General features: G+C 46.3%; 1 protein-coding gene across 1 annotated transcript; it reads left to right on the top strand.

The window, feature by feature from the left end:
* Nucleotides 1-14,187: 14,187 nt before the first annotated feature.
* Nucleotides 14,188-69,986, top strand: MAL2 (mal, T cell differentiation protein 2). The gene is made up of 4 exons (XM_044294166.1): nt 14,188-14,466; nt 37,704-37,874; nt 58,641-58,790; nt 69,613-69,986. Exons 1-4 carry the CDS (start codon nt 14,338-14,340, stop codon nt 69,682-69,684), a joined length of 522 nt encoding a protein of 173 aa, XP_044150101.1. The 5' UTR covers nt 14,188-14,337; the 3' UTR covers nt 69,685-69,986.
* Nucleotides 69,987-72,089: the final 2,103 nt, after the last annotated feature.

Raw genomic sequence — 72,089 nt, 5'->3', positions numbered from 1 at the left:
AACTATCAGTGACTGACAGCTATCTCTGAATACACACTTACACAGAGAATGCTATCAATCACTGATAACGCCTTCCCTTTGCAGAATTGGAGTAGTAGTTCAACCAACGGTATCTAGACACGTTTTCAGGGCAATGACACAGTGCAATCCTTTCTCAATAGCAATATATGGATGGCAGCAATGATGGGGGTTATGGTACTCCTCTCTGTCTTTCTAAAGTCTTTCTGCAGAACCTTAGGCTGGCTATGAGGTTCTTGTAAACATTCTGAAATTCCCATGCTGAAGCGTAAAGACTTAAGATACGACTGGCCAGATCTCCTCAAAGTGTGGAAGGGTTTGCTAAGTCTTTTACCAGCCTTACCCCCCACAATGCCTGGGCCCCTCCTATAGACTATATTTACCCGTTCTCCGGAACCTACGTCCCTCCGAGTCCCTGCATGGCCATCGCTCCATCTTCCTGTCGCTCAGATCAAAACATCCGGCGATGGGGGGAGCAGCCAATAGCAAGCTGCGAAGGTGACCAACCTTCCTAGCATTGCACATTTTCTCTGGTCCTCATCAGGTTCTCTGGAGCACTTTGGATAAAGCTGCAATTGTCTCACAGATAATGGTCCTCTATGACTAAGGAGCACAGCTAGACTAGAACTCCCTTTACTCACTAGGGCAGACCCAGGTTTAGTCTCTTTTGGTTGCTAGATGGGTCAAGCTTTCAAATGCCACCTACTAAAATCTGAAGTCAAGTACCTGGGACATGTCAGCTCTGAAGGCATGATAACTGATCCAAAGAAGACTGATGTGGTCAAGAATTGGCCTACTTCCACTACAGTGAAAGAAGTGAGAAGTTTCTTAAGTTTGGTGGGTTAATACCGACGCCTCGTCCTGCACTTTTCCCAGAATGCCGAAACAGTGCAAGAGCTTCTGAAGTGACATCTCAAGAAGTACCTGAAGACTCGAATATTCCTAGAGTGGAATGAAGACTAAGAATTTGCCTTTCAGCTTTTGAAGCAGAAGTTGATTAAACCTAACCTTCTATTCTACCCGGACTACAATCAACCCTGCCTCTACATTGACACTAATTAGAAGGGTCTTGGAGCTATGATGTCTCAGATGCAGGATGGAAAAAAAAGGGTGATCGCCTTTAGTAACATAGAAACATAGTTTATAAGGCCGAAAAAAAGACATCTGTCCATCCAGTTCGGACTGCTATCCCGCAAGTCGTCTTTTTTCTAAAGTGAATAACCCTAATTTTGGTAATCTTTCAGGGTACTGTAGTCCCTCCATTCCAGTTATTACCTTAGTTGCCCTCCTCTGAACCCTCTCCAGCTCTGCTATGTCTGCCTTGTTCACAGGAGCCCAGAACTGTACACAGTACTCCATGTGTGGTCTGACTAATGATGTGTAAAGTGGCAGGACTATGTTCTCATCACGGGCATCTATGCCCCTTTTGATGCAACCCATTATCTTATTGGCCTTGGCAGCAGCTGCCTAACACTAGTTTCTACAACTTAGTTTGCTGTTCATTAAAAATCCTAGGTCCTTTTCCATGTCAGTGTTACCCAGTGTTTTACCATTTAGTATGTACGGGTGACTTGCATTATTCCTTCCCATGTTCATAACCTTACATTTGTCAGTGTTAAACCTCAACTGCCACTTCTCTGCCCAAGTCTCCAATCTATCCAGAGCCATCTGTAGCAGTATACTGTCCTCTTCCATGTCAATTACTTTACACAGTTTAGTGTAATCTGCAAAAATTTATATTTCACTGTGCAAGCCTTCTACAAGATCATTAATAAATATATTGAAATTTGGCCTTATTTCTTCTCTCAACTAATAAATATATTGAAGAGAATAGGGCCCAATACTGACCCCTGAGGTACCCCACTAGTGACAATGACCCAATCTGAGTGTGTATCGTTAATAACCACCCTCTGTTTTCTATCACTGAGCCAGTTACTTACCCACATACAGACATTTTCTCCCAGTCCGAGCATTCTCATTTTATATACTAACCTTTTATGTGGTACAGTGTCAAATGCTTTGGAGAAGTCCAGATATACGACATCTATTGATTCGCCGCTGTCAAGTCTAGAACTTACCTCCTCATGGAAACTGATTAAATTAGTTTGACATGACCGATCCCTCATGAAGCCATGCTGATATGACGTACTCCAAGATAGCATCTCTTAGAAAACCTTCAAACAGTTTACCCACAACAGATGTTAAACTTACCGGCCTATAGTTTCCGGGCTCTGTTTTTGGACCTTTTTGAATATTGGCACCACATTTTCTATGCGCCAATACTGTGGAACACTCCCTGTCAGTATAGTCCTTAAATATCAGAAATATGGGTCTGGCTATGACATTACTTAAGTATCTTAGGATATTGGGGTGTATGCCATCTGGTCCTGGCGATTTTTTTATTTTAATCTTTTTAAGACACCGCTGTACTTCTTCCTGGGTCAGACAGGGCACTTTTAATGGGGAATTTACTTTTACATTCTGCATTTCATCTGACAGTTTATTTTCCTTAGTGAATACAGTGGAGAAAAAAATATTTAATAGCTTTGCTTTCTCCTAATCGCTCTCTGCAACTTCCCCCTCATTACTCTGTAGAGGACCGACACCTTCATATTTATACTTTTTACCATTTATATAATTGAAGAACATTTTAGGGTTAGTTTTGCTCTCTTTGGCAATTAATCTCTCAGTCTCTAGTTTGTCTGCTTTTATGTGTTCTTTACATGTTCTATTTTTTTCCTTATAGTTTTTCAGTGCTTCCTCGCTACCCTCCTGTTTTAGTGATTTAAACACTTTCTTTTTGTCATTTATTGCTTTCTTTACAGTTCTATTTATCCCCATTGTTTTTTTTTTTCTTGTTCCTTAACCTTTTATTCCCATAAGGTTTTAGGATGCTTTTAAAAATATCCCATTTTGTGGCTGTATTTTTATTTTTGAGGACTTTGTCCCAGTTAGTTAGGCCTATGGCCTCTCTTTGGTGGCTAAATTTAGCTTTTTTGAAGTTTGGTATTTTTGTACCTCCCTAAAGAAACACTCTTTTGAATGACAATTGGAAAGTTATTACTTTATGGCCACTATTTCCCAGGTGTCCCCCCAACCTGCACATCTGTTGTTCTGTCAGTTCTATTGGTTAATACTAAGTCTAGTATGGATGTTCCTCTAGTCGGGTCCTGAACCAGTTGGAAAAGGTAATTGTCTTTGGTTATTGCTAAGAACCTGTTTCCTTTATGGAGATATACAAGTTTCAGTTTCCCAGTCTATATCTGGGTAGTTGAAGTCCCCCATAATACCAACCTTATTATGATCTGCCACCTCGTCTATCTCGTTTAGTAGTAGATTTTCTATGGACTCTGGTATATTAGGTGGTTTATAATAAACTCATCTTAGTATTTTATTATTGTTTTTGCCTCCATGTATTTCTACCCACAGTGACTCCACATGTCCCTGCCCCTCACTTATATCTTCTCGGACTGTGGGCTTTAGACAGGACTTTACATAGAGACAGACCCCTCCCCCTCTCCGGTTTTGGCGATCCTTTCTAAACAGACTGTAACCCTGTACAAGGGAACCTGTCATCAACTTTATGCTGATCTCACCGAGGACAGCATAAAATAGTGACAGAAATGCTGATTTCAGCAGTATGTCACTCATGGGCTAAAAGTAAGTGGTTGCTGAGAACCAGCATCATAATCATTGCAGCCCAGGCCTTGAAAAGAGTCAAATCTACCTGAGAAGAGTCCTGGTTATTCATAATCTCCTGCTCTCCTGCCCATCTGCTGATGATTGGCAGTTCTCTCCTAGAGAGAAAGGGAGAAAACTAGGTAGAAGACTGTCAGCCATCAGCAGGTGGGCAGGAGAGCAGGAATTCATGAATAACCAGGACTCTTCTCAGGTGGCCGGGACTCTTTTCCTGGCCCAGTCTGCAAAGATTGTGATGTTGGTTTTTGACAACCATTTAATTTTAACTTTTAAATGACAGACCGCTGAAATCAACTCACCTGTCTGTACTTTATGCTGCCGTTAGTATGGGAGGCATAAAGTTCCCTTTAACTGCCCAGTCATAGCTATCATCCAGCCATGTCTCAGTTATTCCCACTATGTCATAGTCCTCCTGACACATCACTAATTCCAGTTCACCAGTTTTATTAGTCAGGCTTCTGGATCTTCCCATCCTGTAATGCAATTACCTTCCCCCCCCAGTCCCTAGTTTAAATACTCCTCCAACCTTCCAGCCATCTTCTCCCCCAACACAGCTGCCCCTTCCCCATTGAGGTGTAACCCATCCCTACAATAGAGCCTGTAGCTGACAGAGAAGTCGGCCCAGTTCTCCAGGAACTCAAACCCCTCCTTCCTACACCAGTTCTTGACCCACTTGTTAACCTCCCTAATCTTCCGCTGCCTTTCTTGTGTGGCTCGTGGTACAGGCAGTATTTCGGAAAACACTACCTTTTGAGGTCCTTGCCCTAAGCTTTTGACCTAAATCCCTAAAATCATTTTTAAGGACACTCCCCCTACCTCTAACTTTGTCATTGGTTCCGATATGGACCATGACTGCTGGATTTTCTCCAGCCCCTCCCAGTAATCTGTCAACTCGATCCGCGATGTGTCGAACTCGAGCGTCAGGAAGACAACACACAGTTCGACAATCCCGGTCTTTGTGACCGATCACCCTACCTGTGCCCCTAATAACGGAGTCTCCCACTACCAGCACCTGTCTGACCTGCCCTGCTCTCCTGGTCCCCTGCTTACCGGAGCTGACATTCCCGACTGGCAGAGGACGTGTCCGTCTGCAGCAGTGCTCTCCCTGAACTGACATCCCCCTCATCTGCCAACCGTGCAAACTTGTTGGGGTGTGTCAGATCAGGGCTAGCCTCCCTGGCACTCTTCCATCTACCCCGCTTTCTAACTGTTATCTAGCTAGTTACCTCGCTTTCCTGAGTCTTCTCGCTACCACCTTCCCCCACATCTACCCCATAGAGTGCTTGCTCAGTGAGCAGCAAACTCTTTTCCAAATTGTCAACGCTTCTTAGTGTTGAAACTCGCCTGGTTAGATACACAATGTGCTATTCCAAATTGGCAATTTGCTCAAATTTGGAGTTAAGATATGCACCCCCCTTAAATGGCTATTCCAGAACTGCATACATTAGACAAGATTCGCACTGGACTGCGCTGTCAATAATGGAACACATACTAAATGGGGATTATGCAAGAAAAGAGAAAAATACTATATGGTGCAGTGATAAGAATGTAACTGACTGTAGTCCCCTCCTAAAGTTCCTGAATCTAAAGTCACGTAATCTAAAGTCACACACTTAATACAAACACACACTTGAAATCAAACACGCGGACACTCACAAACTTGCATTGTTTGTCTGCTTGTATAAGTGCAGCTCTCAAACCAGTCTGCTTTTTTTTCTCTGGATTTAAACTAAACTCCAAGAGAAGCCAAACTAAAGTTCCTTCAAGCTCTAATTCCTGTACTAGTGTGGGCCATCATCGATAAATTCAAAGACTATCTTCCTGCAACACCATTCGTGGTCTACACAAACAATCCCTTGGCGCATCTGAGCACAGCCTGGCTCAAAGGTCCTGGAACACAGGTGGGCCTTTCGCCTTGCTAACTACAACTCAGGTCAAATACAGAACGTGCAAATCCCAAGACAACGCAGAGGCCCTATCCTGCTTACCTTCTGGAGAAGATCCTGCTCAAGATTATGACAACTGGATAGAACTAGCGATGTCGGCTTTCTACAGCAGAACGCCATCACTACCAAATACAGCAACAGTCTCTGTGAAAAAAATCAACCACACCCTCATCAAGATGCTGTGAGTTGTACCACCCCCCAAGAGGGCTGACTGGTCAACCTTGCTGCCAGAATTGGTGTACCTGTATAAGAAAACCATTCACTGCTCCACGAGATACACAGCATACTATCTCATGTTTACCCGTCAAGGTAACCTGTCCGCTGACCTCACCTTGCATGTGTGAGTTCCAAATGCCGGAAATACCTTGCTACAGATCGAATAGGTAAGTGAACATCTGAAACACTTAGCAGACGTCCAAGAGATTATCCATATTTAAATGGCAGGAGCAGGCGAGAAGCAGCAGCGAGATCCTGACTAGTCTGTTAAGGCTGAACACTTTAAAATTGGTGACCACGTGTGGCTAAAAGACAATCACTGTACCAAAAAGCTGGACAATAAGTGGAAAAGAGAGTCATCCCACATCCTGGCACTTTATAAGTATGAAATTATCAAGGTAAGCTGGACACCACAAATAGTGCACCATAATCGACTAAATTGACAAGTCACCATCAACATTAGAGAAGCAGCTGCTTGATTCTGATTTTCTACATTTATTACTTGGTCCTTTGATAAATTTATTCTTTTCAATCAGGGGTGTTTAGATCCAACACTGGCCTGAAGAGACAGAATCAGCCCCCTCATGGAAAAACATTTACTCAGAAAGTCTAACAGAGCTAAAGGGAAAATGTTGGCCCGGTACCCTCATTGGACCTGACTGGAAACCTATCAGAACAAATGGAATGGGTGAGAGACTATTTCTTTGTGTGTAGTCGGTGGTAGTTCGCCAAGCTGCCCAGAGCCTCCACTTTGGACTCTCCCAGAGACTCCACTGCATGTTCCCTTTTCAACCTGATAGGAGCAACCAAAAGGTCTATGCCCGGAGCTGGACTTTCTCCAAGCCCTCAGTAATAACCTACCCCCATGTCACTATGTTACCAACTGCTTTGCCCCTCTTTGTCTTTAGCCTGGCCAGACAACTTCCTATCACTTTTCATTTAATAATTTTATATGTTCTAGTGTTTTGGTATGCCCTCTCCTCTTACTTGTTCTTGAGTAAGTAGACACCTAGGACAGGTCTCTTTAAAAAGAGGGGGTATGCAGTGACCCACCGGGCACTGCTTAGAATTAGAGCTGCACTACTGTCCCTCATTACCAAACTTGATGTGTGTTATATTTCCTTATATTTGATTGTAGACTGATATTGTGTTTTTTCAATTATATATGTACCTCCTGTAGTTCCCTGGGTGTGACCTTCTTCCTGAGTCAGTGTAGAGAAATAGTTCTGGAACTGTGAAGGCCAACCAGCAGGGACCTGGAGTTTCAGACAGAAATGGAGACCTAGAAGGAGCTCCAGCCACTCATCAAAACTTAGATTGCAGAAAGGCAACTATCTTGAAGGTTAAACAGCCAAGTCGTCCATATATACAGATGACTGTCTGTAAAGGTAACATTCGTATAAGGTTTTGGACTGTACAGCATTTTGACTAGATCAATGGACCTAAGGCCCATAGCCACATAAGAGAGAGAGAGACAGATTGTGAGAGTCTGCTAGAGAACTGCATCCCACAGAGGATATTGTAGCATTGAACTTTGGGAGAGAGCATTGCTCCTTGAGAGGGTGTTGTAACACCGGTCTGGATCAGTTTATAGTACTGTATAGTACATTTTTAAAGTTTTTAGACTCTCTTTCACTTTTTTCATACTTTTTGTTGCGGCTTTGTGCTAAAATCCCTCATTAATCTGCACTCAATACCCCATAATGAGAAAGTTAAAACAGAATTTTAGAAATGTTTGCACATTTTGCAAGGAAAAACAAAAATTTTGCATGAACATAAATATTCTGATCCTTTGCTATAACACTTGAAATTTAGCTCTGGGGGCCTCCCATTTCTCTTGATCATCTTTGAGATGTTTCTACACCTTGACTGGAGTCCACCTGCGGTAATTTCAGTTGATTTTCTGCATAAGATCTCACAGCTGACAATAAATATTGGAGCAAAAACCAAGCCATGAAGAGGAAAGTACTGCCTGTAGAGCTCAAAGACAGGATTGTGTAGTGGCACAGATCTGGAGAAGGGCACAAATACACCTTTGCTACACAGTGGCCTCCATATTTCTTAAATGGAAGAAGTTTGTAACAACCAGGACTCTTCCTAGAGTAATCAGAGAAGAAGGTCCTTGGTAAGAGAGGTGACAAAGAACCCAATGGTCACTTTTGTATGCAGATGGAAAAAACTTCCAGAAGGTTATCCATCACTGCAGCCTCAACCAATCTGGGCTTTATGGCAGTGGCCAGAAAGAAGCCTCTCCTCACTAAAAGACACATGAATGTCCACCTGGATTTTGCACCTAAAGGACTCTCAGACTTTGAGAAACAAGATTCTCTGGTCTGATGAAATCAGCATTTAACTTTTTGGCCTCAATTTTAAACTTCACTTCTAGAGAAAAACAGGACCTGCTCATCACCTGCTCCATACAATCCCTACAGTGAAGCATGGTGATAGCAGCATAATGCTGTGGGGGTGTCATTCAGCGGCTGGGACAGGAAAAAGTGAATGTCCTTGAGTGGCCCAGCCAGAGCCCTGACTTGACCCCAATCGGAGATCTCTGGTGAGACCTGAACATAGCTGTCCATTGACGGTCCCAATTCAACCTGGAAGAGCTTGAGAGGATCTGCAGAGAAGAATGACAAAAGATCCCCAAATCCTAATTTTTTAACATTTTATCTCATTTGGTATAAGTTAAGAAAAGAAATTACTTTTCCTGAATTTCTTGAAGATCTGATGTCACGTCTATTTACTGTATTTTTCGCCCTATAAGACGCACCTGCCCATAAGACGCACCTAGGTTTTTGAGGAGTAAAATAAGAAGAAGAAAAAATTTAACCAAAAGCTTTTGGTGGGTTTTGAACTAATGGTGGTCTGTGGATGACACTATTATGGGGAATCTGTGGATGACACTGTTATGGGGGCATCTGTGGATGACACTGTTATGTGGGATCTGTGGATGGCACTGTTATGGGGGGATCTGTGGATGACACTGTTATGGGGGGATCTGTGGATGACACTGTTATGGGGGGGATCTGTGGATGACACTGTTATGGAGGGGATCTGTGGATGACACTGTTATGTGGGATCTGTGGATGGCACTGTTATGGGGGGGATCTGTGGGTGACACTGTTATGGGGGGGATCTGTGGGTGACACTGTTATGGGGGGATCTGTGGGTGACACTGTTATGTGGGATCTGTGGATGACACTGTTATGTGGGATCTGTGGATGACACTGTTATGGAGGGGATCTGTGGGTGACACTGTTATGGGGGAATCTGTGGGTGACACTGTTATGGGGGGATCTGTGGATGACACTGTTATGGAGGGGATCTGTGGATGACACTGTTATGGGGGGATCTGTGGATGACACTGTTATGGAGGGGATCTGTGGGTGACACTGTTATGGGGGAATCTGTGGGTGACACTGTTATGGGGGGATCTGTGGATGACACTGTTATGGAGGGGATCTGTGGATGACACTGTTATGGGGGGATCTGTGGATGACACTGTTATGGAGGGGATCTGTGGATGACACTGTTATGTGGGATCTGTGGATGGCACTGTTATGGGGGGGGATCTGTGGATGACACTGTTATGGGGGGGATCTGTGGATGACACTGTTATGGAGGGGATCTGTGGATGACACTGTTATGGAGGGGATCTGTGGATGACACTGTTATGGAGGGGGGATCTGTGGATGGCACTATTAAGGGGGGGTGGCACTGTTATGGGAAGGGGGATCTGTGGATGGCACTATTATGGGGAGGGGGATCTGTGGATGGAATTGTTATGGGGAGAGGGGTGGCACTGTTATGGGGAGGGGGATCTGTGGATGATACTGTTATAGGGGGGATCTATGGATGACCATGCTATGGGGGGGATCTGTGGATGACACTATATATCATCTTATTCTATATGTGTCATCCACAGATCCCCCCCATAACAGTGTCCCGCAATACACCGGGCCCCGTCGCTCACACCAGTATTCATATCTAAACAGTAATCCTCAACCTCGAGTAACTTTAACTTTAAAGCAGCGCTATCTTGTTTACTACCTTACAATTAAGCTCCGGTAAGAGGCAGAGAGGGCGGCGGCGTAACGTCACTTACTCACATCATGCGCCTGCTCCATTCATAAAGTGGAGGAGCAGGTGCATGACGTGAGTGACGTTACGCCGCTGCCCACTCTGCCTGTTAACGGAGTGTGATTGTAAGGTAGTAAACAGGATAGCGCTACTTTAAAGTTAAAGTTACTCGAGGTTAAGGATTACTGTTTAAATATGTATACTGCTGTGAGCGGCGGGGCCCGGTGTAAGAGTACAGTGACTGCACCGGGCCCCGCCGCGAGTTCCCGGCCTCCAGCCCTATCCTCCGTCCCCGCTGATACATCGCTGCGCTGTGCAGCATCGCAGCCGGCTATGTATCAGTGTTAGCGATGTAAAAATGGCAGTATTCGCCCCATAAGACGCACTGCCATTTACCCCCCACTTTTTTTGGGGGGGGAGTGTGTCTTATGGGGCGAAAAATACGGTACTTATTTCCTGTAGATCCTCTCCTGCAGACTTTTTATGTACAGTACTTAGGTAATAATTACCTTCCTGTCCAATATCTAATCACTAATGAGGTCTCTAATCACTACCAAACCTGCCAGCTACAGATACACTGTACGTAATGCGAGACTTATGACAGTGACTCATGTGAATGCAGTATGATACGTTCTCATGGGATCTGTCTGTCTTGTAGTTGAACTCTGTGTTGTGCCATTCCTCTGTTATTCCTCCTGGAAATGTATAATGAAACAAATGGGTGCTGCCATACCATCTGTCAATGTGGAGTCTCTCAATACAGTCTGACACAGTGTACTATCAATACTAACCCTATTGAGAAAAGGTATGGTAACACTAAGTTATCAATTACATTTCCAAGAGGATACAGAGGAACAACACAGTCCATATTTCTACTTGTTCCCGAATTGTTATTTCATAAATAATGTTTTACTATAACAGACATGACAAGAGAGCCAGTGGGCCCTATTTAACCCCTTAAAGGAGTTGTCTGGGGTACAGATGATGATTTATCCTCAAGATAAGTCATCAATATCAGATCAGTGGGGGTCCCACACCTCACGCTCCCACCGATCAGCTGTTTCGTGAGCCCGCTCATGCGGGCAGTGACTACTTATGGACAGGCTTATATAAGCCTTGCCCATTTTTAGCCCTGGACAGCCCAAATTTGTAGGGACTGTCTCTGAAAATTAGGGACAGTCCCTGCAAATTCAGAACTGTTGGCAAGTAACCCATTGTTTCCCCCATGATTATACCACATGATAGAGGGAAGCCTCAGCCCACTTAGGTGCCCCAGTCACTATTATATATTTAATAGCATAGAATGGTGGAATCAGAAGAGTGATGGGATCATTTGTGGTGGGCAACATCCCCACTTGTACTAGTATTGCTGGGACTGCATCATCATAGTAAAATAGTTGTTCCAGCTTAGGTCACACAACCTCAGTGGGTCTTAAAAAGCTGTTGGTGACATCTTGTATGGATGAAATTCTTTGAAAATGATCTGAACTGCAGTACCCCACCTCGGCCACTACACAGAGGGTGGAGCCGTCTGATTCCAGATGTGTCCACTGGAGCTGATAGGTGAGGTTGCTGAGAATCGGACCTCCACCGATCCGATCTGACATTGGTAACCACTCTGGAGGATAGATCATCTATATCTAAAAGGTGGAGCACTCCTCTAAATCGGTTGTCCTAAGATATAAAGCTATGCCCAAACCACAGAATAGGGAATACGTTTGGTGGGGGTCTGGCCACTGGGACCCCCACACTTTGCAACAACATTGGTGCAAAATCCCCTGAAAGAATGGAGTGGTGGTTGAGCAACACTCTGCCACTATATTCATTTTCTATGGGACTGTTGGAGATTTTTGCACAGTACTTGGCTATCTCCAGCAGTCTAGTGAATAAATGGAGTGGCAGAGCGAATGCTTGACTACCTCTCCACTCACTGAGCAGATTATGAAACAACCCCTACAGTATCTTTAAAGAAGAAAACAGTGCTGAGTACTCAATGTAACCACTGCTGTTAGGCTCTGGTTTTCTTGTGTCAGTGGAGCCATTATTTGGTCACAGGGTCACCCAGGCTCCAAAACAAAACAAAAAAAACATAGTCACTGCCTTCTCCTCCTCCTTCCTCCCTCTGTGGCTCCTTCTGATGCTGTAGAAACACTTGGGATGAGAGACTGGTTGGTGTTTTTTTCTGCTAGATCAGAGAACCTTACAATAAACAACTTGCAAATAATTAACATTTGCACCTGGTTTATGAAAGAAGGTACATCTGCAATAAAGGTCCATGTGGGTGTTACCCATTGGGGGCGGAATGGAGGCACAGACCTGGAAGCTCACGGAATGGCTTCCGTTTGTTTCCGTGGACTTCCGGGTCCCTGCCTATGTTTCGCCGTATCTTGCGGATCACGGCGAAACGCAGAGTTCACATGGCCGGCAGTTTGCAGTCCTCAACATGGGCACAGCGGCAGCACGGTCGTGTGATTGGACCCTAAGGCTAACTTCCCCCTTGCAGCAAAGCTATCCGGCAGAGGACAGCCTGCTAGTGTTTTCTGGATGTGGCATAGCCAGATAGTGCCGCATGCTGATCGGACTAGGCCAAAAACGAACGATTACTCGAATTAATCGAGTAACTCAAAACCCAAAAAGTCCTTGATGCTAATTTTTTGCATTGAGAATTCGTTGGTACCATGTGACCACAGAGCGAGTAAAGCGCTTGCTATTACTCACCGCTCCGTGGTCTCCTGCCGGCCCGCACCGCACCGTATCTTGACGTACACATATCGTCAGTACACACACGTAAGTGCGCACTATGACCTAACGTTGTGTGACGTCAGGAGGACAGTGGCACGCGCGAAGAAGAGGATAGAAGAGCTATGGAGTGCCGGCAGTGCCCCCTACAGGAAAAATAAGTATTTGATTTCACTGGTGCTACGGCTGGGCACTGATGGCTAGGAGGGGGAGTGGGCAAACTGATGGCTTGGAATAATTCATAGCAGTGGGGGGAGCTGGCGGCACTGGGGGGAGCTGGTGTCAATGGAGGAGAAACTGATGGTATTGGAGGGGGAACTGATGGCACTGGGGGTAATAATGGCATGGAGGGAACTGATGGCACTGGGAGGGGGGACTGATGGCACTGGGGGGAGCTGATGGCACTGGAGGAGAAGCTGATGGCACTGGAGGAGAAGCTGATGGCATTGGAGGAGGAACTGATGGCACTAGGAGGGGGGACTGATGGCACTGGGGGGGAGCTGATGGCACTGGAGGAGAAACTGATGGCATTGGAGGGGGAACTGATGGCACTAGGAGGGGGGACTGATGGCACTGGGGGGGAGCTGATGGCACTGGAGGAGAAACTGATGGCATTGGAGGGGAACTGATGGCACTGGGAGGGGGGACTCATGGCACTGGAGGGGGAACTGATGACACTGGGAGGGGGGACTGATGGCACGGGAGGGGGGACTGATGGCACTGGAGGGGGAACTGATGACACTGGGAGGGGGGACTGATGGCACGGGAGGGGGGACTGATGGCACTGGAGGGGGAACTGATGGTACTAGAAGGGGGGAACTGATGGACCTGGGAGGTGGGAGCTGATGGCACTGGGGGACTTCATGGCACTGCGGGTAGCTGGTGGCATGGAGGGGGGCTGATGAGTCTATATAGAAAATGTTCTTTTAATTAGTTTTTTCTTATTAGAGTACTCGATGAATCGTTGGATTAATCGGTAGAATACTTGATTAGTAAAATATCGATAGCTGCAGCCCTAGATCGGACACCATTGACTATATGGGATCCGGCCGCTCCCCAGCGTAAATGCAGGGATTCAGCCAAACAAAAACGTTGGGTGATTTCTGCCCAGCTGAGTCCCAGCATTTATGCCGCAGAAATCCCATTATAGTCAGTGGGGTCCGACAGGTACTTGGCACTATCTGGCTACGCCGGATCCAGAGGACACTGCCAGGCAGCAAGTGTGAACCTGGACCAACCTCTACTGCTGCCAGGAGCCGCAGTGGATCCAAAAGTAGCGCTTTCTATGGCACCTATGGCGGATATGGACACGTCTGGGGGTGGAGAGGCAGTGGGGTAGTAGCACTGACACCACAGTGGTTTCAGCCCCTCACAAGCTCTGCCATCCACTATGTGTACCTACATGCGGCCATATTGCACAGGTGAGGTAAGTACACAGCCTCAGCAGTGACAGTTGATTCCGGGGATGATCCTTCCTGTGCAGTTCCTGAGGCTCCAGCTCTCCTGACACTCGGGCAGATCCAGGGCTGGCAGGGCAGGGCCGTGTCTGCTGCGGCTGCCGGTCACGTGACGCCCTCAGGTAGAGCAGCCTGACAGCGCACCGCGCCTGCTACCTGACAGTCACACAGACACCGCAAGCATGGCTGAGCAAGGAGTCCCCCCGGTGCCCAGCCCCGCCGCCATGTCCTACCCTGCCGCCTCCGTGGGCTTACCCACCGGACCCGAGGTGCTGAGGACGTACTCCGGAGCCTTCATCTGTCTGGAGCTGGTAAGTAAATCCCGGCAGTAACGTCCGGGGTCGGCAGGGGGAGTAGTGTCTGTGCGGTGGGTCACAACAGGTGTGCACTGAGGGTCCTGGGTCACAGCAGGTGGGCACTGAGGGTCCTGGGTCACAGCAGGTGTGCACTGAGGGTCCTGGGTCACAACAGGTGGGCACTGAGGGTCCTGGGTCACAGCAGGTGGGCACTGAGGGTCCTGGGTCACAGCAGGTGGGCACTGAGGGTCCTGGGTCACAGCAGGTGGGCACTGAGGGTCCTGGGTCACAGCAGGTGGGCACTGAGGGTCCGGGGTCACAGCAGGTGTGCACTGAGGGTCCCGGGTCACAACAGGTGGGCACTGAGGGCCCGGGGTCACAGCAGGTGGGCACTGAGGGTCCTGGGTCACAGCAGGTGGGCACTGAGGATCCCGGGTCACAGCAGGTGTGCACTGGGGGTCCTGGGTCACAGCAGGTGTGCACTGGGGTCCTGGGTCACAGCAGGTGTGCACTGAGGGTCCTGGGTCACAGCAGGTGGGCACTGAGGGTCCTGGGTCACAGCAGGTGGGCACTGAGGGTCCTGGGTCACAGCAGGTGGGCACTGAGGGTCCCGGGTCACAGCAGGTGGGCACTGAGGGTCCCGGGTCACAGCAGGTGGGCACTGAGGGTCCCGGGTCACAGCAGGTGTGCACTGAGGGTCCCGGGTCACAACAGGTGGGCACTGGGGGTCCTGGGTCACAGCAGGTGGGCACTGGGGGTCCTGGGTCACAGCAGGTGGGCACTGGGGGTCCTGGGTCACAGCAGGTGTGCACTGGGGGTCCTGGGTCACAGCAGGTGGGCACTGCGGGTCCTGGGTCACAGCAGGTGTGCACTGAGGGCCCGGGGTCACAGCAGGGGTGCACTGAGGGTCCCGGGTGATACTGGTCGTGGGCCCCTCACCAACCACCATAGATGCCACCCTAATGCACATCTCCTGGATGTCACCTGTGCTCCTCTTGACCCTGGGCCCAGGTACATGGCCGGGTGTAATAGTGATGTGTGCAAGATGGGGAACACTGTGACATCTGTCTGTTATCAGCTCTATCTTTCTTTTTCTTACTCATATCCATCACCCTAACATCTACCTACCACGTTCTTTTTTTCTATCTACTTCTTTCTTTCTTTCCTTGTTTCTTTCTTTCTTCTTTTTCTCATATCTATCTATCTCATTATCTATCTTTCTTCTCCCTCATATGCAGTATTTCTTTGACATTAGTATGTATTATTTCGGCACTATGTGGTGCTTTAGGGAGTGTGAGGTCAGTAGAAGACACGGCCCCAGTCAGTCTGGATCCAGCCCTCTACGTTTCCAGTCTCCCAGTCTCCACCTTCGCCCATAGGCTCTCATGTTTAAAGAAACACATACTAGATATATTTTAGTTTTGCTCACACCTCTCAGTCATAAACCACGTCTGCTGCACTACTCCATACGGCCAAATATAGTATACCGCCCAGAGGCTAGCAGGACACTTTATTTGGCCTCCCTCGAGTGGAGATGTGTGACGTCCATGGAGAGCCCTGTCCTCCTTACTTTACAACTCGCTGTCAATCAGAGATCAATGGTTTCCCATTTTCCTGTCCTGTAGAACATAATTCTTCTGGGAAGAGTCTTGGAAAGTAACAAAGGAATTATTTGACAGGAGGTATAAGAGAGGACGGAGGCGCGCGCTGCTTGTCTTGGCAGGGTTTATCTGAATGTGGTGTAAATTGATCTTTGCATTCAGTCCCTCGCTGTATTGTGTCACGGGTTCAGATCCTTCTCCGAGATCTTGATCGTTCTATAAACAGCTTAGGAGAAAGTTCAATGTCTCAGTCCTGACAGCAGCCTCCCCAGATAGTGTCAGGCTGGAGCGGCACAATTCTGTGTAGTTCCCTGTATGGCGGTCCAATGACAGACCCGTCCGCTGCCATATGCTGGCACGCCATCGGTGGAACCCAGAGGCACCACATGGGCCCACAGCAATCAGTGGGCTGTGTATTATGTATGTACACCACAGATTGATATATAAATGCAGGGTCAGACTGGGGTTCCTTGGGCCCTCCAGAGGAAATTATTTTTGGGGCCCAACTCCCAAAGAAATAGACCCTAGTGACAAGCGATAGCTCCAAATAGGATTTTTCTCCCAGACCTGTGAGGCCCACCATGGCTTCAGAGAGTGGGCCCACTGCAGGTTCCTCTGGTGGCCGGTCCGACCCAGTAAGAATGTAATAAGCTGCTCCAAAGTTGCCTCAATATATAGCTTCTAGATGGCTTCACAAGGAGGTCCCGTAAAGTGTGACCTGGAGGGGCTGTGCTACGAAAAAAAGCGTGGAGCAATCCGAACCCGATTCGTTTGTAAACTTGATTAACATATAACTTATATGTCAGTTCGGTGATTCTCCTCAACACTTCAAAGGGTCCATGGAACCTAGGAGTGAACATGAAACTGGGAACCCTTAAGTAGATGTTTTTAGAGGAGAGCCATACCTTATCTTATAGCATAAAATGAATGGGCTCCGCGGAGGTCTTTGCGAACTTGCGGCAAATATCATGACACTTCGTTGATGAGGCAGGAAGCTCGAATTTTGACACTGTAATTTTTGCGAATAAACAAAGTGTCGAGACAAAGCAAGTCTCGCGATATTTGCCCCAAGTTCGCAAAGTCCTCCTCGGAGCCCATACGTTTTACAGCAGGAAGGAGGCTGTATTGCTAGCAACCTTTTTAAACGAGTCAGGTTCGGATACAGCAATCCAAACCGGTTTGACACTAACGAAAAACTTTAACGTTTTTCAAACCAGGATCGCTCACCTGAATACTTTTGTAATTGAATGTGATAAAAAATTTAGTATAGCCACCTGCAGTTTTTTTCCCTATTTCTCCGTCCATCTCAGTAACATCACTGAGGTGGTCGCACATGCTCAGTTCCATCCTTCAATTTTCAGCAGCTGTATCTACTGTTAGAATCTGTGACAGTTACAGGGGGAGAGCTTCAGCTAAAAGGACCTTCCCCCCTTGTACTTTATTTGGTTTGCAGAAAGCTGTTGCATTGTATGTTTTTTGTCGTTTAGTGTTTCCAGCCATAGCAACGTGCACCTGCGCATTGGGATGTGCTGACCAACCCCTTTTTTGTTCCCCCCTAGCGAGAGAACTGCAGCAGACAGGCATGCCCCCTAGAAAGGGCACGTCCCCATGAGATGCTAGTTTGAAATTAATCTAGCAAAGCAATTGGAGCAATGAATGTGGAGATCTCTGGATCCATGTGAGGTACAGGGCTGGTTCTAGCTTTGTTAGGCTACTTTCACACTAGCGTTCGATCGGATCCGTTCTGAACGGATCCGATCATAATAATGCAGACGGAGGCTCCGTTCAGAACGGATCCGTCTGCATTATATTGGCATATAAAAGCTAAGTGTGAAAATAGCCTCGGACGGATCCGTCCAGACTTTCAATGTAAAGTCAATGGGGGACGGATCCGCTTGAAGATTGAGCCATATTGTGGCATCTTCAAACGGATCCGTCCCCATTGACTTACATTGTAAGTCTGGACGGATCCGCACGCCTCCGCACAGCATTCAGCTGTCCGCCTGTCCGTGCGGAGGCGAGCGGAGCGGAGGCTGAACGCCGCCAGACTGATGCAGTCTGAGCGGATCCGCATCCATTCAGACTGCATCAGGGCTGGACGGAAGCGTTCGGGTCCGCTCGTGAGCCCCTTCAAACGGAGCTCACGAGCGGACAGCCGAACGCTAGTGTGAAAGTAGCCTTAGACAGAGATTGTCATGGACTGTATGATGTATTATTTTCTTTATTAATCATGGGATAACCCCTTTAAAGTCTTCCTGTTATAACTTGTATGTTAATAGGAGCAAGTGACATAATCTTCTCCTTCCCACAACCTTAAATCCCCCCCCCCCCCCCCTTTCCCGCTTGTAGGCTCATTGTAAATGTTCAAAAACGTGAGCAGCAACTGGAAGCCATGTGGAGGGAGAGGAGGGAGAGGTAGCTGCAGTCTCTCTACTTCAGCGCTTCAACCTAGCGGGGAGCGATGGAAGTGTCACTGTGTAACATGTCAGATTTGCCACGGAGGACTCTTTGAAAGTTGAGTGTCATCTCGTAGGGGAAATGCTCCTCGTATGCGTGCCAGATATAATCTGAGCGGAGAGTTATTTTCCTTTTACGCATAGAAAAAATGTTTGTAGCTGTCATCAGAGGCTCTGAATACCGAGTCGCCACCGAAATAGTTTTGTTTTCTTTTTACAATTCTTTCGGAATTTTTGGTTATTTTTGAATCTTAACACTTTTGAAGAAAAAAAAATATGCAACCTTGGCTTGCAAGTCGTGTAACAAGCTCTGACGGTGATACCTGGGCCTGAGCCAGCTTTTTAGGGCAGGGCACCAGTACACATCCTTAGCTTGCCTGCTGAATCCTGGTTGTTATGGGCACGTCTTACAGACAAAAGGCAGTTTGACTTGTCTTTTTTTTTATGGTTTGTTAAGGAGTGGTTTCCATTCTGTGCATGTTGTCACATATACGGACTGAGGCTCTATTATCTGCGTATATCTAGCATGCAGGGTGTGTGTAGGGTTGTGCCTATAGTTGTAAGAGAGGTAGAACCGTACGTTACCTAGTCCTGGCGTGTCTATAGGGCGAACCATCTTACAGCATCCTCTTCATTAAAAGGGCTTTAATACTGATGACCTACCCTCCTGTGAGTGCCGTGGCCTTCTCTCTGCTTTTCCTTGGCCAGTGAAGACACGTTCATCAGTCACGTGGCCTAAGAGCAGCTCAGTCCTGTTCAAGTGAATGGGGCTGAGCATCATAACAGGAACAGCCGCTATACAGTGTATGGCGCTGTGCTTGGTGAGCTGCGAGAAGACCGCGGCACTCAGCACCGCTGCCTTCTCAAACAGCTGATCGTCAGGGGTCCCAGGTGTTGGACCCCCACCGATCAGATGCAGAGGATAGGTCATCAGTATCTGATCAGTGGGGGTCCAACCTCCAGGATCCCCACCGATCAGCTGTTTGAGAAGGCAGCGGTGCTCCTGTGAACGCCATGGCCTTCTCTTCGCTTTTCTGAGGCCAGTGACGTCACATCCTTCGGTCACGTGGACTAGGAGCAGTTGAGTCCTGTTCAAGTGAATGGGCCGAGCGCCATACTGTCACAAATCAGCGGGTGTGAACCCACTGTGCCACAAGTCCCACCTCCTCTAAGGGCATTGTCTAAGTGAACCCCTCAATTCTTTACAGTATCCCTGATGGTGGGGATAGGCTTTCCCGAGGGGAACACCAGGTCGCTACCTTTTGAGGAGGATAGGCACACAAGGCAGCTGGTCCGGGCGGATCAGGAGGTACCAGAGAAAGATACCAGAAGTACAGGCGATGTCAGCAGGCGGGGTCGTTTTCAGGAGCAACAGTGCAGGACAGAAGCGAAGTCAGACAGACAAAAGGTGAGTGCAGGCGGCACAGGTACAGGTCAGGCATCCGGATTAGGAACAGGAGAGTCAATGCAAATAGGCAGGGATCAGACGGGTAGCAGAATCCAGGAACACAAGTACGAGTCAGGAACCTTAGCAGGACACATGGACCTTGACACTGAGGCATCTGGGAAGGGGGCTGATGCACTTATATATGCGCAGGAGGGCTAGGATTGGTCAGTGAGGTCACATGACCTAACCCATAAAGCCCAGGAAGTGACGCGCGTCGGCCCTTAAGAAAGTGCTGCAGAAAATAAACAGCAAGCATGCTGTGACCAGGGCTGAGAGGAAACTGTGTAGCGGATACCAGAACCACAGCACCCGTACAGACAGAGCCCAGGACTGCAGCGGTGAATGGGAAGCACTGGTCACAGATCACCGCTGAGTGCGGTGCCCGGGACCGAGGTGGTAAGCAGGGCAACAGCGGTGCACAGCACATACCATGCACAGCCGCTATACAGTGTACGGAGCTGTGCTTAGTAAGTGGAGAGAAGGCTTCAGCACTCACAGGAGTGCCGGTGCCTTTTCAAACAGCTGATCGGCTGGGGTCCTGGATGTCGGACCCCCACCAATCAGAAACAGAGGAGAGGTCACCAGGATCGAAAATCCTGGAAAACTGTGCCCTTTTTTTTAATTTATTTGGCTGTATAGAAGCAAGACCCATGCACATCATCCAGTCCTGCTGAAGTTGCACCACGGAAGGCCTTTTATCTACCATGAATCTTAAAGGGGTTGTCCAAGATTTTTGTATTGATGGTCTCTCCCAGAGGTGGGCAAACTTTTTGACTTGTGGGCCACAATGGGCTCATATATTGGACCCGGGGGCCGGACCAAGAGTAGATGGATGGGGCATTTGTGTGAATTAATATAAATTAAATTAAAATGTAGTAACATTAAAGGTTTAGTTTAATTCAAGGTAGAAACGCATAAAAAGAGTTATTGTACAAAACTTTTATGCAATGTATTTCTTTTATAACCTAGTATGTATAACTCACCTTCAATTTTAGTGGGAACAGTGTTGTTTGTCTCCCTTTTTTGCTAAGGCATCAAAGTCTGGAGTTAACTAATTCGCAGAATAGATACTGTGCCAGTATATAGGGTCCCCATAGTGCCCCCATAATGTGCCAGTGTATAGGGTCCCCATAGTGCTTCCTCTCTTCTCCATAGTGCCCCCCATATTGTGCCAGTATATATGGCCCCCATAGTGCATCCCCTCTTCTCCATAGTGCCCCCCCATATTGTGCCAGTATATAGGGCCCCCATAGTGCTTCCCCTCTTCTCCATAGTGGCCCCCATAGTGCTTCCCTTTTTCTCCATAGTACCAGTCCATAATGTGCCAGTATATAGGGCCCCCACCCCCCTTCTTGCCACAGTATACTATAAATAATAAAAACAATAAACACATATACTTACCTTATGCTGCTGTCAGTGATGCAATGCAGGCCTCTTCCGGCCTGTGTACGGCTCTGTATGGCTCAGGCGGCACGGTTACGTCATTGCCCTGCCTGCAACGGCCTCTGATAGGCTACAGGCACTAGACCTGTAGCCTATCAGAGGAACGGGCAAGGGAGACGCCTCTCCCCTGCCCCTCCGCACCATTCATCTGTATCGCTGTCCTGAGGACGGTAATACAGATGAATATGGAGATGAGCAGGCCGTAGTTTGCTCATCACTGGTCCAGGCTCCAAAACTACACAGCTCTGCCCATTATGTAGTGGACGGAGCTGCTGACTGCAAAGCTGCTCCCACTAAAGTGAATGGCTGCAACCAGCTCCGTCCACTCCGCTGTGTGGTTCCAGTGTCTGGAGTTATTCCGAAACAGATGACTGGCGGGGTGTCAGACCCCCGCCGCCCCGAGAATGGGTCATCATTATAAAAATCCTGGACACCCCCTTCAAATTAATCATAGAGCAGAATTGTTAGCTCTTGTATAGCACTGTTAGATGATTGATGTAGTGGACAAAATTGTTGGTACCCTTCTGTTAAAGAAAGAAAAACACACAATGGTCACTGAAATAACTAAAAACTGACAAAAGTAATAACAAATAAAAATGTACTAAAAATCAACTAATGAAAATCAGGCAATGCTTTTGAATTGTGGTTCAACAAACTAATGAAACCTGCCTGGACAAAAATGATGGTGCCCCTAGAAAAGACTGAGAATAATTTGACCATAGTGACATGTTAAACTAAGGGGTGTCCTGTAATTAGCATCACAGGTGTCTTCAAACTTGTCAGTCTTCCTGTTTAAAGGGTGAAATTTAGCCCCTGTGCTGTTTGGTATCATGGTGGGTACAACATTGACCATGGACCAAAGAAAGCTAAGGAGAGAGTTGTCTCAGGAGGAGGAAAATTATTGACAAACCTGTTAAAGGTAAAGGCTATAAGATCATCTCCAAACAGCTTGATGTTCCTGTTGCTACAGTTGCACATATTATTCAGAAGTTCAAGGTCTACGGGACTGTAGCCAACCTCCCTGGACGTGTCTGCAAGAGAAAAATTGATGACAAATTGACGAGATGGATAATACTAATGGTAACCAAAAAGCCCAGAACAACTTCAAAAGATATTAGAGGTAAACTCCAAGCTCAAGGTACATCAGTGTCAGATCACACCACCCGTTGCTGTCTTAGCCAATGTAGACTTAATGGAAGACGAAAGTAAATCATAAAAAAGTGAGACTGGAGTTTACCAAAAATGCATATTGACAAGACACATAGCTTCTGGAAGAACGTCCTTTGGACAGATGAGACATAACTGGAGCTATTTGGCAGGTCACATCAGCTCTGTGTTCACAGATGCAAGAATGACACATTCAAAGAAAAGAACATTGTACCTCATGTGAAACATGGAGGAGACTGTTATGTTTTGAGGCTGCTTAGCTGCATCGGGCACAGGGTGTCTTGAATCTGTGCAGAGTACAATGAAATCTCAAGACTATCACATCATTGCCCAGGGTCAGAAAGCTTGGTCTCAGTCACAGGTCATGGGTCCGCCAACAGAAAAATTACCCAAACACACACAACTAAGAACATCCAAGAATTGCTAAGAGCAAAGCAGTGGACTATTCTGAGGTGGCCTTCTGTGAGCCCTGAATCCTATTAAAATCTGTGGAAGGAGCTGAAACATGCAGTCTGGCTTCAATCTTGAGACAACTGGAGCAGTTTGCCCACGTGGAATGGGCCAAAATACCTGTGGACAGGTTCAGAAGTCTCATTGAGATCTACAAAAATCGCCTCAAAAGATTATGCAACAAAATATGAAGTTAAGGGTTCCATCATTTTTGTCCAGACCAGTTTCATTAGTTTGTTGTATAAATGATCCACAATTGAAAAGTGATGTCTGATTTTTGCTAAATTTTTATTTTTTATTACTTTTGTCAGTTTCAAGTTATTTCAGCGACCATTGTGGGTTTTTCTTTCTTTAACGGAAGGTTTCCGACAATTTTCCCCCCGTGTGTATTTATCTGCTATTTGGTTGCTTTATGTCACTATTATTTCAGCACTCTATGGTGGTATATGCATTGTGTGGCTACGTACGCACATACTTTATGGTTCATTTGTATACTGCATGACCAACTGATTCAGGAGGTCCGACCACCGGGGTTGCAGCTGATCCCAAGTAGGGGGGTGCTCACTCCCGCCACAAGTGTCCCACTCATTCTCCTTTACAGCCAATGGCCGATTCATATTTTACAGTGCCATTTCCATTCATTCAAGTTGCAATCAATGTGGCTCATTAATGATAAACTACATTCCGGCTTATCACTGAATGCCTATCTAAAGTACATAGAGGGACGCACATTTTAACTTTAAAGGATAATGGACTCACACATGTGTGTACGACCAAGGATCCAGACCACACTGTCTGTATATGAGAGTGATTGCTGGTATACAGTACGCCGTGTCGCACTATACAGAACAGGTGCACATCCACTTTTAACCCTTAAAGGTAGTGCATTGCAAATACAATCAGATAGTGACTTTACTGCAGCCACATGGAACCTGTACGGTAGAGGTAACTCATTGACTTCTATGGGCCTCCAGGTTTCTCAATGGCCTTGAGGTCTTGATTCCTCTGGTTGGTTGCTTCTTGCATCTTGTTTAATCCCTACCTAAGCAATATCGACTGTTCCTAATATTGTAATAGCGAGTCCAAATATTTAGTGATATGTTCAGCAGTTTTTCCACCAAAGCAAATCCATAGCGTTTTACAGTACCTGCAAAGTAAATGATAAGATTTTTATAAATCTTATCCACAAGCTGCAAAAAATCCACAGTGTATATTAACCTGCCGTGTGGATTTGAAATCTGCAGCCATATCATCAGCCAAATCTGTTTGTAGTTTATGTGGATTTTGTCATGAATGCATTGCAGATTTTATGTCCTGTGTGGACGGACCCTGAAGCTTTAGTCTTGTCACATTTGGTTCAAGTGGACGATGAGGCTTGAACTTGAGGGATACATCAACCCGCTCTCATAGTACTATATTCTTAGAATTCATCTCCACCAACTTTAAAGTGTACCCTTTGTTGCGGGTGACTTTTTATAATAACGCGCCATGTACGTACATGAGGAGTCACACTATGTCTGATCATTATATGACTTGCATTCTGCACCATTTTATCCATAGAGGCTCAATCTCTTATTGTTTTCCCTGAGCTCAGATATACAGTATGTAGACCAGCTGCTATGATGTCTCCCATACACTGCACACAGAGAAGAGGAGATGTTGTTCTTCTATCTCTCTGTAGCATACCCTCAAAAGCGGTAGCAGTAATGGAGTACATTATACAGCCGTACTGAGCAGTGTAGCTGTGAGTCCAGCACTGGGAGGAGATAGAAAACTTACTAGAACCTTCTGCAGAATTTCTGTGTCTTTCTGCTTATCTCTCCCACTCCCAGTAGACTTCTGTGGGCAGCCTGTAACCTGAATGTCTTAAAAAAGGGTCTGCATTCCCAAAACGGCCATAGGCTTTATCTGATTGTACCACCTGAGCTACTCCTTAGTGCTGTTTTAATGTATTGAAATAAAATCTATGGATTGGTGAGTGCCGTGGATAATTTTTTCTCTTTCTATTGGAGCCTGTAACCTGATCCCTCAGTGATCTGATAATCGGTGTCATCTCTTAGATTTTAAAAGTCAATTTAGGGTGAAAGATTAGTTCTGGAGACCTGTAAAATATGTATTTTTATCTACTAAAAGGCCAGATTTTTATCTTCTCTTGTACTATTGATTTATGCAAAGCTTGTTGAAAAACAGTTCCAATTTAAAACCTCAAGAAGACGATACTTTTCCTGTTTCCGCCTTGTGGTATTTATTTGATTAAAAAATGAAAAAAAAAAAAATATATAAATCTGCCCAGAAACAAGTTGTTGTCCATGTTGTAAAGTAAACTCAGCTGTGTGTGCATAGTGGCTTAGAGCGCAGCTAGAGATCTGATGTTTTGTTACACATGAGGGTAAGTTCACATCTCCGTTCAACTGATCTAGCAGGCTTTTTCCGACAGAGAATAGCCTGCCGGAGTTCACCGGATCCGTCCTAGACAGATACCGTTGACCACCAGAACCCATGGGCTATAATGGGATATGGCAGGGATCAGGCATTTTACCGTGCAGCATCAGGATCCCATTATAGTCCATGGGGTCTGGCGGTAAATGGCAGAATCCGGTGAACTCCGGCAGGCCATTCCCCGACGGAACAACCTGCCGAATCAGTTAAACAGAGGTGTGAACCTACCCTAACTTGACCATACGTTATGCCTTTTAAAGAATGAGATCCTGCCACCTAATCTTGATGACCAGGGCTGGAGGTTGACAGCAAGAAAAGCCTCATCCACTCATAAACTTTTGACTTTTTAAGATTATTGCCAGCTACTATTATCAGCTAATAAACAGATGCTTGTCCTTGGTGGTTCCAGTAGATAAGCAGCTTCCATCCGTGAACCATTACTTAATATTATGTTTACTGGCTCACGCGCGTTGATAGCGTACGTCAGGTCTTGAGCGGAAGATTATACCTGGGTGTGTTTTCTTTCCCTTTTCTAGTGATACTGTTTTTGAGAAAAGTGATTGAAAGGAGGGGACCAAAAGGAAGTGGAATTTTCACCATAAAGGTACCTAGCTAGGGGTTTTACCATGGTAGACTATGATAGATTTGGCTGGTGAGGATTAGAGAAGTTATAACTAAGCTTTATTTTACCTATGCAGTCAGCTTGTATAAAAAAAAAAAACTTGCGATCTGTGGGACCATGACCTGGGCTCAGTTTTTATCAAGTATTCCTGGGTTATAGGAAGGGCCTACTTTACACTATTAAAAGAGATTTACCATATGGTGGCCAGGTAGATATCAAGGGTCAGATGAACGTCAGACATAATGAGTCTAGATTCCTTATCCCTCCACCAGTGCTTTCGGGATGATCATCTAATACCGTATGTATGGTGACCTACCGATTCTCCTCCGGTGGTTGATGTTGTGGTAGAAAAGGGTCAGGCATTTCGGATTTCAACATAGCCGATTTTTTTGTTTTAGGCAAGATATTGGCAGTGGCTATACATCAATATTGAGAACACATGCATGCTTGTCTGAGCTGTCTGTTGAACATCTGCCGCCCATTATGGTCAGCCTTAGGTTAAAGCGGTTGTCCACCTTTTATTGAGTGGTGGTCTATCCTTAATATACCGTAGGCAATCATTTAAAGGAGTTATCCACCGTCTACTCCCGACACTCGAGCTGATGGATTGGAGTGCCAGGAGTTGGACCCCCGCCGATCTGATATTGATGAACTATTCCCAGTGATGGTTAACCTCCTGCACTCCAGCTGTGGAAAAACTGTGACTCCCAAGATGCCCTCTTGTTTGGCTGTTCTCAGAACTCCATAGAAATTAATGGAGCATGCTGGGAGTCATAGTTTTACTACAGCTGGTCTGTCAGAGGTTAGCCATCACTGACCTATTCTGAGCATAGGTCATCGATATAGGAAACCGGACAAACTCAGGCCTGTCCTCAGGATAGGACATCACTAGCTGATTGTCAGGACTCCGACACTCTACACCCCTGCCAATAAACTATTCTACGATAGCTCAAGCGCCAGAAGCAGATAGCTTCCTCTATTTTATAGTAGACTGAGCTTGTCACTGCAGTGTTGCTCCAATTGAAGTCAACGGTGGTGGTCAGGGGTGGACTGGCCATAGATCCTACAGAGAAATTTCCTGGTGGGCTGATGCTCAGGGGCCACCCAAGCCCTCCTCATGGCCACTGGCTGGATACGTAATCATCTGATTAATGCTATGTGCATCAGGTGCTTAACCACCTCCGGACCGCCTAACGCACGGATGCGTCCGGAAGGTGGTTGATCTATTCCTCCTGGACGCATCCGTGCGTCATCTCGCGATAGCCGAGATTTCCTGTGAACGCGCACACACAGGCGCGCGCGCTCACAGGAACCGAAGGTAAGCGAGTGGATCTCCAGCCTGCCAGCGGCGATCGCTCGCTGGCAGGCTGGAGATGTTTTTTTTTTTAACCCCTAACAGGTATATTAGACGCTGTTTTGATAACAGCGTCTAATATACCTGCTACCTGGTCCTCTGGTGGTCCCTTTTGTTTGGATCGACCACCAGAGGACACAGGCAGCTCTGTAAAGTACCACAAAACACTACACTACACCCCCGCCCCCCGTCACTTATTAACCCTTTATGAACCACTGATCACCCCTGATCACCCCCTTGTCATTGATCACCCCCCTGTCATTGATCACCCCCCTGTCAGGCTCCATTCAGACGTCCGTATGATTTTTACGGATCCACTGATACATGGATCGGATCCACAAAACACATGCGGACCTCTGAATGGAGCCTTACAGGGGAGTGATCAATGACAGGGGGGTGATCAATGACAGGGAAGTGATCAGGAAGTCTATATGGGTGATCACCCCCCTGTAAGGCTCCATTCAGAGGTCCGCATGTGTTTTGCAGATCCGATCCATGTATCCGTGGATCCGTAAAAATCATACGGACGTCTGAATGGAGCCTTACAGGGGGGTGATCAATGACAGGGGGTGATCAATGACAGGGAAGTGATCAGGAAGTCTATATGCGTGATAACCCCCTTGTCATTGATCACCCGCCTGTCATTGATCACCCCCCTGTAAGGCTCCATTCAGAGGTCCGCATGTGTTTTGCGGATCCGATCCATGTATCCGTAGATCCGTAAAAAATCATACGGACGTCTGAATGGAGCATTACAGGGGGGTAATCAATGACAGGGGGGTTATCACCCCATATAGACTCCCTGATCACCCCCCTGTCATTGATCACCCCCTGTAAGGCTCCATTCAGACATTTTTTTGGGCCCAAGTTAGCGGAAATTTTTTGTTTGTTTTTGTTTTTTCTTACTAAGTCTCATATTCCATAAACTTGTGTCAAAAAATAAAATCTCACATGAACTCACCATACCCCTCACGGAATCCAAATGCGTAAATTTTTTTAGACATTTATATTCCAGACTTCTTCTCACGCTTTAGGGCCCTAAAATGCCAGGGCAGTATAAATACCCCACATGTGACCCCATTTCGGAAAGAAGACACCCCAAGGTATTCCATGAGGGGCATATTGAGTCCATGAAAGATTGAAATTTTTGTCCCAAGTTAGCGGAAAGGGAGACTTTGTGAGAAAATACAAAAAAAAACAATTTCCGCTAACTTGTGCCAAAAAAAAATAAAAAATTCTAGGAACTCGCCATGCCCCTCACGGAATACCTTGGGGTGTCTTCTTTCTAAAAATGCCCTCCTAAAAGGAATTTGGGCACCTTTGTGCATCTAGGCTGCAAAAAAGTGTCACACATGTGGTATCGCCGTACTCAGGAGAAGTTGGGGAATGTGTTTTGGGGTGTCATTTTACATGTACCCAAGATGGGTGAGAGAAATATCTTGGTCAAATGCCAACTTTGTATAAAAAAATTGGAAAAGTTGGCATTTGACCAAGATATTTCTCTCACCCAGCATGGGTATATGTAAAATGACACCCCAAAACACATTTCCCAACTTCTCCTGAGTACGGCGATACCAGATGTGTGACACTTTATTGCAGCCTAGGTGGGCAAAGGGGCACACATTCCAAAGAGCACCTTTCGGATTTCGCAGGCCATTTTTTACACATTTTGATTGCAAAGTACTTCTCACACATATGGGCCCCTAAATTGCCAGGGCAGTATAACTACCCCACAAGTGACCCCATTTTGGAAAGAAGACACCCCAAGGTATTCCGTGAGGGGCATGGCGAGTTCCTAGAATTTTTTATTTTTTTTTGGCACAAGTTAGTGGAATATGAGACTTTGTAAGGAAAAAAATAAATAAAATAAAAATCATCATTTTCCGCTAACTTGTGACAAAAAATAAAAAATTCTAGGAACTCGCCATGCCCCTCACGGAATACCTTGGGGTGTCTTCTTTCCAAAATGGGGTGTAAAAAATGTGTAAAAAATGGCCTGCGAAATCCGAAAGGTGCTCTTTGGAATGTGTGCCCCTTTGCCCACCTTGGCAGCAAAAAAGTGTGACACATCTGGTATCGCCGTACTCAGGAGAAGTTGGGGAATGTGTTTTGGGGTGTCATTTTTCATATACCTATGCTGGGTGAGATAAATATCTTGGTCAAATGCCAACTTTGTATAAAAAAAAATTGAAAAGTTGTCTTTTGCCAAGATATTTCTCTCACCCAGCATGGGTGCCTCCTGAGCTGTGATAGGCAGAGCATGGACACGCCCCCTGAGCTGCAGTAGAAAAGACACTCCCCCTGAGCTGACAGCTTGATATAAATCTAGCAGAGCAATAAATGGGGAGATCTCTGGATCCATGTGAGGTACAGGGCTGGTTCTAGATTTGTTAGAAATAGATCGTCATGGACTATATGATGTTCGATTTTCATTCTTTACATCAGTCCTGGGATAACCAGTTTAAGCACCTGGCCAGCAGCTGCAGGTGCCCTCCTGAAATTGACTGTATCACCATCCTGAGTATACAGTAGAGTACTGCAACAAGGGCAACAGTATTTTGTGCTGCACTACGGTATTGCTGGCCCTGCCTACTTGTGTTGCCCCGCCTTCTGTCAATTTGGACTCGCCTACAACATGGGACCACTTTTAGTTTTTTTTTCCAGGGCCACTGTAAGCTCCCAGTCCGCCCCTGGTGGTGGTACATCAGTAATGGTTGCAGAATCCAGAGGTTTCGCTCTGACTTGATAAACTTGAACAGAAGAACAATAGAACATTTGCAGAAATGACACCATTTGGTTTGGTCGGCTTGTTGATATTCCCTTGGTTCCTCCTTTCTTTGAACATGACCAGGGAAAATAGCTAAGCCAAATATCCATCTGCAGACAGCTGTTTCAGGGTATTTTGGTGATCTCGTTTTCAGCTGCAGATCCGATGATACCCAGGTTCCTTTTCTGTTGTCCGAGATGGCCGCACCACTACTCAGAGTACCACTGTTCATCAGTAGTCCAGGATACTACCTGCTTGTCCAGCACTCCTCTCGGATTGGCCATCATTGCTCACATGATCATGACTGGCCACTCTAAGGGCAGCAGAAACTATGAGAAGTGGTGCGTAGGGTGACCATATGTCCTCTTTGACCTGTGATGATGTCACTGTCATGTGACCAGTGACAGCGGGGGCAGAGTTCAGGAGAGGAAAAGTGATGTGCCTGAGAAACCTTGGAAGTTGTAGTCCTCTCCTTTTATACTGCCTCTAAATTGTCCCCCATAATAACAGCCTGGACAGGCTGGGAGTTATAGTCATCTCCTCTTATACTCCATCTTTGAATTGTCCTCTGATATCCCATTATAACAGCCTCGACATGCTGGGAGTTGTAAACCTCTCCTCTTATAAGCCTTCTCTGAAATATCCTCTGACCTCTCATAATAATGGCCTGGACATGCTGGGCCCCATAAAAATGAATGGAAGTGGTGGCTGCGCAAGCACAGATTGCACTCATTCACTTCTAAAACCCAGGATCCTCCAGCCACCACCTTCACCGCTCCATTCTCCAGTCTTAGCGGTGGGACCCGCACCTATCAGATAACGGGGACATATCCTAGCGATACACCCCATTGTCTCAGAAGGGAATACCCCTTAAACTGGACAGAGACGGCGCCACACATGTGACTGTGGCTGTTCCTGGTACTGCAACTGTTTCCTTTTTATGTAAATGGGGTTGAGCTGCAGGAGCAACAGTACATGGCGAGTTGTGCCTGCGTAAGCAATTAATGGGCCAAGATGCTCACTTCTTCTCCTTCAGTCTTCTGATCTGCAGATGGTACCAGTGGTCAGACCCCTCCAATCACAGATTGATGGCCTCCCATCAATTCTGCCATGTATTTTGCTGTGTGAACATGGCCTAATGGTTTAGCAAGGCTGAAAAAATCTAACACAGCAGTTTCATATGGTTGATTAAAAAAAATGGCTGGACAACGTTACACATGCAAACGATAGAGCTAAGAAATGGGGATCATTCTAAATTAAAGTGGTCTTATACCTACTATAAATGGAAAAATGGAAGCTCTTTGCGCACATTTTGATCAAACTTGTGTTGGGCCCATCTACCAGGTGTCAAGGTGGCTTCCGCAGACGGGTCCCTATCACTAATATGCAGGGGCGGACTGAGAACCCTCAGGGCCCCCGGGCAAAATAAATCAAGGGCCCCCTTCCAGGCCCCACCCATGTTCCACCTTCAGCCACGCCCATGTCCCACCTCCAGCCACGCTCCTATCCCGCCTCCAGCCACGCACTACACAGCAATACGTCAGCCTCTAGTGGCTGTCTACCAGACAGCCACTAGAGGGCTTCCTGGATTGAAACAGACCTTTGGTCCGATATCTGATGCTGGACATCCTCACGCTCCGCATGATGACCTCCAGCGTCAGATTTTTCCTTATATGAAAGCATGGATTCAATGGTTTCCTATTGGGAGATCTAATGCGTGCATGTCATTTGGCAAGCATTAGCACCTGCTCGTTGTGGGACGTCGGAGGGTGCGAAGCATCAACCCAGTGCTGGGTCTTTATTTAACAGGGAGAGGGGTACGAGGCAGAGGCAACGATCGTGGGCCATCGAAGGCGGCCTTTCTGGCAGAGGCTATCTCAGTGTCCTTTAGAGAGTGTGTTAGAAAGAATCCCCTCCAGGCCCCGTTACAATGGAGTCAGTCTAATAGACTTGGATGGGGGTCTTTCTAATAGAGGCCATCTCAGTGTCCATTAGAAAGAATCCCCTCCAGCCCCCATTAGAGACTACAACGGAGGGGACTCTTTCTAATGGGCCATCAAGGGCGGCCTTTCTGGCAGAGGACATCTCAGAGAGTATTTTAGAAAGAGTTCCCCCCCAGGTCACATTAGAGACTACAATGGCGTTTAATGGGTCCTGGAGGGGGGTCTCTCCAACACTATGGTTCCTATTCACAATATAACAACACAACATAGCTCACTGATACCTAGGCCAAGTTGGCTCCTACCTTAATTACGGTTGGTGTCTTGCTGTATGGGGCTGTATAGCCCACAGACCGGTCATGGTCTTTTGCGGCCCCATTGAAATGAATGGGTCTGTACCCGTTCCGCAAAATTGCAGAACGGGTACGGATCCGTTCATACGGCCATTTGAATGGGCCCTTAAATGCAAGCAGTGGCCTAGCTAGCAGCCATGAAAATGTACCAAGGGCAGGCACAGCAGCATCCAACTAAGTGGCCTAGCGCTCATCTTCTCTGAGAAGATGAGCGCTAGACCACTTAGTTGGATGCTGCTGTGCCTGCCCTTGGTACATTTTAATCATGGCTGCAGCCTGCTAGCTAGGCCCCCCTGCCTGCATTTAATGGATGCTGCTGTGCCTGCCCATGCATGCCCTTGGTACATTTTCATGGCTGACGCGTCACCACCTACCCTAACAGCTGTCCTGAGTTGACTCTCCTGTCCAGGCGCTGTCTCCTGCTGCTGGCTGTGTGACCTGCGTTCACTTCAGCGGCCGTCTTCAATCTGGGGCTCTGGCTGAGGGCGGCTGACACACAGTCAGTCAGCTCACCTCTAGGTAGGACCTGCACTCCTGTCTCCTGCTTCCCGCCGCCGCGGCACCGCTCGTCACGCCCCCGTGGCCTGCCCTGAGCTCATGTTGCTGAGGCAGAGGGCAGTGCCAGTGGCTACCTATCACAAGCAGCAGGCTGGGGATGGGCGGGACTCGGGAAGCGCAAGTGAGGTAAAAAAAAAGGTCATTCTTTTTTTTCCGCCCTCCGCACACCCCAAAGGCCGGCTGGCGGGCGGGCCCCCTTCCCGGCCGGGCCCTCAGACCACGTCCGAAGTGCCCGACCGCTCAGTCCGCCCCTGCTAATATATCGCCTCTCTCGGACTTGCCGAAGTCTACATTTTCAGGACAGTGAAGGAAGCAGCTACATTTGTACTCTGCTCAGAAGCCCCAGGCAGATGGGCGTTTGCTCAGTCTAAAAGAGGTGCTACCCTCAGTATATACTTCAAGAAAATTTAGACTAGCACATTCATATTCATAGTCACAGGTGCATATCCATAAAGCAAACATGGTTGGTAAAAAAATTATGGCTGCACAAATTTACACATACAAACAATAGAGCTGAGAAATGGAGAGCTGGTTCCTACACTGCCCTGAAAATGTACAGTAGGCTTAGGTAACTCCGAGAGGCGGTATATTAGTGTTAAGTATGTCTGCGGAAGCCACCTTGACGCCTGGTAGATGGGCCCGACACAAGTTTGATCAAAATGTGAGCAAAGAGCTTCCATTTTTCCATTTACAGTAGGTATAAGACCACTTGAATTTAGAATGATCCCCATTTCTCAGCTCTATTGTTTGTATGTGTAAAGTTGTGCAGCCATTTTTTTCCCAACCATGTTTGCTTTATGGATATGCACCTATGACTATGAATGTGCTAGTCTAAATTTTCTTGTAGTACAGCAGCTTCATATTTCAGTAGATTATCTCTCATCATTTGTGTCTGCCAGAGATAACGTCTGGTAGATGCCAAATACTGAGCTGAGACGTTCGACATATTCTGTCGTACGTAGTGTGGTAACCCAAAATCTGTTACCAAGGGATCTTCAGCCCCCCCCCCCCCCTCATTGTATTAGAGGCCATTTTCAGTAAAACTAGCAGGTTTGGCAATTTTACTATAAAATACAGTACTTTCCAAATATGCTGCTGTGCTATATGGAGCGTATTTTACACATTTTTGAGGACTTTACACAGCAAAAAAAAAAAACACTGCTGAAATTGATATCAGTTTCTCTTGAAATTAGCCTAGTATTTTTCTGCCTACATATTACGCTGTGTGAACATACCCCTGGGGGCAAAGGGGAGATTTTAACAACCCCTTGGTTGCCCAAAAAAATAATCCAGCCCACTCTTACTGGGCTGCCGGGCCTGTCTATGCCACCCCTGTATTTTAAAAGGAAAAGGAAAAAGTCTGGTACCGTGTTAGCCAGCAGAAAACGAGCTTAGTGCCCTTATTAAGAGAAACAAAATCAGAGCACTGCAGGTTTTATATCTTTTAATGGCTAACAACAATAGAAGCAATTATGTTACATAGCGAGCTTTCGAGACATTACCAGTCCCTTCATCAGGCATACTGCAAGAATGTATGAAGAAACAGCAATATACTGTATTTTTTGACCCATAAGACGCATTTTTTCCCCCCAAAGTGGGGGGAAAATGCCTCTCTGTCTTATGGGGCGAATACTAATGAGCGCTTCCATTATGGAAGCGCTCATTAGTAGCGGAGGATCGGGAAGCGGTGAAGGCTGTGTACTCACCGTTTCCTGGTCCTCGGCTGTGGTTGCGCACACCCTGAGGGCACTGTTAACTGACGCTGTGCGCATCAGATCACAGCACAGCCGACTACAGGAGGAAGAAAGGAGGTGTTTATTTTATTTTATGTGATATGAGGCATGGGGGCTGATGATAAGAGGCATATAGGGGGTAACGAGAGGCATTTGTGGCCTGATGAGAGGCATGGTGGCTGATGAGAGGCATGGTGGCTGATGAGAGGCATGGTGGCTAATGAGAGGCATGGGTGCTGATGATAAGAGGCATGGGGGCTGATCTGAGGTCTGAATGGGAGGGTCTTATTTATTTTGGGGCTCTTATCTGAGGTCTGATTGGGGGTCATTCACATTGTTGTCTGAGCTGAGGTCTGATTAGGGGTCTGATGTGGGGTGTGATTGGGGTCTTATCAACATTGGGGGTCTTATTGGGGCTGTCAGCTGAGGTCTGATTAACATTGGGGGTCTGACTGCTAGTCTAATGAAAAATATTTTTTTCTTATTGTCCTCCTCTAAAACCTAGGTGTGTCTTATGGGCCAGCGCCTCTTATAGGGCAAAAAACACGGTATATACAATAAGAACAGTCTGTATTAAGGATTTATTTTTTGGTGGACCTCTTACACCCAACAACAGAAATACTAACAGCATTTTGGGAATTAGTGATCCATTACTGTTCCTACAGATGGTTCTGGACACTGTCCTTTTATCTATTCTGTAGGTGATTGGTTGTTTTTGTGCATGGAGGTTTCTACATGGCCGGACAGGGGCCTGTTATGGTGCATCACGTCACTTGGCACGTCCGTCTCTCATATAGGGATTGTTGGGGCTAAAGAGACGTTGTACGACCAGTCACTTTGAAAAATAGCTAGTCATTATAGCTGTACAGGTGTTCTGCTACATAGCTGGGTGCATTTTTCCCCATTTTCTTGCATGCTGCGCTTCACTACAGTATATATTTTTTTCTGCAATAATTTATTACATGTCCGACCAGAATGTTGTTAAAAACAGCGTAAGAATGACAGAAATGCGGGACAACTGCTTTGTTAGCGAGACATAATCTTTTTAGAAACATGCCTCCCTTATAGGTACAAAGTTTCACGTCTCATCTGTATACACCACAAAGATAAGAATCTGACATATTTATAAAACAGTAACAGTTACTCATTTAAATGTTTTTTCTCCCATGTCATGTGACAATTTTAAGAAAATCATATATATCCATTAATTCGTCCCATAAAAATTTGCTCTCAGTATACTCACAGCACCATTGGACGCATGCTGTAAGAGACCTAGGGGGTCATTTACTAACAGAAATTTGACTATTTTTGTTTATTTCTGAGTAGATTGTGGCACAAAGGTTATATGCGCCCAAATCTGCGACTTTTCCCCGCTCACTCCAGGTATAAAAGAGGGAGTGGCAGGGAAGGGGTAGGACTCCCCACGATGCTAGGGAGACTGGTCACTGTCGCAGCCTGCTGTTGGGTGTTCCCCCCCCCCCCCCCCCCGTCGCCAGATGGTTTGATCTACGCGACGGGGATATGCAGTGGCAGCCGTGTAGGGATCTAGAGTGACCCGGGTAAGTGTGCTCTAGAGGAGGGGCCCAGGTATTCTGGGGGTCATTATAGGGATTGGATAATCCCTTTAAGGCTACAAATAAGCTCTGTATGGTCAGATCCAACGGTCTCACTGTGATCGGTCCACTAATTGCAACTCACATACATTTGGTCAATTATCAAAAAGTAGGGGACAGATAGAAGGGGGTATAAACTATTTGTTGGAGGAAACCAGAGTACCCGGAGAAAACCCATGCATTCACAGGGAGAACATACAGGACCCCAGCGCTGCAAGGCAACAATGCTAACCACTGAGCCACCGTGTTGCCTTTATGGAAAGGTTATTTGTACACTGTATAGAAATACACCATGAATAGGAGTGGGCAAGGCAAGCCATGGTGTGGACCACACTGGGGACAGCCAATTTTGCTTTATGGCAGCTCATTAATAAATCATATAGTATCCTGCTCTCAAGGCATCAGTAAGGGAAGAAAATGGTTGTTTGTAGATGCCAAGTGCAGTACCCCTCTGGGGCACTGCAAAGGGTTCACTATTGCTACTCATTAACCTGCTGTTATTTAATGCAAGTGTTGTGATTTATGGTGAAATACTTGTTTTTCTAAAAGTATGCAAGTCCCACAGCCAATTTATAAGCAACTAATTGGTTACATGTGTTTATTATTTATGTTGTCAGGTCCATCCCCTGTTCAGTTTGTTAGAGGAGTGCAAGACAGGCATGTGTGATAGAAGCTCTGTCTACACGGCCTCAATTTCCAGAGAGCTGCCCTCTCTGAGACTTCAGTTTAGCAAAGAACAGCTCTAACAATAATGTATTTCTCAAAGAAGGAGAACAGACATCTTGAGAAGGTCAGGTATTGCCAGTGAAGGTTCTTTTACACGAGGCGATGATTGGTCCGATTGAGCGAAGAATAAGTTGTTTCTTGGTGCAGTGAACGTTTTAACAATGGCCAATTATCGTTCACAAAATCATAATTTTGATCACATATTCCATCATTTGTAAAGCGGACTGTTGCATTTACACAAAGCAAAATTTGAGCGGCATGAAGAGGACGATTCCTCTTTACATGTATAAAATTAATATCCAACGAGGATTTTTGTGCCCAGGGGGCAGATTGCCACCATGAGCCGTAAATACTACTTCACCTCTCCGTGCCACAACTACCACTTCTATTCTCCGTTCTGCTGTTTTTGGGGTACTTTGGGTGTTGGAGATTTCCAGCAGTTGGAGAGTCACAGATTGGTTGACCATGGGTAAAGAAGGATCAGGATGACTGCTCAGAAGGTCTCTCTTGAACTTGTAGTATTATATAAGATGGCATTTCTATTTTATGACTACTTCTGTTGATTCTAGCTAATCTCTTACAGATATTTGGAGGACTCGTTTGGATTTTGGTGGCAGCCTCCAATGTGCCGGTGCCAGTTGTACAAGGATGGGTGATGTTTGTATCTGTGACAGCGTTCTTCTGCTCCCTAATATACCTTTGCGTGTTCCTCTGTGGTCTGGCACATTCGATCCCTACTAACTGGAATTTTGTGGTAAGTTTTAAAATTTATATTCGAATGATCTAGAATCCTCAGTTTCTCTAACTGTTCTCATCGTTATTGACCAAAATCGAGATGCTGAATTAATTCAAGACATCTACAACACACACTTTAGCACTGATCCATAGACACCAACGTTTCCTGTGCCTTGAAATAAGACGAAATCATTTCCCATCCTATGGGTTTTGGTTAAGACATTGCCGTATAACTTACGTAGAAGGCCATAGCTCAGGCCTATCCAGCACAGACCCCTCAACATCAGCTATTGTATGTAGCCTAGGCTTTAACCTAAAGCTCATGACATAACTGTTGGCTAAACGCTCATTTGGCCTGCAGCTATCTCTCCCAATCACATGGCCGAGAATTCGTTGTGAATGCAGGACAGGAAAAATCCACTGTTGCTATATCTCCCTGAAAACGAAAGCATAAATCCAAATGCCCAAACCTTCTCTTCTCCAATATCTGCCATCAGGAGAATGTCGAGAGGCTCCTAAACTCATTAAATTGGCATGTTTGGCCAAGATACATCAAGTGTGTATGGTCTCCTCTAGTATTTAGAGAAGTTCCTATATTATTCTATGACACACTTCTTTCCTTCCCAAATACCTCCTCGATAACAGATCTAAGGACCATCTTTGAGTGTTTCTTCTTAAGATTAACCAAGTACACTTTGAGTGACTGTCAAATATCCAGACATGGGGAGCCGTATGAGTTTCATGCCATCCCCAATAGATATTTAAAGTGTAAGTCTCGTTTCGGTTTAGTCTTTGTAGCAAAGCGGTAACTGAGTGTCTGTCTTTAGTCTTCAATGTTTTAGGCTGGGTTCAGACCTGAGCGTTCTGAAACGAGCGCTCTGTATGCGCGATTGTACGGGCGTTTACAATCGCGCATACAGAAACAGGCGTGCACACATTGTCGCGCGTTCCCGAATATCTATGTGCGGGAACGCGCGACAAACGCCCAAAAAAAAGCTCAAGCACTTGTTTGAGCGTCGGGCGTTTTACAGCGCGATCGTACGCGCTGTAAAACGCACAGGTGAGAACCATTCCCATAGGGAATCATTGGTTCTTGCCTGTTGTGCGTTTTACAGCGCGTAGGAACGCGCTGTAAAACGCTCAGGTGTGAACCCAGCCTTACTGAGCGCTGAAGACATCTGTGTGTAATAAGTCAGATAGGCAGGGTGATGGGCAGTGATAGAGAACATGTCCATAGTCAGGGGCTGGAGTGAAGGCAGGCTGGAAGCCAGTCTGTATGTTACACCCAGGTGTCTTCAGCACTCAACAGAACTGAAGACAGAATCTCCTTAGCAACACTCAGTTAGAGCTTTCCTAAGAAGACTCTTCACAACCTGTTTTTTAGTAGAATGAAACCTCTTTCTCTAATAAAGTATATTACAAAAAAAAAGTTTAACATCCCCGTCCCTACATTATATGAAAAATAAACCGAAACAACAGTTACACTTTAGGTTTGAGTGAAGAAATGCGCGGTCAAACTCGTAGCGGGCGCAGTGGAAAAGGAGAGTGGAGGAGAGTAAACGGGCGGGCAGAGGCACACGGAGGGCGGGGTTATGAGCCGTTGAGGAGGTGCTGCCTGGGGCTCGGACGATTGAGACGCCGCCCTGGGCACTTGAGAGGGCGCATTTACAGAATCTTAAAAGTTCATTTTTGGATGAAAAAAAATTCCATTAGATACAACAAAGGTACCGTTTTTAAGTTCTCGGTGGCACATATAACGCTATTTGATCAGTCTAATATGCTCAAATGTGGTGACAGACTCCCTTTAAGGGGTGAGTGATGCATGGGTCGGGGTAGGGCTTAATCTGTTTTTGATGACTGTTTAATGGATTCTGTAATCTAAAGTAAAAAAATATTTTTAAAGATTTAAAAAAATATTTTTATTCAATATATAGTATGTGTGATATGTGAATAACTTCAGTGAAATCATCATCAGCTCGTGTGCAGTTTGGATCTTGGCTCCAAGGCCTGAAATGTAATGTGCGGGTTTACAGGGCCAGCCAGGATGCCTGAGGGCAGGGGCAGGCGACTACGGAGGACAGGCAGGGTAAAGTGGTGCTCTGAGGGGCTAGACCCACACCTTGGTGCACTGAACCTCTCATTAGCATATGCAATAAACTGCAGATTTCTCGAGAAAGTGGCCACAGATTTCAACAAGAGGGCATTCATTTCACTAAGCATGGTCAACCCTAACAGCCAGTATGCTGGGTTTAGTAGGGTTGATCCTGTTGCAGATTTTGTATTAGGATCTGGGATCTTTACTTCCCCCCTGGGGCCTCTGTTCGGTGTGATCGTGTTCTTCTAGGGCCCTGTTTTCACCACTGTTGACTTCATACTAAATAGCCTCTTATCAGTGTCCTTCATCTAGAGCCTATGCCAAGTGGACGTAAAGGTTATCGAGGTGGGTTTCCTGCCTTATTTCCATGTGACTAAAGTCCCTACTGCAAGATTACTTGTTATAGTGTAGCATAAATTATAGTAATCTTCAACGGGTTATCCTATGACTAATGTAAAAAATGAAAATCAGACATTATATGCATAATATAACAAAGCTAGAACCAACCCTGTACCTCAAATGGATCCAGAGATCTCCCCAGTCATTGCTCCAGTTGCTCTGCTAGATTCACTTCAAGCTGGCAGCTCAGGGGGCATGTCCTCTCTCAGGGAGTGTGTCCTTAACGCTGCAGCTCTCTCCCTACCAAAGCTTAGAGGGGTGTCCTTCCTGCTGCAGCTCTCTGGTGTCAAACCGGATGTTGAAATGGGGAGACCCAGGACTTGCAGAGCTGGTGGAAAAACGAGGGAGTCGGAGCCTAGCTGAGGAGAAAGGGTATGATTACCACTGCATTTCCAGCCATGCTGTGGGGTTTGTAGAAAAGGTCCACCAAGGTGAACAACTCCTTTAAAGAATTCTTGTTGGAATTTCTAACCTCCTGCGGTGTAATAATAATTGTGCAGGGTCCTAGCTAATTAGCTATGATGGATGCAGAAGTAGTAATTGCACTTGGACCTGAGGCGGCTGAAGGCTCCTTTACCACATAATGTAAGAAGACACCGGTATCCTGAATAGCACATTACCGTAGGGGGCCTGTACAGATTTTTGCACTGGGGCCTAGAAGCTTCAGGTTATGCCTCTAGGCCTGACAGTGGAGCAGTGTAGAGTTTGGTTCACTGTGGTTTACTATTTGATTAGTCAGTGTGCTATATACAATATGTAATATCTTCTGCATATGCCGTTCAATACTACAGATGAGCCTTGGGCATCAGGCTTCCTCTGCACCCATTACAGCCAGTGGCGTACCTACCATGGAGGCAGACCACCTAACTGCCGTGGACCGGTATGGTGGGGACTTTTGCTGAACGTTCCTGACATAAATCCAGGCATTTTCTGGCAACTGCTACTAGGTGGAGGTCAGTGCATAGAGTTTGGTACAGCTTCCATTAAAGGGGTATTCCGGTTATAGAAAGTTATCCCCCATCCACAGGATTAGATCTATGGGGGTCCTACCACTAGGACCCTGACCAGTCCCAGGAACACTGTATTCGGCTACCTCTGGAGCTCCCATAGAATTGAATGGAGTGGCGGCGTGCTTTTCCGACCAGCTGCTACATCCATTTCAGGGGGGCTCCACGGGGTATGGGGCCCCCGTTCTTGTGAACTTGGGGGTCCCAGTAGTAGCACCCCCACCAATCTGTCTTGTGAATAATGAATAACTTTCTATAACCAGAATACCCCTTTAAGTTCAATGGTAACTGTAGAAATTCTTCTGCACTGAGCTCCCCCTAGTGGTGGCTGCAGGCAGACAGCTTTATCATGTACTATGTGAAAGGAATCAGAGGATTTAGAGCTGTACGGGGGAGATTTATCAGGGCATGTAAAAACATTGAGAAATATTGTGTTTAGAAAGAGCACAATATGAATAGAGCATATTTCTCCAAAGAAGTTGAGCAAAGTGGGGAGGAGGGTGGCTTTTTTATTTTTATTTTTATTAAAAATGTCCTATAGTTATTTAAAAAAAAATAATCATGATTTGTCATACTATCTCATTAGGGGGGCACCAAGTGATGCTATGGGAGAGATCTGTGTTTGCAACTGCCTATAGCTGTGACCAGTGATGTATACAGATGGTGGTGGGCACCGTTACAAACATCCAGATGGGCCCCTTATTGTGGTGACTTTCACATTTAGTAGGGGATAGTATTAATCAGAGTTGGGCCCCTTCTGTATAAGGCTCCATTCCAGCTGCATGGTCTGCCTCTATGGTATTCAGCCTCTATAGTAGAATCCTCTTCTATTTACCAAGATTAGACCTTGATGAAGTTTGTCTTTTAAATGGGTTTTCCAATTTGAATCAACATCCTTTACAATAATCATTTATAAAGGTTGCTGTAATTCTGTAATGTATTCCTTTTAACTTTATCGCTCCTATCTCCCATTCTGGGCTGTGGTCACATGACCATGTCCATCCAGCTCTGTCTTATTTCCTGTGATGCTCTGTCCCTGGGCGGGGTAGTGATAGGGGAGTGTCTATGTAAATAACTGGGTGGGAGGTGCTATAAACAAGCTGGGCGGTGTTAGAAGCAGTGATAGGGGAGTGTCTATGTAACTATCTGGGTGGGAGGAGCTATAACCTAGCTGGGCGTTGTTAGGGGCGGTGCTGGAGCTGTGGCAGAGAAAGGAGAAGTGCATCATGGGTTTGGTTGGATACAGCAACAGAAACTGCTACATTTACATGGTGAAAACGGGACAGGAGGAGAGTCCAAATAAAAAAAAAAAAACATATTTACATAAGGTAAACAACTAGATGAGCATATTTGTAATGAACCATAGTAATCCTGGAAAACCCCTTGAAATACTGTACACAGGTGACATTACTGACACTTCCTGTGTATGCATCATATGAACGATCCATCCTCGTTAATTCTTCCCCTCATTTTATAAGGATTCCAGTTGATCGTTCTTGCAGTTTATAACCACGTTGCAGGTCGGGGCACGTTCTGTATGAAGCAGAAATTCTGGTTGGGTCTACATAGTGTGCAGCTTTTAAGTAGAAAAACTTCTTGGTTGGCACAGAGGATTGCACCATAATGATTAACAAAGGCTGAAATCTGAGTAATCAATGGTACCTGTCTTGTATGTGTGTTTAAACCCAGGATCTGGCCCTGTGCCCATGCTAATTTCGATTAGTTCACTAGACTTATTTCATGCACGGTAATTAGGGAGGCACAGCTTGTAGCCAGTGAATGCTGGGGATAAAAGCTGAATTTTGGCCTAACACCTAGAGTTTGATGACTTTGCACCGACTGGGTCTGCAGGGGCAACACGTGAGGCTACGGTGGGCCGATGGGGGTAGAAGTTGTCTGTACTCACGGTTAGCACAGCCTCCCTGGGCCGGCATACAGTGATGGGGAAGACAGCACTAAATCATCCCGGGCACTCTCTATTGCAGGGAACATCAGTCAAATGGAAGTTGAGGTGCCCTTGATGGTAATGGGTATGCTTAGGGTGCTTTGGTGGCTGGGCCGCTGTGTTTGTGACACCAGCACCGTTAGGTGCAAATGAAGTTGGTAGGAAGGATGAGGAGTCAATTGTAATAAACAAAATAACTTTTTCTAAATCACTTGTCTTCTGGTAGCCAGTACAGTCCATTAGTACAGAAGAAGGTAATAGTTCAAATATCAAATATGTTGTAATCCTCTTATCAAGCTGGACAGTTGTCAGTTAAGGAGTTTTCCTAAGGCAGTTTCTCTAACAGGCAAGAAATAGATTATTACTGACTAAGGGCTGCAGTAAACGATTATTTCAGTAATCGAGTATTCTATTGATTATTTTTTGCGATTAATCGAGTATTCTAATAAGAAAAAATGAATTAATAGACTGTTTTCCTTTATAAAAACTCAGACCCCCTGCCATCAGTCCCCAACACCCTTCGTTTTTCCCCCTGTGCGATCAGCCCAAGTGCATCAGTTCCTGCAGTGCCATCAGCTCCGTTCCCCCAGTGCCATCAGCTCTCCCCCCACCCCAGTGCCTTCAGCTCCACTCCCCCCAGTGCCATCAGCCCCTCCATGCAATCCATTGCCATGTCCCCCACTCCCCCAGTGCCATCAGATCAGCCCCCCATGTCACCCAGTGCCATCAGATCAGCCCCCCCATGTCCCCCAGTGCCATCAGATCAGCCCCTCCATGTCCCCCAGTGCCATCAGATCAGCCCCTCCATGTCCCCCAGTGCCATCAGATCAGCCCCTCCATGTCCCTCAGTGCCATCAGATCAGCCCCTCCATGTCCCCCAGTGCCATCAGATCAGCCCCTCCATGTCCCCAGTGCCATCAGATCAGCCCCTCCATGTCCCCCAGTGCCATCAGATCAGCCCCTCCATGTCCCCCAGTGCCATCAGATCAGCCCCTCCATGTCCCCCAGTGCCATCAGATCAGCCCCTCCATGTCCCCCAGTGCCATCAGATCAGCCCCTCCATGTCCCCCAGTGCCATCAGATCAGCCCCTCCATGTCCCCCAGTGCCATCAGATCAGCCCCTCCATGTCCCCCAGTGCCATCAGATCAGCCCCTCCATGTCCCCCAGTGCCATCAGATCAGCCCCTCCATGTCCCCCAGTGCCATCAGATCAGCCCCTCCATGTCCCCAGTGCCATCAGATCAGCCCCTCCATGTCCCCCAGTGCCATCAGATCAGCCCCTCCATGTCCCCCAGTGCCATCAGATCAGCCCCTCCATGTCCCCCAGTGCCATCAGATCAGCCCCTCCATGTCCCCCAGTGCCATCAGATCAGCCCCTCCATGTCCCCCAGTGCCATCAGATCAGCCCCTCCATGTCCCCCAGTGCCATCAGATCAGCCCCTCCATGTCCCCCAGTGCCATCAGATCAGCCCCTCCATGTCCCCCAGTGCCATCAGATCAGCCCCTCCATGTCCCCCAGTGCCATCAGATCAGCCCCTCCATGTCCCCCAGTGCCATCAGATCAGCCCCTCCATGTCCCCCAGTGCCATCAGATCAGCCCCTCCATGTCCCCCAGTGCCATCAGATCAGCCCCTCCATGTCCCCCAGTGCCATCAGATCAGCCCCTCCATGTCCCCCAGTGCCATCAGATCAGCCCCTCCATGTCCCCCAGTGCCATCAGATCAGCCCCTCCATGTCCCCCAGTGCCATCAGATCAGCCCCTCCATGTCCCCCAGTGCCATCAGATCAGCCCCTCCATGTCCCCCAGTGCCATCAGATCAGCCCCTCCATGTCCCCCAGTGCCATCAGATCAGCCCCTCCATGTCCCCCAGTGCCATCAGATCAGCCCCTCCATGTCCCCCAGTGCCATCAGATCAGCCCCTCCATGTCCCCCAGTGCCATCAGATCAGCCCCTCCATGTCCCCCAGTGCCATCAGATCAGCCCCTCCATGTCCCCCAGTGCCATCAGATCAGCCCCTCCATGTCCCCAGTGCCATCAGATCAGCCCCTCCATGTCCCCCAGTGCCATCAGATCAGCCCCTCCATGTCCCCCAGTGCCATCAGATCAGCCCCTCCATGTCCCCCAGTGCCATCAGATCAGCCCCTCCATGTCCCCCAGTGCCATCAGATCAGCCCCTCCATGTCCCCCAGTGCCATCAGATCAGCCCCTCCATGTCCCCCAGTGCCATCAGATCAGCCCCTCCATGTCCCCCAGTGCCATCAGATCAGCCCCTCCATGTCCCCCAGTGCCATCAGATCAGCCCCTCCATGTCCCCCAGTGCCATCAGATCAGCCCCTCCATGTCCCCCAGTGCCATCAGATCAGCCCCTCCATGTCCCCCAGTGCCATCAGATCAGCCCCTCCATGTCCCCCAGTGCCATCAGATCAGCCCCTCCATGTCCCCCAGTGCCATCAGATCAGCCCCTCCATGTCCCCCAGTGCCATCAGATCAGCCCCTCCATGTCCCCCAGTGCCATCAGATCAGCCCCTCCATGTCCCCCAGTGCCATCAGATCAGCCCCTCCATGTCCCCCAGTGCCATCAGATCAGCCCCTCCATGTCCCCCAGTGCCATCAGATCAGCCCCTCCATGTCCCCCAGTGCCATTAGATCAGCCCCTCCATGTCCCCCAGTGCCATTAGATCACCCCTTCCATGTCCCCCAGTGCCATCAGGTCAGCCCCTCCATGTCCCCAGTGCCATCAGATTAGCCCCTCCATGTCCCCCACTCCCCCAGTGCCATCAGATCAGCCCCTCCAGGTCCCCCACTGCCATCAGTCAGCTCCTCCATGTCCCCCAGTGCCATCAAATCAGCCCCTCCATGTCCCCCAGTGCCATCAGTCAGCCCCTCCATGTCCCCCAGTGCCATCAGATTAGCCCCTCCATGTCCCCCACTCCCCCAGTGCCATCAGATCAGCCCCTCCATGTCCCCCACTGCCATCAGTCATCCCCTCCATGTCATATATTTCCGGCTGTCCCCCTTCTGTGCCATGTCCCCAGCGCCAGTGAAATAAATAACTTACCTTTCCTGTAGGGGCGCCGCTTCACAGCTCCTTCCTCTTCTTCTCTGCGCGCTGCACTGGATCCTGACGTCAGACAGCGTCGGGTCATAGTGTGCGCTTACGTGCACTATGACCTGACGATGTGTCAGGATCCAGTGCAGCGTGGTACGGGCCGGCGGGTGACCACGGAGCGGTAAGTAATAGCAAGCGCTTCACTCGCGCTCCGTAGTCACATGACACAAACAAATCCTCAATGCAAAAAAATTGCATCAATGATTTTTTGGGTCAAATTACTTGATTCAATAGAATAATCATTTCAGCCCTATTGCTGACATAGGTTTACACTAGGTCCATTTTCTAGCACTCAGGTACTGAATATAATACTTTTTTTTACTTTATATTTGAGCAATCCAATAAGGGCGTTCTCCCTCGTGGCAGGCAAACTCTCTGCTATATTATTTTATGTAGGATGCTCTCCTGAAGTATTCAGGTTCACTATGTCCCAGAAGGCATGTGGTGAAAAAGGATAATTTGGCGCCTTTAATCATCTGGCTGTGTCCAGGTACTTTTAAGTCTCTCCCGATTACTGGTGCTTGTGAAGTCCATTGGCTAATCTTAGCTCTAATCTCCACTAGACTCTCTCCATATTCAGACATTGACTTACATGTCTGTGCTGTGCTGCTGTAAATACTGTATTGATCCTCTCCAGGCTTGATGAGGGCCCAGAGGGTGAAAAGGCAGCTACATTGTGGACTAGGCCTGTTCAGCTCCTCCATACACTTGCTTCCTTCTCCTTTCTCTCAACTCTACTTCCTTTCAAAAAAAAACAACAACTTTATTAACTAGCCCCAGACTATATATATATATATATATATATATGTAAGTGATGCCAGCACCACCTAGGGTCGAATAGGTACAATAACTCTTCCAGCCTGGTATTAGGAATTACAACTTACATGTAAATATATTAAATATGACAGTTTAAATTGCCCACATATAACACATAGTGGGACACTGTATCCCCCTTGGTTTAAGGTAAGCCGTCCTCGGCGTTTAGTCTTGATGGACGCTGTGTATCTCTGCGCCATCACCTGGAAGATATAAAACCTACGCTGCAAACACAAATATGCAATTTTTCTGTTGCAAAGTACTATTATGGCACTTTGATAACCTCCTATAAATAAAGGGTTAAGCATAACAATACACTTCATGATATGTCACATTTATATCACTTTTTCTTGTTTTCCTTTCGCAATAAGGACATTTGGGCGTCGTAATCTTCGGTGCTTGTCGGTGAAAAAAAATTGGTGTTGATCTCATAATGGGGCAATATAGTCCATGTCATAGTCCTGAGACAAAGTCCATCCCTGGATTGGGGTATAAAAATTTTGTAATCCAATGGGTCAAAGTGCAAAAGTATTTGATTTGTAAGAGCATGTGCATTGCATTAGATAAGGCACAGAAGAAAGTCTCTCTGGGTACATGTCTTAAAACGTTGCAATAAAATTTTTAATTTAAAGTCCCAGACAACCTGTGTAGGGGGTAAAAAGGGAATAAAAAGGATGCAAGCAAGGGCGCAACTGGGAGATTGCTGGTACATTACAGGAGTCCATGATAGAGTCCTTTAAAAATGGCAGAGGGCTCTGAAGTAGCTTGGGGGAACTGCTACCTTAAACAGTAAACATGAGTCCCTTTTAGCAACAGTGTCTCTGGCTCCATTTGAATATTAGCCAACCGGACTATTTAAGGGTAGGGATCCTATTTCTGGTGGGGCTTCTTTCTCCTGAGAGTCCCATACCTCGGGTCCTGCTGCGGTTTGGTCCGGACGTTGTCAGGGCCTGGACTCTGGGGAGGTATACCTCTGCCCAGGTGGGATCTGGCCAATGAAGCAGTGGACAAAGGGGCCTCTGGGCAAGCCTCTGGACCAGCGGCCTTGGTGAGTTCCGCAAGGACGTCTGAGGGAACCTGAGGTGGGATCGGTGCCCAATAAGAATATTGGTGGGAAACCCGTTCCTTCCAGGCATCCCAATGGGCTTTGTCCGGCTCCTCTACAGGCGAGATGGTACAGCTTGCGAGTTTTCTGGCCCGTATAAAATTCTTGGTTTCCTCCTTGGGAGTTACCACCACCCTAGGGTAAGCTTCTCCTCTCTTTGCCACCCCAGGTCTGTAAATTCTCGGTAGGTTCGCCGTCGTGATACCAGCCCCACAAGAGGATGGCGTGGCCTTTGCGTGACCAGCTGCGCGGATTTCCGAAAGTAAGCGCTGGTGTGCTCGAAATCGAGAGTCTGGGGGATGTTCCCAGGCGTGAGGTGCTGCAGGGGAGGTCTTATTTGCAGCACCGGGGTACTTCTCCGCCATGCTGCCTCCTTTTCTGCGCACTACTGCGTCTCCTCGTTCGAAGTCTCACATGTTTTTTTTTTTTTTTTTCGTTTTCTCAACGTGCGCACGCACGTCATGCTCTTCTCTAGCGTGGACCCGCCTCCCAGGTCTGCATGCATGAAGAAGGGGGCGGCGCTGGCTTTGGTCAGTAGGGCTAATGGTGGCACAATGCAAATGAGCTTTCTCGCTTTGCATAAGGGGGTTTGTCTTCACTTTTTCCCGCTCTAGCGGGGGCGTTTACCACTGGTATGGCGCAGCAAATATATCGAGAAGCTCTTAGGCGGCCATTTTAGGTGCAATACAAAAGTCAATTCACTGACAGCAAACAGTGTTGTTGACACAAAAATATGCGTTTTTCTCGCTTTGGACAATGCGATTTGATAACAGGGATCTAGTATATTATTCCTGTGCAATTTCAAGGTGCTTGAACTGTTTTCCACACCAGTAAAGTTATTTGAAATCTCCACTTTAAAGAACATACAAAGTCTCTCAATGAAGCAAGTAGGGATTATTCTCATAAAGCGCAGAGGATTTGATCCTGTTCGTGACGCCAAAATTAGATGCAGCGACCGGGTCCGCAGGGGCGACACGTGAGGCTACGGTGGGCCGATGGGGGTAGTAGTTGTCTGTACTCACAGTTAGCAGAGCCTCCCTAGGCATGCAGTGATGGGGAAGACAGCACGAAATTCTCCAGGGCACTCTCTATTGCAGGGAACACCAGCCAAATGGAAGTTGAGGTGCCCTTGATGGTAATGGGTATGCTTAGGGTGCTTTGGTGGCTGGGCCCCTGTGTTCGTGACACCAGCACCGTCACGTGCAAATGAAGTTGGTAGAACGGATGAGGAGTCAATTGTAATAAACAACAGAACTTTTACTAAATCACTTGTCTTCAGGTAGCCATTACAGTCCATTAGTACAGAAGGTAATAGTTCAAATATCAAATATGTTGTAATCCTCTTATCAAGCTGGACAGTTGTCAGTTAATGAGTTTTCCTAAAGCAGTTGCTCTAACAGGCATGAAATAGATTATTGCTGACATAGGTTTATACTGGGTCCACTTTCTAGCACTCAGGTACTACATATAATACTTTCTTACTTTATATTTGAGCAATCCAATAAGGGTGTTGTCCCTCGTGGCAGGCAAACTCTCTGCTACATTATTTTATGTAGGATGCTCTCCTGAAGTATTCAGGTTCACGATGTCCCAGAAAGCATGTAGTAAAAAGGGATAATTAGGCGCCTTTAACCACTTTACGTCCGCCCATAGGATATAAACGTCCTATGGGTGGACCTCTATTTCTGAAAGCACGTTTTAAAACGTCCTTTCAGAAATAGAAGCTGCACGCTAATCGTGCAGCTGCTGATCGGGTTGCCCGCTGTCAGTGACAGCAGGGCAACCCAGAGATAAGGCAGGGACAGTTCCCAGGTGTCCCTGCCTTCTAGATCGCTGCAGACACAGCGCTCACCGAGCGCTGTGTCTGCAGAGCAGGAAGCGCTATGCACTTCCTGTTCTGGCCCGGCGGTCATGTGACCGCCGGGACCGGAGCGTGCAGGAACTGTGTGAGGTCTCTCACAGACCTCGATCAGCCCTGCACTGAGGCTGTACAGCTCAGTATTGCGCTGTACAGCCTCTCTGGGGGGTGCATTTCTTCTGTAACTGGGGCTACTATGTCAGCCCCAGTTACAGGAGAAATCAACAGTGAAAAAGCAAAGAAAAAGTAAAGCAAATGTCCCCCAGAGGTCTTGTATGACCTTATGGGGGACGAAAAGTGTAAAAAAAAAATAAAAAAAAAATAAATGGGTTGAAAAAATAAAATAAAAAAAGTTTCACATGTAAAAAAAAAGGTCCCCAAGTAAGGAATAAAAAAAAAAATTTAAAAATAGAAAAAATAAAATAAAATAGACATATTTGGTATTGCCGCGTCTGTAAAAACCAGCTCTATAAAAATATCACATGAACTAACCCCTCAGATGAACACCGTAAAAAAAAAAAAAAAACTGTGTCAAAACAAGCAATTTTTGTCACCTTGCATCACAAAAGGTGCAACACCAAGTGATCAAAAATGCGTATGTCCCACAAAATGGTACCAATAAAACCGTCACCTCATCCCGCAAAAAATGAGCCCCTACATAAGAAAATCTCTCAAAAAAAAAAAAAAACTATAGCTCTCAGAACATGGACACATTAAAACATAATTTTTTTGTTTCAAGAATGCTATTATTGTGTAAAACTTTAATAAATGAGAAAAAGTATACATATTAGGTATCGCCACGTCCGTAACAATCTGCTCTATAAAAATGTCACTTGACTGAACCCCTCAGGTGAACGCTGTAAAATTAAATAAATAGAAACTGTGCTAAAACAACCAATTGTTTGGTCACCTTGCCCCATAAAGTGTTATAATGAATGATCAAAAAATCATATGTACCCAAAAATAGTACTAATAAACCTTATCCCCTAGTTTCCAAAATGGGGTCACTTCTTGGGAGTTTCTACTGTAAGGGTGCATCAGGGGGCTTCAAATGGAACATGGCATCTAAAAACCATGTGGAGTTCCTTTTCTTCTGCGCCCTGCCGTGTGCCCATACAGCAGTTTATGACCACATGTGGGGTGTTTCTGTAAACCGCAGAATCTGGGTAATAAATATTGAGTTGTGTTTGGCTGTTAACCATCGATGTGTTAAAGAAAAAATTGGATTAAAATGGAAAATCTGCCAAAAAAAGTGAAATTTAAAAATTTGATCTCCATTTTCCTTTAATTCTTGTGGAACGCATAAAGGGTTAACAAAGTTTGTAAAATCGGTTTTGAATACCTTCAGGGGTGTAGTTTCTACAATGGGATCATTTATGGGGGTATCCACTATGTAGGCCCCACAAAGTGACTTCAGACCTGAACTGGTCCTTATAAAGTGGGTTTTGGCAATTTTCTTAAAAATGTGAAGAATTTCTTCTAAACTTCTAAGCCTTCTAACGTCCTAAAAAAATAAAATGACATTTCCAAAATGATGCCAACATAAAGTAGACATATGGGGAATGTTAAGTAATAAATATTTTATGAGGTATCACTTTCTGTTTTAAAAGCAGAGAAATTGAAATTTAGAAAATTGCGAATTTTTCAAATTTTTGGGTAAATTTGGGATTTTTTCATAAATAAAGGTGAAATATTTTGACTCAAATTTATGACTATCATGAAGTACAATGTGTCACGAGAAAACAATCTCTGAATGACTTGGATAAATAAAGGCGTTCCAAAGTTATTACCACATAAAGTGAGACATGTCAGTTTTGCAAAATTAGGCCTGGTCAGGAAGGGGGCAAATGGCCCAGATGGGAAGTGGTTAATCATCCGGCTGTGTCCAGGTACTTTTAAACCGGTTGTCCGGGTTCAGAGCTGAACCCGAACATATCCCCATTTTCACCCAGGCAGCCCCCCTGACTTGAGCATCGTAGCAGTTCATGCTCCGATGCTCTCCTTTGGCCCGTGCTCCTTAGGGCTGCCAGGCGGAGGTTTCCGCCCAGCAGTGAGCCCGGTGATGTCATCGACACTGATGGGCGGGCTTTAGCGCTGACCTAGCCTGTCAAACGCTAAAGTCCGCCCATCAGAGCTGGTGACATCACCGAAAACACTGCTATCCAGTGCAGGGCAAGGGAGCGCATCGGAGCATCAACTGCTCCAATGCTAACATCAGGGGGTCTGCCTGGGTGAAATTATGGGTATGTCCGGGTTCAGCTCTGAACCTGGACAACCCCTTTAAGTCTCTGCCCGTCATTGTTGCTTGTGAAGTCCATTGGCTAATCTTAGCTCTAATCTACACTAGACTCTCTCCATATTCAGACATAGACTTACATGTCTGTGCTGTGCTGCTGTAAATACTGTATTGATCCTCTCCAGGCTTGATCAGGGCCCAGAGGATGAAAAGGCAGCTACATTGTGGACTAGGCCTGTTCTGCTCCTCCATACACTTCCTTCCTTCTCCTCTCTCTCAACTCTACTTCCTTTGTAAAAAAACAACAACTTTATTAGCTAACCCCAGACTATATATATGTAAGTGATGCCAGCACCACCTAGGGGCGAATAGGTGCAATAACTCTTCCAGCCTGGTATTAGGAATTACAATTTACATGTAGGGGTTGTCCGGGATTGGGGACAATGTTCTAAGTGTACAGTGACACAAATATTACACACATGCCTGTCCTACCTTTGCCACACATGTCTGATGCCCCGTTTTTATATCGTAAATTCTGAGCCGGAAGTGCCTATTTTCTCATAGTCAGTGACGTACCGGGTCCATTGCTGCAGAGCGAAGCCTCTTATTCCGCTTCGCAGGGAGCCCGGTGACGTTACCATCAGCCTCAGTAATTATGCAGATCGCAGGGAGGGGTGGTGACTAGGCTGGAAGACATTGTGCTAAGCCACGCCCCACCAGGCCGATGATGTCACCGGGCATGGCACTTTCTAATGAATGAAGGAGGCGGAATATCAATGAGGGGGCGGAGTTACGGCAGAGATGATAGTCAGCTGTAACCACGTGATGCCGCGCTGCGCTGGTACCCACAGGGCAGTGCGGCAGGAAGCTAGTCAAAGATAAGCATAGATGTAAACAATGCGTAGGGGACCGTCGGAGCACTGTAGAAGTGGCGAAAATACCTAAAAACATATGGGGGGAACTTTAATCAGCTGTTAATAGTGAGTACACTTTAAAAAAAAAAAAACATTTGATCCCAGACAACCCCTTTAATAAGACAGTTTAAAGTGCCCACATATAACACATTGACAGGTTCAGAAGCACAGGAAGCCCCTATTGGACCTGTAGGCCCTCTGTGTGTGTGAACATCACCATAAGCAACCATCCTACAATTTATTTCTTCTAATTTAATGTACTGCTTATATAAGTCTGTGTTCACACTACCATTATAATGGAAGCCACAATACTCTGCAAGACCTTTCACACATCGGACACCAATGGCACCAAACGGACCCTGTTGACTTGGGGTTTGTCATTCTCAGCCACAGTTTCCATCACTCAGCTTTATGCTTTTCATCAAGACTGCAGATGTGTGAACAAGAGCCTAATATCCAGCCTGAGCCCATAGCAGTCTTGCATCCATAATACAGCTGTGTGCATGCTCCCTTATTGCTTTGTTGCCTTTGCACCTATTACATTGCTCTCCCTCCAGTACATTTTTTCTTCAGAAAATCCTGTACAATGGCCACCAGTTCCAGGAATGGAGCTATCCATCAATGTGGTGGTGGCTGCACCTGAACGGACACTCTCTCGTTGAAATGAATGGGAGTTCTGAAAGCCTTGGACTTAACTCATTTGAAATATCACAAGAGCCTTTATATCATGATATCACGGCCATCACATGATATATTTCCACCACAAATACAAAAAACAAAATGCCTGCACACCGCTATATATACAAACAATAGAGCTAAGAAATGTGGGTCATTCTAGATAAAAGTGGGACAATGCCAACTATAAATGAGTAATGGAAGCTCTTAGCGCACATACGTATCGGGCCCATCTACCAGGCGTCAAGGTGGCTTCCACAGATGGGTCCCTAACACTAAATATACTGCCTAACTTTGGACTTACTTAAAGGGGTTCTGCACCTTCATTTAACTGATGATCTATCCTCTGGATAGATCATCAGCTTCTGATCGGCGGGGATCCGACACCCGGGACCCCTGCCGATCAGCTGTTTGAGAAGGCAGCGGCGCTCCAGCAGCGCCGCTGCCTTCTCACTATTTACCACCGGGCCGCCCGCCCACTGACGTCACGACTTGTATCAACTAGAGTGGGCGCGGCTAAGCTCTGTTCACTTGAATGGAGCTTAGCCGCGCCCACTCTAGTTGATACAAGTCGTGACGTCAGTGGGCGAGCGGCCCGGCGGTAAACAGTGAGAAGGCCGCGGCGCTGCTGGAGCGCCGCTGCCTTCTCAAACAGCTGATCGGCGGGGGTCCCGGGTGTCGGACCCCCGCCGATCAGAAGCTGATGATCTATCCAGAGGATAGATCACCAGTTAAATGAAGGTGCAGAACCCCTTTAAGCCTACAATATTCAGGGCGTGTTCAGTCTAAAAGAGGTGCTGCCCTCAATATATTGCAAGAATATTTAGACTAGAACCTTCAGAATCACAGGTGCATATCCATGATGCAAACATCAGCTGAGACTTGGTCATCAGTGGGTTGAGGTTATTTATGTACTAAGGGTTTTCAGTCACGGATTTCATTTGTGACTTTATTACATGATGAGCCTAGATTACACAGTCTCGTGAGAGGCGGATGACATCTGACCAAAGTTTACAAAAGTTAATATTCTACATATGAATATATAATACATGGATTACATAAAACATTTTAAATGTAAAAAAATGTTATTTAAAAATATAATTTTTTTTTGTTATACCTGGGACAGACCTCTTGTCATCCCGTTATCGGGGGGGGGGGCCGCATCACATCACATCACATCTGCTCAGTTCCGGCCGCCACACTCCTGTGTCCCATGCTGCAGCCTGGCTGCTAGGTTGCTTTCTGTGGGTATGAGTGTCTGTTCTGTGGCATTGATGGTTTCGCACGTACTAGATATTCTACCCTGTGGGTTCTCTCTTAAACGGGACCGGAGCCTTTACTTTATCATTCCTGCTGTGTAAGTTCTGAATGTATTACCAGCAGTTTGCAATGAAGGTCAAGATGGTTGTTACCAGTTGAGGGTGTGTCCCTGCAGAGACTGACACTATCCACGCAGTGCTGCCAGTGTCGGACTGTGCAAGGACCCCCCCCCCCTTCCCCAACTAGTGACACTCATCTGGACCTTTTTTGCAAACTGCTGGTAATTAATTTATAAAGGAATGGCACAAAATACAGTAGTCATAAGAAAAGAGGCTCCAGAATTATTATTACATGGGAAATGTATATAGTTACTAAAACATTCATGTCAGGAGAGGTGAGAGTTCCTCTTTAACACTTACTACTTTATATTGTTGGTCTTCATATTTAGATTTAGTTTTCACAAAAACATTATTATCTGTTAGCGGGAAACTAGACTTGGACCCCTACATTAATTCACATCAGACCCCAAAATGAATTAATACCTCAGACACTCATTAAGAAGCTAACCAGACACATGAAATTAATTCAGCTCCCAGACTAGATCTCTACAATTAAAGGGGTTATCCAAGACCTATAATGCCCCCCCCCCCCCCATATGCCCTTCACAGAGGTTGTACTTACCTCGCTTCCTCGCACCTGCGTTGCTTCTGATGCCGGCAAGGCTGACACTGCATTGGGCAGCCAATAGCAGGCCACGATGCTTGGGAGGTTTGTCCATGTCGCGGCCTGCTATTGGCTGCAACCCCTGTCGCCGGAGCCCATAATGGTAGAGTAAGCACTGGGGCTCCTACAATCCAAGATAACACATCTGTGTGGGATCCTGTCAGCTGGGATCTCCAGTCCGGACAATATGGTGTTCATAAGGTCCTACCTCCACATATGGAGTGAAAGATTCTAGTCAAGTTCCTGGTCGGCCACTGGTCATTGTACCTTGGACTTGGAATGTACATTGTTTAACCTCGGGTGCTTCGTACAAGGCGGTTTCATACATCTGAACCTATCATCAAGCTGAGTGATCTTTAATTCACATGTTTGAATTTTAATAAACATCACCGAAACTGGATTGTTGGTCTGCAGTAAACGTATGACATGATGCCCTTTCCACGAACAGTGTTGTAGGGCTGACTCAGTTCTTGGGTGTTGTTTCGTTGTACGGGTTTTGGAGAGCAGTTAGGAGATGGGTGTGTATGTGAGGATTCACAATCGTGGAACCACCTTATGACTTACCTTTTTTGGACTCACTAAGGTGTATTATTACTTTCATTGTGGGACTTTTTAAAACTATTTTTCATTTATAATTACATATATAAAAGATATACCGTATTTTATGACATGTAAGCCACACACATAGTTTGTCAGAATGGTCACACCAGGCAGTCAGATCTCCACATGAGTCTGGTCCAACTCCTCCAACAACTTAGAATGACATTAAGGGAAACCTGTCACCATGAAAAGGTGAAATAATCTGCAGACAGCATGTTATAGAGCAGGACGAGCTGAGGAGATTGATATATAGTTTTATGGGGAGAGATTCAATTAATTCCTGTATGCCATTCATTTAAATTCCTATTCCTTTGAAGTCGAGGAGGTGGTCCTATCAGTGAGTGACAGCCTTCTCTCTATGACTGTGTATACAGAGATAGCTGTCGATCACTGATAGGACCGCATCCTCATAGAGGGAGGGCTGTCAATCACTGTTAGGACCGCCTCCTCATAGAGGGAGGGCTGTCAATCACTGTTAGGAGCGCCTCCTCATAGAGGGAAGGCTGTCAATCACTGTTAGTACCGCCTCCTCATAGAGGGAAGGCTGTCAATCACTCATAGGACACCTCCTCATAGAGGGAAGGCTGTCAATCGCTGACAGGACCGCCTCCTCATAGAGGGAAGGCTGTCAATCGCTGATGGGACCGCCTACTGGACTTCAAAGCCCAGAATGAGCACAAATATAAATAAGTAAATTACAAGTTATACTAAATATTTTCCCATAAAACTATATATCAAACTGCTCAGCTCCGCTTGCTCTACAACATGCTATCTTCAGCTCAGACACCAAGTTCAACCTGACATGTTCTCTTTAATGCCTATTCTTACAAAAGCAAAATAATACTTAAAGGGGTTTTCCCTGCTTCATCACCATAGGGCATATGTAGCATTACATGGTGCCTATGACACTCAATGGCGTGCTTGAGGGGGGTTTCCACGACTTTTGATTACTTATCCTCAAAATAGTCCATCAATATCTGATCGGTGGCGTCCAACTCTCAACACCCTGATGATCAGCTATTCGAAGGGGCCGCAGAGCAATTCTCAAGCACATTGCTGCATACATATTGTATAGCAGGAAGGGCATATGACCAATGGATATGTTTGACAGGCCCAAGGAAGAGGCGTCAGCACCCGCCTGAGCACCACCAACAGCTGATCGGTGGGGTTTATTTTGGATAAAAAGTAATTTGAATCCATATTCAAATGAGCAGTTAAGTGCACAAAGGGCTCTCTTTGCAAGGCTCTCTTTGCACCAGTGCTCCTCCTGACTCCTCTTTATCTTGATTAACAGAGCCTAATTCCTGCATAGTATTCTTGCCTTGCCCTGTAAATTAAGAAGAGTAAGGGAGGGCTGGCAGAGGAAGCAGGAGAAGCAGAGGTGTACAGGGTTTCTTGGGTCCACCATTGGTGCACTTAACTGCTCCCTTACATATGGATTAAAAGTAGTTTGCTCCAGAATTTAGCAAAAGATCACTATTTGAAAGGTTAACATTCAGCTGAGCTAGCCTTAAAAGGTGCCTTATCAGTGAATTTCCTGGTGACAGATTCCCTTTAAAGGGGTTGTGTGGGGCAGAGGGGCCTGGTTAGTGAGTTTGGCATACCCGCCATTTGGCCCGGACCTGTAATGGAAAGATGACTTAGCTGCTTCCCGGTGGCCCGCTCCTTCTCCTCCAGGTCTGCAATGCTTTGTTGGACTCCCGCTATGTCAACATCCAGTTTGACATTTTTCGCAGCCAATTACTGGTCATGGGGGAAATCGGATACCCTTGCGTCATTGCATCAACGGAGCATCGCAGGCCTGGAGGAGAAGGAACGGGGTGCCGGGAAGCAGGTAAGTCAGCTTTCCTTTACAGGTCCAGCTAAGTGGGTTGGTTTGCCAAAAAACAAGGCATTCTTTGACAACCCTTTTGAGAATGGGTAGATGTCTCACAGACTATTGGCCACCATTCACATTTTTGGTTAAGTGATATTTATTAAGCTCATAGGCTTGTTATTTTCCATAAGATAAGACTAATTATATTTTTTGTTCTTTTTTTCAGGACCTTGCTTTCCACTTCTTTGTCTTTGTATTTTATTTTGGGGCCTTTGTTCTGGAAGCGGCTGTGTGTGCCCTATCAAATCTAGAGAAGGGAAACTCGACTGTTATCAAACTCGATAACCACAAGATGGGGCTGAACGTCGCAGCAACGGTATGATATTGAATGATGAATTGACATGCCGATGCCATAGGCACTGTTCACATCTGCACTCTGTAGCCGAATCAGCAGGTCCATTGGGGTTGCCGTCAGATTTAGGTGGCAAAAACATTATGCATTAAGCAGCATTCTTTTTGCTGCCCAAACTTGTTTTGTTGGCTAAAAGTCTGGACTCAAAACTGATAGGGTACGGCCACGTGCTCAGGTTTCTGGATGCAGCTTTGGAAGTGAAAAATCAGGTGGGATCATAAAAGGAAAGAAGGTATAAAGGACAGATGCGGCTTCTCCTCCTTTGAAATTTACTCCTTCCAAATCTGCATCAGGTTAAAAGAAAAAAAGCATTACTCACCTCACTGATCCTCCTCGTCAGTGCTGTTTTGACACTTACCAGGTTTTCAATACCTGTTCCTGGCTTGACACCCTGAAGATGCCTGCTCAACCGAATACTGGCTGAGATTGGTAACTGCCATGGCTAGTGACCGGCTGGATAGGCATCTCCTGACATTTTCTGTGCATTGAGCCAGGACCAGGAGGTGGAGACCAACAGGAGTTTGATTAGTGTCAGAATAGTGGGGCAACGATGGGATGAGTAATGCTTCTTTTAGTTATTTTTTAATTCATTCTGCACCATATCTCAAAATTTTTATCCCTCTAGACAACTCCTCTAACCTAAATCTCCCCAAAATAACACTTTGAAGGGTTTATCTGGGGCTTTGAGCAAATTCTAGCTTTCAGACAACCCATGTAAGGAGGATCTTTTACCACTACTTACCATTCTGCCAATTCCACAATCTGGGCGGTGCACACATGACTGCCTTTAGGATCGTCTGCTAATGTCTTGACTGAATCAGCTCCTGTGTCATAATGTACATGCAGCTGAACGGGAAGGCACAGGACGGGGCAGATTTAGTCGAGACCTCAGCGGAAGAGTTGGCAGAAGGTCAGACAGTCGTTAGCACAGCCCAGATTGTGGTGCAACAAAATGGTAAGTAGTGGTGAAATGATCTTTCGTCCACAGGTTGTCTGAAAGGTGGAATTTAGTCAAAGCCCTGGAGTAGTCCTCTACGACCACACAGCGTTTTTTGTCCAGCAGGGTAAAGGCTGAACCTCCGCAAGACCCCATTATAGTCAATAGGTCCAGTGGGCATTCCAGTAACATCTAGCAGCGCCGTATTCAGAGAACTCTGGCTATTCTCTGCCGGAACTCCTAACGGCAGTGCGAAACAGGCCTAAGTCACTACCTATGGGAAGTGGACTTATGAGTAATGTCATTTACACTGAACAAAATATAAACGCAACACTTTCGGTTTTACTCCTATTTTGCATGAGCTGAACTCAAAGATCTAAAACATTTTCTACATAAACAAAAGACCCATTACTCTCAAATATGGTTCACAAATCTGTCTAAATCTGTGTTAGTGAGCACTTCTCCTTTGCCGAGATAATCCATCCCACCTCACAGGTGTGGCATATCAAGGTGCTGATTAAACAGCATGAATATTGCACAGGTATGCCTTAGACTGCCCACAATAAAAGACCACTCTGAAATGTGCACAGTTTTGCCTTACTGGGGAGGTCAGAAAACCATGTCAGTATCTGGCGCTGCCACCATTTGCCTCACGCAGTGCAACACATCTCCATCGCATAGAGTTGATCAGGTTGTTGATTGTGGCCTGTGGAATGTTGGTCCACTCCTCTTCAATAGCTGTGCAAAGTTGGAGAATATTGGCAGGAACTGGAACCGCTGTCATATACGCCGATCCAGAGCATCCCAAACATGCTCAATGGGTGACATGTCCGGTGAATATGCTGGCCATGCAAGAACTGGGATGTTTTCAGCATCCAGGAATTGTGTACAGATCCTTGCAATATAGGGCCGTGCATTATCATGCTGCAACATGAGGTGATGGTCGTGGATGAATGGCACAACAATGGGCCTGGGGATCTCGTTACTGGGCCACTCGATCCACAACGTTGACGTCAGCAAACCGCTCACCCACACGGCGCCACACACGCTGTCTGTCATCTGCCCTGAATAGTGAAAACAGGGACTCATACGTGAACAGAACGCTTCTCCAACGTGCCAGATGCCATCGAATGTGAGCATTTGCCCACTCAAGTCGGTTACGACGACAAACTGCAGTCAGGTCCAGACCCTGATGAGGACGACGAGCATGCAGATGAGCTTCCCCGAGACGGTTTCTGACAGTTTATGCAGAAATTCTTTGGTTATGCAAACTGATAGTTGCTGCAGCTGTCCAGGTGGCTGGTCTCAGACGATCATGGAGGTGAACATGCTAGATGTGGAGGTCCTGGGCTGGTGTGGTTACATGTGGTCTGCGGTTGTAAGGCCGTTTGGATGTACTGCCAAATTCTCTGGAGACTGCTTATGGCAGAGAAATGAACATTGATTGCACAGGCAACAGCTCTGGTAGACATTCCTGCAGTCAGCATGCCAATTGCACGCTCCATCAAACGTTGCGACATCTGTGGCATTGTGCTCTGTGATCAAACTGCACATTTCAGAGTGGCCTTTTATTGTGGGCAGTCTAAGGCACACCTGTGCAATATTCATGCTGTATAATCAGCACCTTATTGTGCCACACCTGTGAGGTGGAATGGATTATCTCGGCAAAGGAGAAGTGCTCACTAACACAGATTTAGACAGATTTGTGAACAATATTTGAGAGTAATGGGTCTTTTGTGTATGTAGAAAATGTTTCAGATCTTTGAGTTCAGCTCATGCAAAATGGGAGCAAAACCGAAAGTGTTGCGTTTATATTTTTGTTCAGTGTAATGATGCCTGTAATTTATACCAGGTAGTCATCGATACTTTGTGGATTTACTCTAAAAGTTAGAAACAAATGTGTTTTGTGTCTACAAATCCTTCTTGCTCTTTGCAGTAATTATGTATTGATTTTCTGATCCTGTGATTTATTCAGTGTACATTTTTCTCGTCTGACGTTGCTCTCTTGAAGTACAAGAGCCGGCACTGTTGTGTGAAGTATTTTATGCTCCGTGCTGGAATGTGGCTACGGAATGCTGCAGATAAGGTTTCATTGCATCTGAGTATTTGTAGTGCAATTACAGGACTCTTGATGCCCAAGTTACATCAGCATGCACCCTTTAAAGGTTTTGACATTGTAAAGTGTCTGGGCAATTCATGTTAATGTCCTGAATGTAGTGTAATATACTGTGTGTGTGTCATATATATATATATATCATACCTCCCAACCGTCCCGGATCCGGCGGCACAGTCACGGATTTCAGTAGGAGCAATGTCCCGCTTTGTGGCAGTTGCTCCTGCTTCCATAGGACGCAGAGACAGCTGCCTGTAATAATGAAGCAAAAGCCATCCATCAGCTCCCTGCTCCATCATTCCCCCTGCCGGCGCTCTACACTGCAAGTCTGGGCAGGGGGCGGGGCCGGCCGGTAGTATGTGGAGGTTTTTTTTTTGTTTTTTTTTTTACTGCCTGTGAAGGGGGCACTTTACTGGGCATATTAGAGTGAGGGGGCACAACTGGGAATATGACAGTGAGGGGGCACAACTGGGCATATGACAGTGAGGGGGCACAACTGGGCATATTTGTCACGGATGGTGTTGCAGAAAGCTGGAACTTATAAATAAACATCCGACTGGCTTGATCCCAAACTAAGGATCATATGGGGGAGCCCTATAAAACCCCTAGAGCTCTCCCTGACTGCTATGCCCATGCAAAGGTCTTTATGGTAGATGATTGCATGCCCGCGTACCTAATACTATGTGACACCTGAAAACCCTATAATAGTGAGGGGACACGACCACCGGCTCCCTGCACTTAATACGGACAGAGTCAGGGTCACCTAGAATCAAGCCAGCAAGGAAACACAAATAAAGGAAACAGACTTATCTGAGGAATCAGCAGAAGCAGGCTCCAGCAGTGAACAACTCATCCAGGAAGAAGTATAAACCGCAAAGTGAAGCAGTATGGGAGGGAATATAAAGGGAGACAATTAGTGTAAATAGGTGACAGCTGGGAGAAGGAAAGGAGATGACAAAGTGAAACCAAAGCAAAGAACGTCATGCAAGAGGTAGAGAAGAACGTCTGACTGACCTTCTCACAGACCTGCCGGTGACAATATTACAGTGACGGGGCACAACTGGGCATATTGCTGTGAGGGGGCACAGCTGGGCATATTACAATGAGGGGGCACAGATGGGCATTGTGAGGAACATGGATTAATATTTACTGTCAGCCATGTCCTCACAGCCACTATTTGCTGAAAGATGGCAGAGGAAATCAAGCTCCACAGGGAGCCCCTGCTTCAAAGCTGCAGCCAGATAGCAGAAAACTAGCAGGCCACATGTGGTTACATTTCACACCTCCAGTCAGACAGCACGGATCCTGCAGGAAAAAACCCCAGCAGGAGGTATCAGCCCTTGCCAGGATCAATGATACCTCCCAGACATGTTGGCACCTACATTTCATAAGGAATTATGAATCGCCCGGACATCGCAGGCGCAAACCGGATACATATTTGTGTCCCAGTGGCCACGGTGAACATGCCCATGGGCTTTGTTTGATGGGGGGATGCCAGGGAAGGAAGATATCCATATCTCCCCACAGAAACCAAATAACGGTATCATGCCTGGACTCTAGTTGTAGCCGGAACTGAGGCGGATCAATTGGGCCTGTAACTATCTTCTTACGACATTCTGGTCTGGGGTTATGAGCCCTAAGGGGTTTTATGGGTCATTTGCTGCCAGCACCAGTGTAGGAGGGGTGGACCCTACCCATAGGCGGGGAGTGGAGCGGCCGGCTACAGATCATAAGCCCATGCAAGCCAGCGGGCGGCGTCTTTCTCTGAAGAAGGGTCACATTGTGTAATGTGTTTAGGGGGACCCAGGAACTAGCTGAGATCACTGCCCTTCATGTGACTACAGCAAAGAACACCTCACAACCCAAAGGAACTTTCATCTTACCCGGTAACTGACTTTTGCTTTGCTTAACCCTGTTGTACCTATATAACCTGTATCTGTAACCTCAGACCACTGTATATATTCTCTGTGTATATTGTGTTATATCTAGTGTGCCCTTAAAGCGATTAAATATATAATTTAATCTTGTGCTATCTTGTATCTCGATCACTAATCCCCACGTCCGTGTTTTGGCCTAGTTATAATCTACCGCGGACCGGGCTTATATCAAACGAAAAGCTGGTGGCAGATACCCGGGCTGAGGCAGCACTGTTTTCACTGCGGCAGTGAAAAGGCTCTCTCAGCTTGTTGCCTCTCTGTGCCCACGTGGACAGGAGGTGTCTGTGTAAACTGTACCAAGCTGACCTTACCTGCTCCTCTGGAGGGAGTAACGTCATGCTTTGGTAACCCGTGACCATACCACATCTCGTGAGCTCGACGTAGGTGACGTCAAGTGGGGCACGTCAGTGAGGGGGAACAGCTGGGCATATTACTGTGAGGGGGCACTACTGGGGATATTACAGTGAGGAGGTACAACTGGGTATATTACTGTGAGGGAGCACAAGTGGGCATATTACTGTGAGGGGGCACAGCTGGGCATATTAGTTTGAGGGGTCACATAAATGGGCATAACTACTGTGAGGGGGCACATAAATGGGCATAACTACTGTGAGGGGGCACAACTGGGCGTATTACTGTGAGGGGGCACATAACTGGGCAGAACTACTGTAAGGGGGCACAGCTGAGCATATTACTGTGAGGGCGCACATATCTGGTCATAACTATTGTGAGGTGGCACAACTGGGCATATTACTGTGAGGGGGTACATATCTGTGCATATTACTGTGAGGAGGCACATAACTGGGTATATTACTGTGATGGGGCAAATATCTGTGCATATTACTGTGAGGGGCACATAACTGGGCATATTACTGTGAGGGGGCACATAACTGGGCATATTACTGTGAGGGGGCACATAACTGGGCATATTACTGTGAGGGGCACATATCTGGGCATATTACTGTGAGGGGGCACATAACTGGGCATATTACTGTGAGGGGACACATAACTGGGCATATTACTGTGAGGGGCACATAACTGGGCATATTACTGTGAGGGGGTACATAACTGGGCATATTACTGTGAGGGGGCACATAACTGGGCATATTACTGTGAGGGGGCACATAACTGGGCATATTACTGTGAGGGGACACATAACTGGGCATATTACTGTTAGGGTGCACATATCTGGGCATATTACTGTGAGGGAGCGCATATCTGGGCATAACTACTGTGAGGGGGCTAATATCTGGGCATAATCTGTGAAGGGGGCACAATGCTGGCATAACTACTGTGTGGTGGCATAAAGGAAGAATAATTACTATGTAAGGGCATTTAGGGGACTGGGTGGGATTAGATGTTTAGTTGAATGAAAAAATGAAAAATTATTTGCTGCAGCACGCCGCACATAGTGGCCCTCTTCCTTCTTTTCTAAAGTTGGGAGGTATGATATATATATATATATATATATATATATATGCACCCATTGACAAAATAATAACAAACCAAGAAGGAGTTGTTGGAAGGGAATGAAGCTAATTATGTGTGAATGTTATGATGAGATATGGGATTACAATATTAGAGCAAAAGGAGTTTATTGGGAAAAAAACGACAATTGAAAGGAGGCTGCAGTACCCTGTTGGGCGCCTCTAGCCTGGATACAGCATGAGATACGTTTGGGCATGGAGGAATACAGATTCTGTATGGTATCCTGTAGCACATTTGCCCACAGATATTACAGCTGGGCCTGTAGATCCTGCAAACTCAGGTTGCCGAAGCTGGCACCCCAGCTGGTCCTATAAATACTCAGTTGGTGATAAATCTGGAAACCAGGCAGCCAAGGAAGTGTTGTTATCTGGTGGAGACATTTATGGGAAGCCCTTGCTGTGTATACTGCTGACAAATGCCAGTTGTGAGCTCTGCCATGAGAGGAACACATGAGGCCGCAGGACATCCTGTACATATCGCCGAGCTGTTAGTGTCCCTTGTTTCACTACTAGGAGTGCCCAACTGTCATATGCGATGGCCCCCAGATCATCAGTGTGTTGCTGCACAGCAAAGGCAGGATTGAGGCGCTCACCATGAGGCCTCTATACTGGAACTTGACCATTGTGGGATCCCAAACAGATCCTGGATTTATTGCTAAAGATGACACTGTTCCAGTCTGTAGCAGTCCAATTTTTTTGTGCACGACACCTCTACAAACGAAGGTGACAGTGGCTGGCTGTCAATGACAGGACATGTGATGACACCAAACTTCTGCAAAGCATCTGAAAATGGTCTGGGCAGAGACAAGGGGGTGTCATGAAGGGGCCACCTGTGCCCAGATGGTGGACAACAAAACTATGGGAGCTGCTAGTGCTTGTTGGCAAATCAAACAGTCCTCTCTTCTGATAGCCTGTCTGCGCAGTCTAAGCCTGTTCATTGTGTATGCATGCCCTTGTGTAACTACCCTCCCAATATCTCCTAACAGCTAGTTCAGAACGGCCTAGATGCCGGGCAGCTCGTTAAATGACTATTCTACTACTATTCGCAATGTCTGTCAACTGGGCAAAACCCCTTCAAGTGTGTCTGGGTGCATTATTTTATTTTTTGGACAAGGAGTTTGTGTGTATATACAATATATATATATCTGTTATTTATTTTCTGATATAAGATTAATCGGGGCAGCCATCTTGCCAGCAGTCACATGGACATAGGAACCTTTAGTCTGTAGATGACTCATTGACTTCTGTGGGAGAGTTATGTGGACATAGCCTGTGACCTGTACAGAGGTCATTGTGCAGGGAGGAGGAGGATCTGAGCTGTGAGTGTGACCATTACCTGTTTTAAATGGTGGATCCTGTGTTATCGATGTATAGATGTTATCTGTAATTGTAATCCAGCCTCTGATAATGAGATGACTTGTCAAAAGTGATCTCTATACTAGGACTTCTCAAAGCGTGAGGCTCATTAATTGGCGAGCAGTGACACAAAGCAGGCACTCGAAGGGCTCATGCGCACGACCGTATGTATTTTGCATACCGCAAAAAATACGGATGACGTCTGTGTGCATTTTGTATTTTTTGGAACGGAACAGCTGGCCCCTAATAGAACAGTCCTATCCTTGTCCGTAATGCAGACAATAATAGAACATGCTCTATTTTTTGGGGGAATGGAAATACGGACATACTGAAACGGAATGCACACGGAGTAACTTCCGTTTTTATTTTTGCAGACCCATTGAAATGAATGGTTCCACATACGGTCCGCAAAAAAAAACATAACGGACACGGAAAGAAAATACGTTTGTGCGCAACTACACTTATAATGCCAGACCTTCAATATCAGTGCAGTGTCCTTGGGTACAAGGAGTGAAGGACAGATGGTGACATCGGGGTTAGATGACCTCCAGTGCACAGGTCCTTCAATCAATATTTCAGGGGGAATCTGCACAGGAGGTAATACTGTCCCCCCTACCTCCAGCATTGTACAATATATGCCCTCTGTTGTGGAGATTATGCCAACCGTCTGAGAGGGCTCAGAATGGGGAAAGTTTTGCTGCCAATGGAGAATATGGGTTTGGGAATGCTAGTATGTCTAGTGGCAGTGAGGTGGGTATAAAGCTGTTGCCAATGAAGGAGAAAAGGGAAATGGGAGAATGCTGCTGCCCTTAGAAAGGGGTGGTTAGGGGAACAATGCTGCTGCCAGTTGGAAAGAGGCGTGAAAGGGTTCAGTGTTGCTTCCGGGGTGGTAGGAAAGGAAGGGACAATGCTGCTGCTGATAGGAGGCAGGTGGAAAGGGAGACAATGTTGCTGCTAGTAGGGGAGTGTTGGTAAGGGGACAATACTGCTGCCAGTAGGAGCAGTGGAAAATGGGACAGTGGTGCTGCACTGAGGTATTTGGTGCTTTTGGGGAGGTATTTTGTGTTGCACTGGGGTATGTTTTGGTAATGCTGGGGAGGTATGATATGTTGCACAATGGTTTTGGTGCTGTTAGAGGGCAATATGAATGCTGCACGGTGTTGTGTCTGGGGCTGTGCAATAGTATTTGTTCACTGGTGGGGTCCATGACCGTTGATTGAAAGACTGAGTAGAAAAAAGTCGGAGAAATCCTCCTCTACAGAAAAGAAAGTGTTGGCCTAGTGACCGGAGTGAAAACTGTAACACCTGTAATATATTTAACTTGTCATTGACTCCATCATCCACTCACTGAATATGCATCTGTCCTCCTGCCTTGCATCCATCTGTCTAATATCAAAGGCAACCCACCTAACACCAGGCAGGAGCCCCAAAGGGTCGGGGAGGGTGTCCATTCACTGCACGGCCCCAGGGAGCATTGGAGTGACTATGGCCACCATCAATCACCACCACTCCTAGCAGCGCCAAAACTACCACTCCACTTCTGGCGGCTCTGTCCCTGTGGGCTATCTGCATAAAATGTCATTTTTTATGATAAATTCCATTTAAAAGAACGCTCCAAGCAAAATGACTCAGTATTTACTATTTCAGGATTTATTAACCCTCTCCGATATCTGGACAGTGTAAATTTAGACCAGACAGTCTAAGAACGTGCCAGAAATAAAGTGGCTCATACTGGGTGGTAAATTTGGTGTATATTTAGACACTTTTTTTTAACTATACGCAAATTGCTGGTTGGTGTCAAAACTTTGCTGCAGTTTTTGGCGCATTGTAAGGAACAACTCCGTTCACTAGTCTAGGCTATGCCTCTTTCCCGCTAAGGCACAATCTCTTGTTGTTGGAAGCACAAGAAGTGTCTAAAACACATAATAAATGTGGTGTAAAGCATGTACACCATTGTTTGGGGAAGGAAAGGCGACAAAAAAAAATGCTGGAATTTGTTTTTTTTATTAAACTGCTTTCACCGCGCATAATAAATAACATGATATTTTAAACATCTTGGGAAGCAACTGTACCAATTATGTTTATCTTTTTTAATATATTATTATTATTATTATATACACTTATATAGCGCTGACATATTCCGCTGCGCTTTATAAACATTAGCATTGAGCTGTCCCCAATGGGGCTCACGATCAAAGATCCCTATCCGTATGTCTTTGGAGTGCGGGAGGAAACCGGAGAACCTGGAGGAAACCCACGCAAACATGGGGAGAACATACAAACTCCATGCAGATGTTGGACCCAGGACCCCAGCGCTGCAAGGCAACAGCGCTAACCACTGAGCTACCGTCCTGCCCAATAAATACATGAGAAATGGGAAAAAATTTCACATTTGTGTGATTTCTTTTTTAAAAATATTTTTTTTTACATATCAATAGAATCTTTATTCAACTGTTTTACACATTTTCGTTTTTTCAACCCCTTAGGGGACTTCTCCTTTACATTGTAATACTTTATACTTTACCCTATACTACAGTGTATAGGGATCTTCACAGGCATGCTATTACTTCCTAACAGAAGCGGGGTGTAATAAAGTCTCGGGGCCTTCAGAAGGCCACCAGCTGCCATGACATCTACTTGGCAACCCACGATTGAATGCCTCCTAATCGAGCTAATAAAGGACTACCCCGAATGCCGTCCCTTTATGATATCCGTAATGGTATATCCACACATTACAGTCAAAGCACGGTGTATGTCACGGTTTTCTCAAATTTCCACCTAAAATGTGCCGGAACGGGCAGTGTGAATATGTCATAGAACATGGGAGGACCCCTATAATTCTATTTATCTAACCCCGATTGTGAAATTTGTTTAGTCAAAACCTAAAACCACTGCACGCAAATTTCAAGAAAAAAAAATATTTACTCATGAAAATTTTTCTTATTTCTTTCCCCAGATTTTTGCTTTCGCCGCCACTGTTTGCTACGGGTGCAGCATGGCGCTGGGATTCCGTAGGTGGAGACAATAACATCCTGAAACAAGCTGAACCAGACAGACCCGCTGGAATCTGATAGCAGATAAAGGAGCAGGAATGTGTCCTCTAGTGCACGGGCTTCTTACAAGTGTCACCCGGGAAGAGCCTGCCCTCAGAGACATATCAGCCTGAAGAGACTGCCCCTTAACCACCTGTATATGTGCCTACAGGAGTGCAGATACTGTACATTGTAATATAATAGAATCCCAGGTGGACGGCTGTTCCTGTACTAGGATGTGATGCTCTTGGATATGTTTGTATGGGAGTTTTGCAATAAAAAGAAAATTCAAAGGCCATTTATTATTGAAAATGTGAAAATGAAATCTAAAGCTGCTGGGACGTTGCTTTGAACTAAATTCTATATGTTTGGTCCCATTTGAAGGGGACATGACACCACTCCTGGCATGTCTGTTTTAGTATTCCCTGGAAATTAACACACCTAGAAGCATCTTTTCATAACTCTGCACTGTTCCGGTCATCAATTATTCCTCTGAACAGTTAGGCCCCTTGCAGACGAGCGTGTCCAGATTAGGTCCAGATGCGTCCCGGTGCATTGCGGCAAACCCGCGCGAGTAGGTACCCAATTGCAGTCAGTTTTGACTGCGATTGCGTTCCGATGTTCAGTTTTTATCGCAAGGGTGCAATGTGTTTTGCACGCGCGTGATAAAAAACTGACTGTGGTACCCGGACCCGAACTTCTTCACAGAAGTTCAGGTTTGGGTTAGTTGTAGTGTAGATTGTATTATTTCCCCTATAACATGGTTATAAGGGAAAATAATAGCATTCTGAATACAGAATGCATAGTACAATAGGGCTGGAGGGGTTAAAAAATATTTAACAAAATTTAACTCGCCTTAATCCACTTGTTCACGCAGCCGGCATCTCTTCTGTCTTCATCTGTGAGGAAAAGGACCTTTGATGACGTCACTGCGTTCATCACATGGTCCATCACATGATCCATCACCAAGGTCCTATTGCTCACAGATGAAGACAGAAGAGATGCCGGCTGCGCGAACAAGTGGATTAAGGTGAGTTAAAAAAAATTCAATTTTTTTTAACCCCTCCAGCCCTATTGTACTATGCATTCTGTATTCAGAATGCTATTATTTCCCCTTATAACCATGTTTTAAGGGGAAATAATAATGATCGGGTCCCCATCCCGATCTTCACCTAGCAACCGTGCGTGAAAATCGCACCGCATCCGCACTTGCTTGCGATTTTCACGCAACCCCATTCATTTCTATGGGGCCTGCGTTACGTGAAAAACGCACAAAGAGGAGCATGCTGCGATTTTCACGCAACGCACAAGTAATGCATGAAAATCACTGCTCGTGTGCACAGCCCCATAGAAATGAATGGGTCAGGATTCAGTGCGGGTGCAATTTGTTCAACTCACGCATCGCATCCGTGCGGAATACTCGCCCGTGTGAAAGGGGCCTTAGGAATACATTGACAACTGTGTACTACCATTACCTTTGTCAATGGGGTGTGTCCCCTATACATTCTGCACTGATTGGACAGTGGCAGGCTGCGTAGGAACGCACCCAGTTGTCGATTTAATAATGCATTTCTAGGAATAACGGTAGAACAGCACAACTCAAGGTTTGATAGAAATTTTTCACATGGGTTTCCAAAAATAAGACATAATCAGGAGAGTGGACAGGCCCCTTTTAAAGGGGACCTATTACCATCCCACTGAAATACACCCCCTTCTTAAAGGGGATGTTTATAATTGTGTTGGTTTCCACAATGAGGATAGCAAAAGTTATATTTGCCAACTTTCTTCATTTTCCAATACACATTTTATAACTACCGGTAGTGGTTAAGTGGTTAGACACAGTATCTCTGGTGGCCTGTAGTAGATTAGAAATTAGTATATACGGTGGTCTAGTGTACTGTGGGGGTTCGTTTTAATTTATCCATGATAGCCCAGAGTAGTTATGAGTTAATATCTAAAATCCCTGGCTTACATAGAAAATAGGCGCCTCATATGGGCCCCATATTGTAGTGCCAGATGTCCTAGGGCAGAATGACCTGATGTTGGTTTCTCCTTTCGTGAACATTCTTTGACCCTTGGGAAAATCCTCCCCATGTTTGCAAGGGTTATATTGCTTCTAGAGTTGGTGTGCACAATATTTGTGGTCTGAGGTCCACATTGGTACACTGCATTATTTCCAAGGTTGGCAATAAAACTTGAAGAGGTATTCCCATCTAAAACCATGGTGGTCTACTGACAGTATCTCCACTATGCTCTTCAGGCTTCAGTCTGGGCCTAGTTGGCAGCAGCACACATTAAACACGTCCTCACTCTTGACCTGCTTACTAGGAATCTTGTACTGCTACTTCTAACCAGGGGAAAAATAGGCCTACTGCCAGATCGACTATCTCCTGCCATATAC

Source organism: Bufo gargarizans, chromosome 5 (assembly GCF_014858855.1).
Source record: "Bufo gargarizans isolate SCDJY-AF-19 chromosome 5, ASM1485885v1, whole genome shotgun sequence".
In the NCBI taxonomy this organism is placed as follows: domain Eukaryota; kingdom Metazoa; phylum Chordata; class Amphibia; order Anura; family Bufonidae; genus Bufo; species Bufo gargarizans.
The sequence above is the reverse complement of the archived record's forward strand: the minus strand, read 5'-3'. Positions and strand labels throughout refer to the sequence as shown.

Bases quoted from the DNA above. Each gene is read 5' to 3' on its own strand.
- MAL2 (XM_044294166.1), top strand. From the start codon at position 14,338: ATGGCTGAGCAAGGAGTCCCCCCGGTGCCCAGCCCCGCCGCCATGTCC. The intron at 37,875-58,640 runs GTAAGTTTTAAA...TCTTTTTTTCAG, and splicing joins CTACTAACTGGAATTTTGTG to GACCTTGCTTTCCACTTCTT. The intron at 58,791-69,612 runs GTATGATATTGA...TTCTTTCCCCAG, and splicing joins GGCTGAACGTCGCAGCAACG to ATTTTTGCTTTCGCCGCCAC.